Consider the following 72089-nt stretch of genomic DNA (forward strand, 5'->3'; position numbering starts at 1 on the left):
GCACACCCCCACGCCCAGCTAATTTTTGTATTTATTTTTGGTAGAGACAGGGTTCCACCATGTTGGTCAGGCTTGTTTTGAACTCCTGGCCTCATGTGGTCTGTCTGCCTCAGCCTCCCAAAGTTCTGGTATTATAGGCCACTGCACCCTGCCCATGTTATCCTTAATGAGCACCTTCTCCAAGTAGCTTCAGAAGATACACTTTTGGGAGAAGGAAACAGTCTATCCCATATTTGTTTAGACCTGATTTGAAGATGTTTGGCAGCAAAATTATGGCCTTTTCTCTCACCTAATTATCAGTAGTGTAGAAAGGGTATTTTGTGTGAATGAACAGGAGTCTTCAGTGAGTTCATAAACTCCATCAGTCTCCCTACTTTCAGCTTTTTTTCATCTAGTATTTTTTTAAAACTTTGTAAAGTGATAAACAATTTTAGCTCCAAACTCTCTTTCCAAATAGATTATTATCCCTAAGCCTGACTTGAAATAATACTGGAACCAAAAGTGGGTATGAAATTAGGCTTTGCCTGTAAAAGTTTTATATTCATACTTTTTAAGATTTGTCCAAGATGCTTCCATTCCAGAGACTAAAGATGTATCCATCATTTGTCCGATTTTGTTATTTGTTTTTAGAGGCAATCTTGCATAGTAGTTAACATCTGAGGTCAGACAAGGTATAGGTTTTGGGTCTCAGGTTGTTGACTTATTAGAAGTATAACCATGGAAAATAAACTGTTAAGTCTTAGTTGCTTCATTTACCAGATCTCTAGAAACTGTTAGGTATTTAGGGATAAAACACCAAAGTTGGTGTGCAGTTGGGGGAAGCAAGTATGTATATAGGCCTGGTGCGGTGACTCACGCTCTGTAATCCCAGCACTTTGGGAAGCCAAGGTGGGAGGATCACCTGACGTCAGGAGTTCGAGACCAGCCTGGCCAACATGGCGAAACCCTGTCTCTACTAAAAGTACAAAAATTAGCTAGGTGTGGTGGCAGGCACCTGTAATCCCAGCTACTTGGGAGGCTGAGGCAGGAGAATTGCTTCTACCTGGGAGGCAGAGGTTGCACTGAGCCAAGATGGTGCCACTGTACTCCAGCCTGGGCGACAAGAGCAAGACTTTGTCTTAAAAATAAATAAATAAATAAATTTTAAAAGTGTATGTATATAAAGCATTTAAAGTACTTAGCAAATATCTTGTAAATAACTATTTTTAATTATTTTACTACTATTATGAAGGAAACGATTAGTTAATATGATCCAGTCCATAATATGCTTATAGGAATCAGTTTTTTAGAGTTCCTTCATCTGATGAACAACGGATTATCAGATGGAGTTTGGAGTTTAGAGTGTTCATATTAAAAAGCATAAGCAGAATGGCAAAGAGGAATATGGGGAAATGGAGGCAGACTTGACATTGTCCTACTTTCTCCCAAGATAGACACCCATAGGGTATTTATTTATGGGACACATTCCGGCCATTGCAAAATGCATTGAACTTTGTTATTAAAAAGCACTGTGGCATTATCATCCTATGAATGATGTTTATGTTGGGTAAGAATCATTAAAAGTTCAGATTCCAAAACTCTGGACATCCTTAGGCCCTCAAATTATTTAGTCAAGCAAAGAGAATTCTCATGCTAATGAGGGCAAAAAATTGGATTCCCCAGTTTACAGAGTATAGCAAACTGAACAAAATTGTCAGCAGAACATTTAAATTACTTTTTTGATAAGCTTGGCTATTTACAAATCATCAGACAATTACATCTTCCAAAAACTATTTAGCATCAATTCACTCTGCCTTTTCAACAGTGCACTTGACTAATTCCAAATAAATTGAAAAAAATTACCTTGCAGGTTGCAAGAAACTGACCAAAAACAATTGCTAGGGTTTTAAATTGTGTATTGTTAAGCAAAAGAGTTTTCCTTTGCTTCATCATCCGTGTTCCAGACATTAACCCATTCGGACAGAGAGAAAGATAAACAATGAACCTAACACCTAAGATGAAGCTCCATCTTAAGAATCCCTATGAAGCAATTTTCATGAACTTTGAAATGTTACATCTAATGACATGGGGGGGGAGATCATTCTTTAACATGGCCTAGTCCTGCAATTTATTATTATTGGCCATAGTCTTCTTACTAAAAGGGAAATTAGAACTCATAGATTGAGGCCAATATTTAAGGGATCCAAATCTATGCCCTAAGAATCAATTATAGCATTCTCCAGCAAAGCAGTGAAACCATAAAAGTTGATTCCTCTCCCTACACACTCTCAGAGATGCTCAGGACTCCACTCATTACCACACCTATTGAGCTGTCTTACAAAACCAGCCCTGCGGAAAATATCTGCAAGGGAGAATTTTCCTCCTGAAATAGCAGCGCTTGGACAACAATTCCTCAGTCCATCTAAGAAAGTACAGAGGGCAGAGAGCAGTACTGACTCTAGTGGATGGAGCTTGATAAACGCTATTTCAACATCCACAGATCTTAGGTGTATATGCAAGCATGAGGGATGGAATATTTTCTATTCAGATATGGGGTACTTCTTCTATTAAAATTATGTCTTAGTCAACCCCACAATGGCTGACTAATCTGGTTTTTAATCAGAGAAGGTTTATTATTATTATTATTATTATGTTAACTTCAATATTCCTTAAGAAGAAAATTAAGACTGTTCACTTAAAAATAAATAAAATGTAATTTAAACTCAAGTGTCGGTAGTAAATAAGTTCATGCTTTATCTTTTTGTCTGGACCCTCTCCTGGCATTCTCTAGTTACCTTGAACATGATGGCCGTGTCTATCTGAAGACTGAAGTGATTGCACCAAGAAGTCATAAGAGGCAGATTTCCTTCAGTCAGTGCACTGCCTTCCATGTAACCTTGTCTTTGAACATTTATGCCTTTTTTGAGCTGTACTAAACTGGTATGGTGTGGTAAATGATATGGTAAACCATTAAGATGATGAATTCTTCTGGATCAAAGAGGTGGAAATGTCAAAAGCCTGTTACCAAAATACCAGGGGTTCTGTCTAGGTTCTGCTGTTTAACGCACAGAAAGCCAATCTCTGAGACAATTAGTATTTCCAGGGAAGAAGGCTTTCATTGGATACTGCAGTAGAAGAGAACGAGAGATAGTCTCAAATCTGTCTCCCTGACCGACTGAAATTGGGGTGTTTATATAGCGAGGAAGGCAGGAAAACAGGAATTAAGGAGAAGTATGGAAGCAGTCATGATAGATGAGGAATCTAGTGTCTGGTTGTTTGCTTGCAGTGATCTCAAGAGTTTCAGTTCCTTGCCTGTGGATTGGTTTCCTGGGGAAAACACTCAGGAGACAAATGTAAGTTTCAAGTTTTAAGATCAGGGAGCGTCAATTTCTGTGTTTGTTCAAAAAACCTTAAATACTAGTTATATGGGACAATGGGTGGGTTTCATCTTGATGGATATAATGTATATTAAAGATATTTTAAAATACAATCAAAGGAGAAAAATTCACGAGGTACTGAGGGTGGAGATAAAGCTGCAAGTAAAAGGTAGATATAAAGGTCATCGTCTTCTGTGGGTTTTATTCTGCTCCCAAAAAATAGACGCTTCTGAGGGGTAGACAGTTTTTAGCTAAACAATACATAACACTTTCACCCTGTAAATCAAGGTTTCGTGAGGACTTTAGGAAAGGTGAATAGATTACTATTGCTCCAGTTCGTTTCTTTTATCAGGGGGATGGCATTATAGGACAGTGATTAAGTAAAAACGTATTAACAGTCCAGTGGTCAAATATCCTCCACTGAGGACAGTTTTGGACAAAAGTAATTAATTTGATTTACAACAGCTATTGGTCCTGGAATACACTTGGGACTTTTGTCTCTCTGTAGTTGTTAAAAATTTTCTTAAAAGATAAAGAAAACACAGACACACGTGTTAACCCTTTGTTATTTATAGTACAGTTGTCATTCTTATCTTGGTAGTTATTTTATCCACTATATGGTTCTAGGTTTAATTTCCTTCAAAAGTCATAATAGTCTTTAGCTGAAGTGCTTACAACTGATCATTAATTTAGCTTCAGGGCATGAATACTAAAGAAAAAAGATACCAATTAAATTTCAATTGGCTATTTTTTAAAGCAGCAAACAGCAGAATCCCCATTTCAATTTAATTAACTTGGGAGAGGAAGTTAAAGGAACAAAAAAGGTAGACTTCAATATTTCATACTTATACATACTGTTTTGAAGAAATTTTTCTAGAAATTTTTTCTATATAAACAGGAATTAAACATAAAAAACTATAAGGAAACAGAGAGTGCTGACTACACAGGACAATTACCATTGCCATTATTATAAATTTGTATTATATTTTGCCACAAACCCAAGCAATAGTCTCTGTGATTGTGAGGAATACTCGATTTTTTTCTTGTTTAGCTTCAAGCCACCTGGAATGACAGAGGTCTATGCATCCCATACAACTTGAAAATTTTTCAAATTATTCCAGGGAAAAATGAAAAATGACATTTTTCAGTGCATGAAAGAGAGGTTATTCCTCATAGAGGAAAGACTATTCCTCTCTTGATGGAACGGTGAAGTCCAAGAAAGGGGAAGAAAAGTAATACAGAAAAATACTTTCCTTTAAACCATACAACTCATTTTCTCCCTTTCTTTTCGCATTTGTTTTCCTGCCAGGCTACAGCCAGCTTTATGTTTAGGTAAAAAATTCAGACCAACCAAATAATATAATATGAAGGTTGCAGATCTCTTCTTTTACCTAAAACAGTACTGTAAATGTAACCGTTACTGCCGTATTTTCAGAACTCTCTAAATGCAGAAATCTAGAGGTGTAAAATAGTAATAACTTAAGGTGAATTTATCTTATCAGATTCCTAAGGGTATAGTAAAGATCTGAGGGAATAGTTTTGTTGTTCATAGGTTTAATGGGATATTTACCTGTAAGGTGCATTACTTTTTTGAGAGTACTGGAAAGAGGCACAAAGTGAAGGTACTTGAATTTAGAGGTGAAGAAATCAGCAATAGTACAGTTGAAAGATTTTATCTCTCCCTCTCTTTGCTTATCTGTCAATCAATAATTTTATACCTATTTCTATGAAGAAAGAAGAAAAGGAAATTTTGGAATGCTGTCTGTATGCATTAAGCACATATAGAATTGTGGATAAATTGATATATTTAGAGATTAATAATAATCAAAATGTGAATCCACTGTCAATACTTTTATATACCTTCTTTCACATTTGACAGAATTACAATTTGAAGACAGAACTCAAAGACTTTAAGTTTTGTTATGAGAAGTTCTGTTTTCATTGTCATAGCCTAAGATGGTCTTGCTTCCTTGAAGACCATTCAGATAGGTAGTACTAGAAGATGGGCTCCTGTCCCATTTTCGTCGTGAGGCTGTGACTGGGGTAATTGCCTAAGCTCCCAAAGCCTTACTGACCCTATTCATATTATTCTTCAAGTATGTATTGAGCCTTGTTTTGTGCTAGGTTCTACTGTAGGTACTGGGAATACATCCGTGGACAAAACATACCAACTGCTAGTCAGGGAAGAGTGTTAACAAATGAATTAACACATAAACATATTCCAACATGGGAAATTTATGGAGAAAAGAAAAGTTAGGTGAGAGGATTGGCTGTCAGGGTGGGGTCTGCAGTTTCATTTAGGCAAATTACCAAAGGCCTTCCTGATAAGATTAAAGTAGAGAACTGAAGGACTCGAAGCACTGGAATGTGGGTGAGTCCTGGAAACTCCAAAGCCCATCACGGGGACACTGAGGAGAAAAATGTATCCAGAGTGCAGTGAGTGAAGGGAAGAGTGGTAGGAGATGAGGACTGAGAGGTGGGGGCTCAGGCAGGACATGGAAGAGGAAGGTCGAATCCTACCCAATGGGCCTTGCAGCCGTGTAAGAACTCTGCTATTACTGAGCAAAAGAAGAGAAACTCTTGGGAGGAGAGTGAACGTGATCTTTATCTAATACAACGTGAATGATAACAATACCTACATCCCTGGATTATTATAAAGATAAAATGAGATAATGCTTGAAAAGTCAGCACATAAAAATTGCCAATCGGCTTCATCAGTGCCAGCTACATCTAAAAACACAAACTGTAAGATCTGTTCCATAGGCTTCTCCACTTTCTTAGTGTTCTTTTCAGGTTGGGCTTTACCTCCCAACTAATCTATAAACTCCCTGAACACAAGCTCTGTCTTACATCTTTCTTTGTGTTAAAGAACCTAAATTTGCCCCAGTAGCTGATTCAAGATTTATGTGAATTGCTTGATTAGCATAAACAAAAGCAACAAACTGTATTAGGCATCAGCTCCTAATGCAAGCAAGGCTTATCACTGGTGAGAAGGAGTATGAAAACAAGGCTGGGAACAATCTCTTTGTCAAGAATTAGAGCAGTCCATTCCCTGCCAATTACTCATTCAGACCCTTATTCCTGAAAGTCTTTTCTTACTACTTTCTCTCATATATCCTGGGAAAGAATTGGATATAATTGTAAACAATATGATTTAAGATTGTTTAATAAGACTGTGAGTATAAAGAAATAAACCTAAAGTAAATATTTATATTTTTACAAACTTAGTAAAAATATTTTCTTTTTTTTTTTTTTTTTGGCCTCCATTTCAAAACTGTAGTCTTTAATTTGAATTTTCTCTTTCTGAATCAGGCCAAAATATTTGTTGAGTACTTATAGCAGGTTCAGAAGGGCTGAGAGCATGCAGCTGGCCTCTGTCTTTCCACATGTCAACATGAAAGAACAATGAATTTGGTTCTAGGCTCAGCTTCGCTACTTTGGGCAGCAGAACCTAAGCTGCACTTTAGTGCCTGGTTTGTTTAACTATAAAAGCAGGTATCAAGCATATGCTGTGTAATGAATCACAGGGATGTGGAGGTAACCAAGCATGGAAAAATATATAAAGCCACTTCTTAAATTGTCTCAATTAGTCTGTCACCATCCCCCCTGAATATATGATCATTTATAATTAGGGGGGAAAAAAAGTGAAGTCAGTAAATTCTGACTTCTGTCAACTGAAGAATGGTGAGGTTGAGACATTTGGAAAGGAGAGCTTTATTTCTCATAAACGCTTACAGCCTGCAAGGTGGCCATTCTGACAGGCTGGGAAGCATAGCCTCCAGTCAGAAATCCGAAACAGAAACTAAAGTGAGAGGTAAAGGGAACAGGAATTTATGCTAAGTGGGTGGCCGATTATACATATTCAATAAACTATAGGAGGAGTCATGAATATTTATAAAAGGAGAAATGTGCTTCATACCCTCCTGGGGCCCATGCACAAAAAATGGCTGTGTAACCTGGAACCCAGGGTGGAGTTTTCAGCCCTCTGATGTCAAAAGGTGAAGCACAGGACATGAAAACCCTCACAGCACATCTTCCATAGACTGGCCAGAACCACCCTGTGGCAGATGGTCTCTTACCAGGAGGAATGTTGGTCAGTTAGTGTCAAAACTGCAAAAAGGGAAGGGCAGCCTCAGGAGGCTGGGTAATACCAGCAGTGGAGCTGGTGTTTCCAAAGGGTTGGTTTCTGTTTAGCCCTTAGGGAAAAAAGCCTAAAGGCAGTTAGGGAGGGAGGAGGTATAATAGGGTGCATCTGGCCTGGGGCGGTGGCTCACTCCGTAATCCCAGCAGTTTGGGAGTCCAAGGTTGGAGGATCACTTCAGCCCAGGAGTTCAAAATCAGCCTGGGCAAAATGGTGAGACTTTGTCTGTACTAACAATAAAAAATTGGCTGGGTATGATGGTGCATGCCTACAGTTCCAGCTACTCAGGAAGCTGAGGTGGGAGGATAGCTTGAGCCCAGGAAATGGAGGCTACAGTGATCCATGAATGCACCGCTCCATTCTAGGGGACAGAGCAAGATCCTGAATAAAAAGAAAAAAAGTCGGGGAGAAGGGAGGCATGTCTGACCTCTTATCCCTTCATAGCCGGAAACTTGGTTTTCAAGTTTCTCTGGGGTCTCCCTGGCCAAGAGAGGGTCTGTTCAGTGGGTTTGGGGGCTTAGAATTTTATTTTTCTTTCTTAATAGTACATTTTAAAAATGATTAATATGAATTGTAATGGCGAGGGTAAGCTAAGTGAAACAGGCAAGTTTTAAGATGAACTAAAGAGTCACAATTTTTTACTTTGCTCTGCAGTTTAACATCAGGCTTTTGGTGAAGTCACGGGTCTTCCTCCTCAGCTTCATTTAACTTGCTCACTTTGTCTTCTTTTTTGGTTTTTAAATCTTTTAAAAATTCCAGATGCATATTACATCCCATGTGTTTTATTAATTTAGCTAAGATGATCCTATTTGCTCTTTTACTTATTTCTCATATTTTTTTCCCTTGGATATTATTGAATATTCCTAATTTTTCCCCTCCTGAATCTGAGGAGGAAATTCAAGGTTGCACCATCTATCACATTTCCCCTTAGAAATTCCTCCAGGAGTCCTGGTTTATGCGAGCACCATCTACCTCTGGCAGCCATTTTGCACTTCATGCTTCCCTTATTAGTGTGCTAGAAATGTAGCTGATTGCCTCTGTGGCCCCTTAATTAAAGACAATTAAAAGTTGCTGGGTTACCATGGGGATGACTGATTACCCAGCGGAGTTCACATTTGAGAAGATGAACCCTCAATAGTCCTCTTGCATGAGAAACAAGGACTTAGCCCTCAGGCCCCTTTATTTCATTCCCACAATACTAAGAAGTTACCTAAGCTTTTATTAAGGCTGAAACTCCAGGTCCCTTTTCATACTGCAAAACAATTTATTAAGTGTCTCTTTATTCCCCTCTCCCAGGCCTCTTCTTAAATTTGTTATGACAGAATGCTAGATAGAAAGGTACTTAAAAAGCTAGTTAAACAAGCTAAGCAAACCAGCTCAGCTAACTAGAATCATCACAGTTTGTTTCATATCCCAGATCTGGAGAGGGAAACTTCCCCAGTCCTCTTGCTTGAGCCCAGTTTTTATTAACTAGTATGCAGATTAATGTAAACTGTCCCTGACTCATGGCCTCAGTCCTGAGTTGCCAAAGGCAGGGACAAACTACTGGTTTGCTATTTCTGCCTCAGTCTTGTTAATTTTGTTAGGATGACTCCCTGAGTTTTGATAATTGGCCACTGTAAAGAGAAGATGAAGAAAGCAGAGGTAAAAAGTTAAGGCTTCCATTTAGTCTGGTCCTTTAGAATGCCGATAACTGACTCGATTCCGTCTCCTAGTTCTTACATTACATGTTATTTTTATTTATTTTGCTTTACTGAGCACGACAGTCTGATGCCTGATCCTATTTTCTTCAAGTTTGCCGTAGAGGAGAATCTTCCTTGAAATGTCACTGTTATCTCATGAATCAGTAATATGTTTACACGGTGCCACAATTCCTGCTGGGGATCAATTGCTCAGCTCTCCCAATGCTATCTGACAGGCTAGGTCTTCTACTGACTCCAGCTGGACCTGTTCACTGAGTGGCTGCCCCACTCCTCTATCTGGTTCTTATCTACTCCTAGCACATGAAACCTCCTGAAGGGGAATCATCCTATACCTTGTAAAATCCCAAAAGATTTTGCCTTAATTAAGTTACTGAGAAGATGTTAAACTGCTTTTGCCTTAAAAGACAGTTTTAAGGCAAAACTGTGGACTCATCTCCTGTCTGTGTAAGGAACTCACACTTCCTCATTTATATGGCTGAGCATCCAAGACTTTGGTCCTTGCTGTTTTCAATGGATTCTATCCTCAGGAGTTCTAGGTAGTTTCTCATGATGATTATGGATGTCTAGATCATTAATCTAGACTAAGGCGCCTCCTCTGTTCTAATATTTGTCCTCAGCTCCTGCAGCAGCACTGATCCCCTGTGGAAGACAGACAAATACATCTTTCTGGTGTAGAAGATTATCAGTATGATCCGTACACTTAAGGAAAGATCTCATATTATTGAAACAAATATTTTATTTGATAAATTGAACTACAGAATAAAGCACTTTTAACAAACCGTACTTTCTGCAGTGGTTCTTTCTTTCTCTCGTTTCCTTTCTTCTTTCCTTCCTTCCTAGCTGTCTCCCTCATTCTCTTCCTTTTTTCCCTCTTTCCTTTCACTTCCTTTTTTTTCTTGATTAGAATTCTAGAATTTCTACTTAAGTGCAGAGATTCCTACCATCTGAAATGCCTGGTTTCAAAGGGAGAGAAGAGTAACCCACATATTTTTTTTCAATCCAAGGGAAATAATAGAAAGACTTGTGCCTTACATTTCTTCCCATTCTTCCTACGACTATATGTTATTCACAAAAGCACATGGCACTTGAATTCTAACAAAATTGTGATTAGTATTAAAGTGAGCTTCTCAAATGCACTCTGCACGTAACACTCCAACAATTCATGATGGATTTGCTGCCTTAAAAATAAAATAATCTTGATAATTTTTAAAACCAATAAGCAGAAACTAATTTCAAGAGCCTGCTTTGTGTGTTAGATTCGGAGCATAGCACTTAGTGTTTTCCTCAGATAATGGCAGCATAATAGGTGTGAAAGGCTGACAATTTGGACTTTGTGGGTGGTCAGGAAGGGGTCACTCATGGGGCCACCTGTCCTTTGTTCATGAGCAGCACAGCCATGTTTCAAGTAGTCCTGGGGTAAGGTTCCCTGGCACTGTGCTCTCAGCAGGATGCTAGCCTGACCTGTAGAGACCACCTCCGAGAGTGTGTGTAGTTCACTTTCCGGGACCGGCTCTGTCCTTGATCTCCGTGCTGTGACTGACATCAAGGTGACCAATTAGTGAGCACCATGATGGTGTTTTCTGTGATGTTGTAAGGGCACAGAGGTCACAGGCGATTCAAGCCCAACTAAATCCCAGGAGGCTGCACAAACCATGCCTCTGAAGTCTGACTTCAACACAGCATCCCGCAAATGAAGGTATGGCTCCTTTTTTGAACTTGACCGGGAACCTGCTCACTGAGCAGGTGCCTGAAATGCAGCTGCTACAGCAATTTTCAATAGCAAAGACATTTACTGATTGCCAAAACCCAGCTTTACCCTGAGACAAGGTAACCTGGGTCATTCTCAAGGGGAGATGAAGGCTGAATGACTAGGAAGAAAAAAATAGCTTTCAGGGTTTTTAGGGTTTAGGGGCTAAACTGTACAGTAAGGGAGTGACCACCTATCAAACTTTTCTTTCAACCTCCTTCTCCGCTACATAATTTGTCAATATTTATTTTATAACAGGGTAACAGTCACGGAATCTTATTTTGTTTCTCATTAGAATTTGCAAAGAGCTTTGCCATTCTAACAACGTTCTGAGTTAAGGGGATTAATTGTCTTCAAATATCTGATGAAACAAACTGAGATTTCTAGAAGCTCCTAGCCTGTTCTTTTCCACTCATTTGTATTCTTTGCCCTGTTTCGTTGGCAACTGCATAGGGCCAGTTCAGTCAATCCAGAATGAAGAATTGGCTGTATCCCTGATGGAGAGGCCAAAGGTCTCTGCACCTGCAGGATGGGCTGCTCTGGGATAGTAGAAGGTAGGAACAAGAGGCAGCTATGATTATTGAGTCTGGCATAAGAAAGATCAGAGATCATCAGCTGGGCACAATTCAAAATACAGGCCAATGGTGAATTTTTTACCTGTAGACAGAAGAGTTCTGTCGTCTGATTTATTCTACTGAGATGTATCTTTGGTAGAATTGTCAGATTTAGCAACTAAAAATATAGGCCATCAGTTACATTTGGGTTTCATATAAAAAGCAAATAATTTTCATATAAGTATGTTGCAAATACTACATGAAACACATGTATACCACACATACACACATATGTACATATATCTACACACATATGCATATATATATATATATATATATATATGTGCTTCATTTATCTGAAATTGAAATTTAGTTTGGTGTTCTGTAAGTTACCTGACAGCCCTAGGTTCTGGGATCAGAAACTGACACAGTCATAGAGACCAAAGAGCTGGAAGGGTTCTGACACCAACTGGTAAAAGTGGCCAAAATTCAGTCAATGGTGGGGAGTAGGGGGAGCCAAAGGTCTGGATAAAGGGAGACACTGATATTTCCAATGCTGCTTTATGCCACGCACAGTGCTGAATTTTTCTCTTTGTTTGTTTTATTCTCAGTAGAAAATGTACAGAGAAATGCAATCAAACTATTCAATATAACATGGGTGTCACTTGACTTAGTAGCACGGTTTATAGCATCCTTCTACTTTCTGTTTGTATCACCTCTTCCTCTGGTGTTGAGATCCTGCATAGTTGTTTTTTTTTTTTTTTTTTTTTTGGCTTCCACACTCACTCAGACATGTTTTGGGCATTTCTCTCCCTAGCACCACACACAAAAAAAGAAATTTGAAATCTGTTCCATGCCCTCTATCTTCTCAGTTTCTTATAAAGTGGTTAAGGCTAATTCCGTAGACTAAGTCATGCTGTCTTAATGGATGGTGATAGTTTAAATTACCAACACACATGAATAGGGCCTTTAGGGACTTTATCTTGACTTAGTGGCTAAAGTGTGAATCTCTAGCAGTTAGGGAGAGGATATAATAGAGAGCCTCTTCCTGTTTTTAAAGTCATGCCATATTGAATATTGCTTGGAAGTAGAGATGGCTCTATTTTCAGAGAATGGGAACAGTTTTGGACTCTTGGGTTACATTTAGGCTAACTTTCAAATGATAGTCTGTGTTCTCCTGGAGAATTAACACATAGCCACTACCTACCCTGTTACTTAGGGCTGCCCTGTGAGTTTTGATCTCACACATTTCATCAAATTCTGAAAAGCTGCCTTTCTCAATCCTGATGGCAATATTCCAAATCACTTCCTGCCCTCCCCCCACTAAAAAAAAAAAAAAAAAAAAAAAAAAAGAGAGAGAGAGAGAGAAGAAAGAAGAAAGAAAAGGAACACTCACTGAACTCACTGATATATACCCTAAAGCAACACACAAGAATCTGGTTATAGTATAAACACAGCTCCATGATTTTCAGATGAGAAAGGCTATAAAATGTGCAAATGCCAAGTGTCATTATAATCACAGAGTTTGTCTTGCTAAAGAAGCTCATAATTTCTCAGACATTTACAACAGCTATTTCTGCCCCCATGGAGATGAGTTATAATCAAATGCAACCACAGGCCATTGTCTCTGAGCCAAACTCCAAGGCAACCTCCATTAAAAATTACCAGCATTTTTCATTTGTCCTTATTTTGTGTAGGGATTATATCTAGGGAGCAGGATACCAGACCAAAGCACTGCACTATCTAGTGAGGCTGTGCTGCAACCGGATTTTAATCTAAGAACATACTACTACTATGATTGGCATTTGTGTGGACAAAGGAATGCTAACAATTTACAGCTGAAAACCTCTTTCTTTTCCCTCTTGACTATTTATACTTGCTCTTCTCTCTCCCTATTTCTATCTGTCTAGTTTTCCCTTCCTATGTTTTTCTCCCTGTCTTATTCTCGCCTCTTCTCTCCCTTTTCTCTCTTTTTTCTCTCTTATTTCTTTCTGTGTGTTAGTGCTGGGGCTCTTATTGTTAATGCCAGAGGACTTTTCTTGAACTGACAACTGAATTGCCAGTGTGAATTTCCAGTGCTCTGGTTTATTTTCATTCAGAGTTGTTTTGGTAGGATTTCAAACTGTATTTACAAAACAAGAGAAAACGAGCCCATTAATCTCCTTTGCCTTCTCATTCTAACATTCCCACTTGCTCTATTTCTTCAAACTCTTTTTTTCTCTCTCTCTTTTTCAGAAATAGACTTTGAAAATAGACTTTGGTACTAATAAAATTAAGCTGATAAAGTTGTGTCAACTGGAATCCTAAGATGTGTAGGGTCTGATTATCATCCCTACTCCTGTTTTGTGATCACTTGAGTCTCCCATGTAGGTGAGAGCCCTGTAAAGACAAGAGGAGAACTTTGCACAGGATGCCACTTTTATGTGTAGACATTTAACCCAGTTTGTCCTTGCCCACATGTTTCTATAGCTTTGTCTTTTACTCTCCCCCTTGTCATTTGATCATTTTTTTCTTATTCAAATGCTTCATTCCTATACTGCCAATTTACTTCTTGCTACTGGATCATTTCCATCAGTCTCAAGACATGTTATAATCTTAAAAGGAAACAAACAAACAACAGGAACAAGAAGCAATCCTCCATTAACCCACATTTCACTCCAGCTACTGTCTCATTTCTCTTCTCCCTTTGTGGCAAAACATTTCAAAACATTGTCTATATTTATGTGTTTGTGTCTTTTATGCACATACCCTTTCATGCTATTCTGAACCAATAGTCATTCCCATTGGTTCAGTGTCAAGGCTACCACTAAGTTATTAAATCCAATGGCCAATTCTTATGACTCTGTTTATCTGTAGAAACGTACTCAGTGTGGACAACTGCAGACTAACAGTATAAAGAAAATAAACTTTTCATAGAAAAGAAGGCTCGATTCAAAAATAATGAGTCAGTACTGGAAGAATGAGGTGAGTTGATGTCTTAAATCCCTAGTTCTTGTTTGGTGCCCATCGACTGAGAATTGAGACAATGAATGTAGGATTATAAAATTGGAAAAGTCAGAAGCCAAAAGTACCATTTTAATAATGTTGCCATGGGACACTGGGGGTACAATTGTGGAACAGTGGCACTGGAAAAATTTTTGCAATAATGATAATAACATTAAGGATGGCATCTCCATATTGGTGATGCTTGAACATTGTTTTGCAGAAGTACTTGTGGAATCAGAATTAGGGCTATTGTTCATTTGCTTAGAGCGATTTACTGATTATTTTATCTATGTTCTTTAATATAGTGCATATGGCCTATTTCTTAACCCAAATAGATTTAATAGCATGTAAACTCATTTATTGCAAGATTGTGTATTGACACTTGAGAGTGTTGCTGCTTTCTGGGTTGCTGAATTGTCACAGGGAGAGCTCACAGCTGCTTTAGCTTGCTATCCATACTCAGGAGTTCTGTCTGTGTTTTTACCCTTTTTCTTCTCTACTCTGATTTGGTTGTCATTTCATGTTGTCAGAGTATTTATTGCTTCTAATCTATTGTGAACTGAGAAAACAAAAACAAATGTGCTGAAATTGTGTCTAAAATAAGCCAAAGAAGATCTGATTGAAGACCATATGTCTTAGTCTGCTTTGTGTTGCCGTGACAAAATACCACAGATTGGGTAATTTACAAAGAACATAAATTTATTTCACACAGCTCTATAGGCTGGGAAGTCCAAAATCAAGTTGCCAGTGCATTTGGTTGTCTAGTGAGGGTTTGGTCTCTGTTTCCAAGATGGCACCTTGAACATTGTGTCCTCTAAAGGGGAGAAATACAGAAAGCAGGATAAAAAAGACAAACTACCTCTGGCAATCCCTTTTAGAATGGCATCTAGTCCCATTCATAAGGAAAGAGCTCTCATGACTCATCACTTCCCAAAGGTAACACTTTCCAATACTGTTGCATTCGGGATTAACTTTCAACATTATTTTGGAGGGGAAGAAGCATTCAAACCATAGCACCATGAGAATGACAAAATAAAGTTTGAATTTTTTTTTTTTTTTTTTTGAAACAGAGTCTTGCTCTGTAGCCCAAGTTGGAGTGCAGTGTTGCAATCTCAGCTCTCTGTAACCTCCACCTCCCAGGTTCAAGGAATTCTCCTGCCTCAACCTCTGGAGTAGTTGGGACTACAGGCATGCACCACCATGCCCAGCTAATTTTTATGTTTTTAGTAGAGACGGGATTTCACCATGTTGGCCAGGCTGGTCTTGAACTCCTGACCTCAAGTGATCTGCCCACCTTGGCCTCCCAAAGTGCTGGGATTACAGGCCTGAGCCACTGCGCCTGGCTGAAATTTTTGATTTTTAAGACCTTTAACTTCTCTAATCTGCCTAGCTAAGCACATATTCTCTTACTTATTTATATCATATGCAGTTTCATGCCTAGATGTTTATGTCCCACTCAGTATCATAAAACTGACTAGAGATTAAGTATTTAGAAGAGAATTCCATTCCAACTATCAATTTCACCTGAGTTCTACCACCCAGGTTAATCTCCCATCCTCTCAGGTACTATTACTTTAAATGTCTAAAATGTATTGGCACATAGTACAGCCCTCCTTATATCTTTATCTTTCTCTAAATTTACACAGTCTCTGGAAGTAATTTATGGGCACCTTGAGGTCAGAAACCAGTTTCATCTCATTTCATTTTATTTTACTTTGTTTTAGGTATTTACATCTACCTTGTTCTAAAAAAAGATTTAAAGTGACTAAAAAATTACTCACAATTCTGAAAAATAAATGCATAAAGAATGAAAAATTAGGAGGACAGAAAGTCATGGTAGAAAATAAGATGAATTCAAGGGTGAGACTGATACATACAAGTGTTTGCTGTGAGGTTCTCTGCAATGCTCTAGATAGGTTATTATGCGTCATCTTTCTAACAGCAGACTCAAATATGAATTCTTCGTCAGGCACTTGGTTTACAATAGATATAACACAGATAAACAAATAAACAATAACGTCCAGTTGCTCAGGGAGAGCTTACTTATTTCTTATTTTCAGAAATAATTGGCCGGGCGCGGTGGCTCAAGCCTGTAATCCCAGCACTTTGGGAGGCCGAGACGGGCGGATCACGAGGTCAGGAGATCGAGACCATCCTGGCGAACACGGTGAAACCCCGTCTCTACTAAAAAAATATACAAAAAACTAGCCGGGCGAGGTGGCGGGCGCCTGTAGTCCCAGCTACACAGGAGGCTGAGGCAGGAGAATGGCGTAAACCCGGGAGGCGGAGCTTGCAGTGAGCTGTGATCCCGCCACTGCGCTCCAGCCCCGGCGACAGAGCGAGACTCCGTCTCAAAAAAAAAAAAAAAAAAAAAAAAAAAGAAATAATGTCTCTAGGGGTCTTTATAAACCTGATGCTGTGTCAGGTAGTGAATAAAATTATTTTGTTTGTTTTTGTTTTTGTTTTTTGAAACGAAGCCTTGGTCTGTTTCGCAGGTTGGAGTGCAGTGATCTGATCTCGGCTTACTGCAACCTCTGCCTTCCGGGTTCAAGTGATTCTCCTGCTTCAGTCTCCCAAGTAGCTGGGATTACAGGCGTGCTCCACCACACCTGGCTAATTTTTGTATTTTTAGTAGAGACTGGCAAAGTTTTTAACAGCACCTCCACATTAAGTATCAGCCAAAGAGTTTCATCTAGCTGTTTTGTATAATGGCCTTAAGTTCAGGCTAAGGCACACGATCAAGAATTAGATTTTTCTACATTGTTATGCTCACATTGATTCAGGCCATTGATATAGACAATATTCAAAGGAAAAACAAGCTGCAGGATGCCTCTGGAATAAGCCAGCGCACAAATTGAACGCACACATATACATACTCTGTGAATGTTCGTTTCAGATTAGCTTGTGCTTTTATTTGGCTCTGGGAGTAAATGGGACATTTCTAATGAGTGCTCATCATTTTGGCAGCCAGACTACTCACAGATGATATGAGCCGCTAACCACCAGGGACAATGTTTGCCCAGATGTGACTCTATCTTACGCTACAAAGCATTGTAAATGTCAAACCCCTGGTTGGTATGCAATTCTCCGTTTACCATACACAAAGCCTGCTGGAGAACAAAAGGTGCCAGATATGGATGGTGTAAATCATTATAATGGGACCAACAGATCAACAATATCCCCCCTTAGAAATAGGATGGCCTGAGGTCACGCTTCTTAGATCACTAGCCCCTTTTCAAAATGTCCTTTTTTGTTTGTCCTGTTTTTCAAGAGGCACCACGGGCTTTTTGTAATTAAAGTTGTATTGATTTTGTATTTTTAAAAAAGAATTATAAAAAGACTAGCATGAACCAGAACAAAGGCAGATAATGGATGGTAAACATGAGAAAAGATAACAGTCCAGCAATGCGCTGGTAATAATTCCCATATACCTGCTTTCCAAAGTTGATTCAGATGCTACTTTGTTTTAAAAGCTATCCTGTGTACCAGCAATTTTCAGCAGCGATCCTAGGCCGTTACTTAGGTTGATTATAGCAATTTTGCTACATCATGATATAGCAAATTGCTTTATTTTTGCTATGTCATGCTATATTATGATTGCGGTCTTTTTATTTTCCAAATCTTTAATTCATTTTAAAAGAAAGGTTTATTCCACGATGGCAATACAGTGGTTGAAGCTGGTGGCATGAAGATAAAAGAACTCTTTAGAACTTCAGGATTCTTCATTGTTCTGGCATTGCTGCCCCCCTGCAGAGGGTCAGGCTGACATATCTTCTGGAGGCATATGGAGGTAATGGTTAACTCTGCAACGGTGAAGACCAGGGTAAATTGGGTGCACTAAAGAGAAAACCCTGAGCACTTCTGCAGCTTTGCATCTGGAGTCTGGTAGGACCCTTCAGTCCCTTCTGGGACATTAATTATAATGTGTAACGCTAATTTCAAATCCGTGGATAGACAGAAGTCATCAGAAAAGGTATGCTAGAAATCTCCCCAACTCCAATCCCCTGAAGACGTCTCCTGAGTTACATCTGTGTTCTCACCAGGATATGTCAATGGTCTGATCTTCTCAGTCTGTGGCCGCACTGTATGTCATCTGCCATGTCCTTCCTGTCTCTCTTATTCTACTTCACTGACTCACGTCTTCTGTCTGAAGAACATTTGAAGGGGCCTTAGCCTTGCTGTCACTCCCATGACCAACCAAGACAGTGCCACATCTGGGGTGGTAGGATCTCCTGCCATTTCGAAAGCCACTCAACTATATAGTTTTCCATCTAGGCTGTTTTCCAAAGAATGAGGATATCACCCCTCTCTACCACACTTCATCAACATTTCTCATCTTGACCTCTATAGGACTGCTGTTTCCTCATTTGAAATCAGTAACTTTACTAACTACACTTGGGCATCAGGTCATGTAACTCAACTAAGGGCAGAGATCAGGCTGCTGTCTCTGCTTTCTCTTCTTTTCTGCCCTTTTACTGCCCCCCCACCTTACTCCCCAGGGACTCATGCACAAATACCCTCTCCATTTCAGTCAAAACCTAAAGTCTTTTGCAAATCAATTCAGATAAATGAACTGGTGTGATTTGAATCTCAGTTTGTGTAGAAGATTGAAACTAAAGAGAAAATGGGATGTTAGATTAGCAATGGTTTCCATATAGCTATCTGGTGCTTACCAGCTAGCATGCATAATGCGGAGTTGACTAAAACAATCTGATGAATTGCTGGAATAGCTAAATGAAAAGGATTGATGTGACACTTGTGTAAATTATAGGGGGAAACTTTAGCACTCTGAGTCAGGAAACCTGTGATCTAGTTACAGCTCTACTACCCACTAGTTGTGAGACCCTAAAAAATTTTAAATTTTCTGGGCATAACCTTCCTTTTTCTATTAAATGTAATAAAATATACTCTCTCGAAGTCACTTCTTGCTCTCTGCTTCTAGAAGAATGAACTCCTATGCGGATTCTTTAGTAGAAAACAAGGATATATTTATTTTCTAGGTATAGCTTTGAAACCTTCCTAGATCCTTAGGAGAAAGTCCATAGGCAATCGCTAAATCAATATTTAAGGAATATCTGCTTCAAGCAAGGCCTTATGCAAAACACCATGTAAAAACCAAAGGCTCTTAGGACGTGGTCTTTTCTGTAAAGTTATTTTAAGAGATAAAAGAGCCATGAATGTAAATGAAGTCAACCTCTGACTTCTGTGGCCAAGGGAATGGAGTATAGTTCTCTGTACTTGCATGGGATGATGTGACAGGAGAGGTTATGGGACTGGGAATGGGCCATGCTAGGACTCTGGTAGAAGGAGGAAAGTGCGCAGCCGTGTTGATAGGAAAGAATCAGTAGAACAAATTGGGGGTGTCTCTGCTGGAGGTGGTTTTCCAGGAGGAGAAAGCCCGGCTGGCTGGCGGCAGTTCTGGGATTCTGAGGGAAGACATTTGGAGTTCATCCCATTCACTCTAAGGAGCAATCAGAGGTTTCTGTTTTTACCAGGAGAGTGAACAACTGTATTCTGGAGATAAAGGTTTCCCTGTGAAGAGTGAATGTTGATTTCATATTAACCTTTAAATTCTGAGGTGATGCTGAGAAAATCTGACTTAGAAAAATAAAGGAATGACATCACCAGAATCTTTTAAAAACATCTATGAAGGTAGTTTGAAAAAGCTCATGGGGAGCGTCTTCTCGGGGAGAAAGAGATGAAGAAACAAACATGAATATAAACTCTACATTTGGTTTGTGCCTTGAAGCCATTGGCATTAATTAAGATTCTATGGCTTCCAAACAATTATGACATAATTAAAGTAAGATTCTTTCTACAGTAAAACGATAAGAAATGACTTTTAGAAACCATGGGAAGCATTAAAACGGCACATCAGTATCAAAATGAGCAATATTTACTCGTATTAGCACTATTAAAATGCCTTTTGAAGACAAACTTGGGGAATTATTACTCAGAAAAACTCACATTTGGAGATATAGAGCAGTGATAATTAATTCCCACACTCTATATATCTCTCTTTTTTGTGTTTGACAGAACAGAGTCTTTAAGAGATTCTATTTTAATGGCATTGAATTAGCAAGAAATTCAAACAGAGAAAGGGCACTTAGCAGGAGGTTGGTATTCAAGGAGACACAGCCTTCATTATTATTATTGTTATTTTTATTATTATTCTTACTCTTTTGGAGGTGCTAAAGCTCCACTTGTGGGATTGGAACATGCACAAATAAGTTCAGTCTCTGGCTCATAAACTTTCTCTAATGGGTGTAGCACACCCTTAATTAAAATGGACAATGCACAGCTAAGCTGGATGATTATGCAGGTCTAATAGATGGAGCACTGGGGACTTGGGTCATTGGTTTGGATCAAACGGTGAGCCTGTGTCCAGCTGGTCAAAAGCATCTTGCAAAACAAAGGCCTTCCAGTGAATTTTGAGGCCCTAAATCCTGAACAGGCGAAAACATTACTCCAATTAAAGACAGCCTTAGTAGAGGTCAAAGATGGCTTATTTTCTTTCTAGTATATGTGAGTTTAAACACATGCACAGGAGGTGTGTATGTGGAGGTGAAGAATAATTAAAGTGAGAAACAGACAAAAGACTGTGAGGAGTCGATCATTTCCACTCAGTGGGACCATCAGATTAAATCATGGTGGCCCTTCGGAGAGATGTACTTAAGGAGGCATGGGAACTTAGGTGCCACTTACAGCCCCCAATCACATTCCAGCATTTATTTTAAAGACTATAATGAGACTGCTTCTGAAAGAGAAAGCAAATTTTCTCCAAAAGTGTTAATTATTCTAAAATAGATGTGGAATATATAAAATAAGAGCGGGATGAATGAGAAGGGAACAGACGCTATATACTTTGAATGGAATCTGGTTATGTTCTTTTTTTTTTTTTTTTTTTTGAGATGGAGTCCCACTCGTCACCCAGGCTGGAGTGCAGTGGTGGGATCTCGGCTCACTGCAACCTACGCCTCCCAGGTTCAAGTGATTCTCCTGCCTCAGCCTCTCGAGTAGCTGGGATTACAGGCATGTATCACCATGCCTGGTTAATTTTTGTATTTTTAGTAGAAGAAGGGTTTTGCCATCTTGGCCAGGCTGCTCTCAAACACCTGATCTCAGGTGATCCACCCGCCTCAGCCTCCCACAGTGCTGTGATTACAGTCATGAGCCACCACGCCCAGCCTGGTTATGATTCTTTAAAAATATGCATGGAAGGGACTAGAAGACATCACACCTGCTACTCTCAGTGACCAGTTATGAGGCCTGTCTATGTGCTGGAATTTCCCTGATTTTTCAGTTTTGTAAGAGCTGAATGAACTGGTCTTAACAATTGTGTATACAATTTTAATGCTATACAACATGAAAATGAAAGCACATTTTCTATAGTTCTGAAGGCAAGTTTTAAAGTAAAGTAAGAAATTCGCAAAGTCATCTAAGACTGCCAATGTTATAACTATGGTAGATTTTTAGTTAATTGTTTTCTGTGTTTTAATGTTGCTGATGTCAAAAAGGTCACCAGGTTGTAGAGAAAATAGTCTTAGATTTCAAAAGTGAAGAATCCAAACTAAGGAGGTGTTATATGAGATCCTAAGCTCTCAGAAGGGATAGCTGGGAAGGCAGCAGCACTCAGCAGGCAGGGTGGAAGGTGGAATGCTTCCCTGGGAAGTTGGGTGGTGGGTTTGGTTACTAGTGAGGATCCAAAAACACAATTCACATTTGGTATCTGACTTTTCATGGTTGGAATGACATTTGTGTGCACGGTTTTCTGCTTAGACTTTAAGTTCCTAGGAGGCAGAAGGCAGGTCTGATGAACTTTTTGTATATAGGGCTTAGATCTGCCCTTTTAATACTTGTAGGATCTCTGGGCTCTTTTGAGTTCAGATTTCAGAATGACTGGCCCTATAGAGACAGAACCATTTTGGAAATAGAAGGAGTACTGACAGTGATGAAATGAAGAAAGCCTATTTCTTGATCTGTAACTATTCACAGCTTACTTAAGGAAAAAAGTTGTCTACATGAAAGAAATAGAGAACAATGATGATCAGGCTAAAAGCCTTTACCTGTTCAGTGCAGTGTCTTTTTCACCTGTTCTCACTGATAATTCTTCTCCCCCACCACCTTATCTTACCTATTTTCTTATTTGCTTTAGCGTTCCCCTCTCCGTCTCTTGGAATGCCTTCTTTCCTACTCTCTGCTGGTCCATTTTATCCCACTTGGAATTTTTACCTTCTTCATGCTCCTATAGTACTTAGAAACCATACCCCAAAGTTAATTCTTTAGTCATACACTCATCTGACTTACCCTATAATTCTTTTGTGCCTGTTAGCTTTGTCTTCCTGGGGATGTTAAAGCCTCATGGATGGCAGAGTTTCTCTTATACTTTCCTGTGGCATTGCACAATGTTGGGCACATAATTTTTATGACAGATAGATTGCCACTGAATAAATACTTTTACAGAATACTTACAAATATAGAATATTAATTAGGTTATGCTAGGTTAACCTATGCTAGGCTATGCTGAGATAAGAAACAACACACAGCCTGGGGCAGTGGCTCACACCTGTAATCGCAGCACTTTGGGAGGCTGAGGCAGGTGGATCACCTGAGGTCAGGAGTTTGAGACCAGCCTGGGCAACATGGTGGAATCCCATCTCTACTAGAAATATAAAAATTAGCCAGGTGTGGTGGCGCACGCCTGTAGTCCCAGCTACTCAGGAGGCTGAGATGGGAGAACTGCTTGAACCCAGGAGATAGAGGTTGCAGTGAGCCAAGATCATGCCATAGCACTCTAGCCTGGGCGAGAGAATGAGACTCTGTCTCAAAAAAAAAAAGGAACAACATACAAATTTCAATGGCTTAAACTAGCAAAGGCTTATTTTTCACTCACCCAAGGTTTCCTGCAAATCCTGCTGTCTGTAGGACAGTTATCCTCCACATAGTAGCTCAGTTTTACATTGCATTCATGGCATAGAGGCAGAGAAGGGTATCATGCAGGAGAATGTTATACACGTGATAAAATATTTCCACCATCTCTGCTTACAGTTCATTGGTTAAGGAGAATCACAGGGTGATGCCAAGCCCAAAGATTTAGGAAGGGACCAACCCTTTGATGGCGCAGAAAGAGAAGAGCCAGGAATATTGATAAGCAGCTCTAGTATTTTCACATATAAAAACTGGTAGCAGACCTCAAACAGTGAAAAAACAAGCACTTAGGATTCTATAAAGAGCACTAAATGCCAGAAAAACTGATGAAAATAAGCCGGAGAAAGAATTCAGAGGCAAAAATATGTGTCACGTGATTTTGGTAAGTGAAGTTGAGGAATGATGTTTTTAGTATGATGTTTCATTTATATTTTAGAAAACAAAATCAAACTGATTATTACATTGAGGGTGAATCAAAAAGAGAGGAAGGCTATATCGAGAATATGCATAAAAACTAATAAACATATTAACAAATGAAATAAGTGTGACATTTGATGACAGCAAGACAGGTTGCAAATTAAATTCATGAAATAAAAAAGAAAGCCTTATGTGAAAAAGCAAAGTAAAAAAAAAAAGTGGCTAATTAGATGGTAACATAGACTTGGAATGAGCAGCATCTGACAAGGAAAGATAAGCAAACACCTTGAATTATTGAGTGTATACAAATCAGCATGTCTCCACTCATTCCTGTCAAGGTTACCAGGAGCCAGACAAAGAGATGAATGACACACACCTTCATTATTTAGGCCAATTCTCTGCTCTGGCTGGAGGTGATTGGGTTGCCCAGATAAACCATTTAATGTTTATCCCCAAGCAGTGGGCCAGATAGCAATTTATCTCATTTGGTCTCTAAAGGAACTTAAAATAGAGAGAGAAAGACCATGAAACTGCCAGCTCTGTTATCCAAGCATCTGAACTCTGCATCAGATTGATCTCTGACCATTTGCTTGATTGAACTGTTGCTTACTACATTAGCATATTCTAAATGTTAAAAACATTTTTATATATGTAGATGTGGCCAGAAAGAATACCTAAGTCTGGGGGGAGTGCCTCTTGGAAAAAAGTGAACCATTCTATTAGGTTGTTTTGACACAATATACCATCTCTGGGATAGCTTAAATATAGACTGTTAAAAACAGAAGTCTGTATCCCCAGGAAACAAACCTGACAAAGCAATTAGTCAAAACACAGAATATTTCTACAGCCAAGTCAGTCATGGATGACATTGCTTATGGGTTACCAAACAGTGAAATAAAAACTAATACAATTTTAGAATATGTCAAACATACAGATTTCTAGCACCATTTAAGCTAATCACACCAATTGTTGCCTATATTCTCCCCTCCCCGCTTTCACCATATGTTGACTTTTACTTTGTAGAAAGTGTCTTTGTCTAGTAGTTTTTGAATGTCTCGCTAAAACTATCCGCTTTGGGATTTTTATCTCCCTTTGCCTCCAACCATAATATTTTATGGCTTTGGGTGTTAATTAATTATAGTTCTCTTTGCATATGAGGGCGTTTGGAGATAGTTCTGCTGTTTTAATTTATGGCTTTTTCCCAATTAAATGGAAAATCCTGGTTGGTAAGAGACATAATTTTCTTTGTGTTTGTATCCTACCCCTGACACAATTCATGACACAGTGCCTTCTACATCATAGGCACTCCATGAATGCTTGTTGGGGTGCATTGAAAAGTCAAGCCCATTGTGAGTAAAACCACATCCTGATAACTTCATGCCATGCATATACTACCTTTGAGCTATCTTCTTTCCATAAGGCTGATTATTTATTTCCAATGACACAGGTAGCACCTCTTTTGGGCTCATTCCCAAAAGAGACCCACAGAGATATGAAGAAAGAAATCTTTGGCTCTCCTTTGTAGGTTGGCCATGTAGGGTTTCCACATAAAAAAGTTATAAACCACTAGAGACAAAATTTTAAAAGCAGCAAAATATGTGGTTCATATCATATCAGAAACATTATGGAAGTTACTTCAGGAAGAGGTTCATGCAAACTGGACAGGAAACTAGAATTCTTGCTAGTGAAGCCCCCAGTTAGAAACTCATCTCAGCCACATGTTCACAGTCCAATGTCAATGTCCAGCCATTCTCAAATATGTCAAAAATAACATTGGCAGTAGTATTTAACTATAAAGGAAAAAGAGACCTAGTTTTCTTTGAAGGTTATATTATTAGCAGTCATATTGAGAGAAGAAAATACCAAACAAAATAAAAATAAAAATAAAAAAATGACACATGAAATTGTGGAAGAAGCCTTCTGCATCACTTATTACTTATTAGTTATTCAGATTCTAAGTGATGTGTAAACACACACGTATGACCTCAAGAAATCTCTCTTTACGGTCAAGAAGACTAATGAAGGAAAGTTTTTAGAAACAGTTTTATCACAGTCAAACCCACAAATCCTGTGTTAGTTCTATCTCCCTCCTCCATAATACCTGCTAGTTAACTGTGAATGGTGTAAGCTCTGGCCAAGTATCCTCATTTCAGATCTCTGAAAATAAACATTTTGCCCCTTTTCTGTGACAGATTTTTTAACACTGCGCTTTGAGGAAATGTTTATAGAATAAATTTTACACTGATTAGATTAATAAGCATTGTCTCTCATGCCCAAATTTTCTAAATAAACAAAGCTCATTTACATATCAATTTATCCTTAGAATTAAAAAAAAAAAATGCTTGTGCTTACATTAGTATATACAGTCTGTCTTCCGTACGTGTAAGTTCTGCATTCACAGATTAAATCAACCTTGCCTCAAAAATATTCGCCAAAAAAAAAAAAATGGATGGTAGTGTCTGTACCGACTACATACTGGCTTTTTTCTTTTTCATTATTCCCTAAACAATACAGTAGAACAAGTATTTACACAGCATTTACATTCTATTAGGTATGAGAAGTCATCTAGAGATGATTTAATGTGTATGGGAGGATGCGCATAGGTTATATACAAATACTATGCCATTTTATATAAGAGACATGAGCATTCGCAGATTTTGATATCTGCAGGGGCTCCTGAAACCAAACTTCCCAGATATCAAGGAACAACTGCGTTGATAACTAGGTTGGCATTCAAAAGAATAGATATTCTTGGAACTTTTTAAGATAATTATCAAACACAAGCATAATTATATTTTAGGTGAAACTGTGTGTCTCTCCATGTCTCACACTTTTCTGATTCTGTATATCCTTCAATGGCACTGCTTTTGACACTCTATTACGCATATCCTATTCTCCCTCCTCGATAGTGGGTTCTTTAAGGATAGGGGCTGTGGATTCCTCATCGTCTTTGTGCAACACCCTGTCTTCAGCAGTATTAGGTAAATCCTTGCTGAATGAGCTGATCCAAGTTGGTCCGTGGTCTTGACTGTTAAAAATCCTTGATCAAAGTTGGTTTTCCTTCAAACATAAAAAAAAAGAATGAACAAAGCTGAAAACATTGCTTTGAGTTGAAGAATGCCTAGAGCAGAGAAGACAAATTAAAAAATGAAATTATCACCACACTCCAGCTGTTTCTTCTTCACCTGTTATGAACCTTGGCTTAGAGAAGAAAAGTTAAATGTAATTTTTCATAAGGGATCAAACACACCCTTTTCTCCTATTAGCTGTATTCTTGGGTAGAATAGTGAGGCTATTTTTTCACTGAATTGCACTTTGGCTTTGCATTCTTTTTCTTCTGGACAGGTTTACTAACGTGCTTTCAGGTGACTGATACAATAACCTACTAGTCTATGGCAGTGGGTCCTAGCCCCACTCAGTTCCTGAGGCCCATTTGCTCCATGGTCTTTACTTCAACAGGACCAGCTGCCATTGGCCTCATTTGGTGAGCCGGTTGCTCAGTCATAACATCTGTGGAATCCTATGGAGGAACCCCTAGTATGTGTCTGACGTGAGGTGAAAATGCTTCTGTATCACATGATGGACCTTGTATTGAGGAAGTACAGTGTGTCAGTCCATGGGCCCTCTTACTTTTTCAGTTAAGCTCCAAAGCTTCAGGGATAAAGGTAATAAAAGACCACAATGGCTGCAGAGGAGTGAGTAGCCCTCCCTTTTTATTTTAGTCAGCACTTCTGGTTTATTGCACCTTGCCTTCCTAAAATTGTGAGCTTTTCTGTAGCCTTTTAAAGATATGCCATCCTGCCAGCTGGCTGCATGGTCGGTTCTCATCCTTTATCTACTCTTTAGTGGTTTTATTTTTTTCTTAACCTGGAAACTCCATGGAATAAATCCTGCTTTAAGTTATGTAACTTATTTGTGTATCTTTTTAATGAACCAGATCTGCATGGAAAAATACAAAAATAGCTGGGAGGAAAAAAAAAAAGCAGAAATAAACAAAACAAAACAAAAATCCCCACACCTACTTTTTCTCCAATTAGAGCCAACAGTTTACCAGCATTGGAGCACATTTCTGGCACCAGCCAGCCTGTGTTTGTTTTTAATACCACTGTGCCTTGTCATATAATATAACAGCTTTTTATTTTCAATGATATTAACTGTCTGCAGGGAGAAAGGGGCAGAAGACCTCTCCAGGACCTGAGAGTCTTATAAATAAATGAGTTTTTTAACCTCTGCTGTAATACAGATATCTTTTCAATATAATATGAAGACCCTTTGTGACAGGATGTGTCATTTTAAATACAAAAACACTATGCCCATGGAATAAAAATACTTACTTGGCAGATGAAAAATATTTATGCTCCATTTTCACTTCCTGTGGCTGACAGTACAGAATTCTTTGTTGTTTTACCCTGTTATAATCACAGGGGATAAATGAGAAGGAAAGACATGGCCAAGCTATAATCAGGTGGGTGCCAGCAGATTGAGGGTAAATCTCATTGCCAGAAACTCTTGGAAAGCCTCATTTCCTCAGCCCTCAGTCATCTTCATGAAAAAGTATAACATAACTGGACATCTCTGGAAATACTCATGAGTTCCAGGAAGTTCTACATAAACAATGAAAATTATAATAAGCATCAGTAGGCTTATCATTGAGTTCACTTCTTTCCCTCTCAAAATATCCTTCTTGCAGAAATAGAGAAGACTTCTGATTAACGTCATAAACATCAACCAACTGCAGCATTTGCTGGAGTATGGAATTGTCAACACTGGGTAATTTGACCAACACTAATAACTAGACATTTTTGGAGAGATACTATGTAAGGAGCCCTGTGCATGATACTATTGTGGATATAAAAAGGTATACCTGCTCTGAAGAAGCTTATATCAACCACATTTAAATAAAATTTAATATTCCCCAATTTAAATACATATCAAATTTTTGTGGCAATTCAAAATCGAAACAGAATATTATGTGTATCACACAGTACCAAATGGTTAGTACAAATGTGTACTGTGAGATTGGAGATAAGTAAGATGTCTGTGTTCTTTAATCTGTGAAAATTTAATAAGATCAAAAAAGAATGAGAAAAGTTAAATTATAAGAATTGGAGGGAGTCTCTTTTAGCCAACTCTGGCTCAGGAAGCTGCCTGATTCTTAAAATTAAAAAAGTATATGTATTTGACAGATGGTAGATGGATGGATAGATAGATAGGAGATGACCATTTCAGATGGGCCACTGGGCACTTTTAAAGGATGACGGTGTGTTCTAATACGGTGATTAGCTTGAAATGACAATAATGGTAACAGCTAATATTTTTTCACTAAAACTAAGTGTATGTAAATTCAATATCTTTTAAAATTATAGTTATTATTTATGATACTTTTGATAGAGTGAACTAGATTGAGTTAATTAACAGTTATTTAATTACAACTGAGGAAACTGAGGTTCAGGTAATTTAAGGGACTTTCTCAGTAGTGCAGGTGGTAGCAATACTTGTTTTAGAACATAGAACTTCTTTTTTTTTTTTTTTTTGAGACAGATCTCACTCTGTTGCCCAGGCTGGAGTGCCTGGTGTGATTTTGGCTCACTGCAATCTCCACCTCCCAGGTTCAAGCAATTCTCCTGTCTCACCCTCCCCAGTAGCTGGAATTACAGGTGCACGCCATCACGCCTGGCTAATTTTTGTATTTTTAGTAGAGGCAGGGTTTTGGCATGTTGATTAGTCTGGTCTCGAACTCCTAACTTCAGGTGATCTGTCTGCCTCGGCCTCCCAATGTGCTAGGATTACAGGCGGGAGCCACTGCGTGTGGTCAGAACTTCTAATTTCAAAAGATTTGGCATCTAATACAGTGCTGTTTTATATCAAGAAAAAAGTATAATAATAACAAGAGGAGATGAAAGAGGAAGGGGAGAAGGAGAAAAGAAAGGAAGTGGAAAGAGAATAGGGAGGGGAGGAGGAAACAAGAGGAAAAGAAAAAAAGGAAGAGAAGGAGAAGGAAAAGGAGAAAAAGAAGAAACTGCCGCTACCACTGAGGCGTGTGAAATATATAGCACTAAAAACAGTGCTTTGTACTTTGTAGCTCAAAATTATTATCTGCTATTACTATTTGGTTGCAGCTTTTCAAGACACCCGTTGCAGCCAGAGAATGGAATTGGAGTAAAAATGTCTGGGATCCTCTGAGTCTTATATCCACATCCCCAAATAAGAATAGGAATAGTACTTACCTCTAAAACAGGAATAATGTTGGCATCCCTACTCTATTAGGTAGGGCAGACAATGTGAAAGTCATGTTAAGCCCAGGTCTCAGGGGCTGAACACGATTGTTCATTTCTTGCTCCTGTAAGAGTCCAGTGTAGATGTTCGGTGGGAGGCTTTCCTTGCTGACTCATGGCCCGAGATCCTTCTGTCTTTTGGTTCTGCCTTTCTGCCTTCTTTTATAATACCCACACTTTCTCACTCCTGTAGGTAGGTGGGAACAGGGAAACACGCAGATGGATTTATTTCACGTTGTAAACAAAGAGAACTCTAAAGACAAGCATTTAGCAACTTCTTGTGGCTTAGGGACAAACTCAAGCCATTCTCTACAGTCACACTTTGGGGTTCTTAGGACCACAATAAAAAGTTGTAAGGAGAAGAAATAAATTTTGGAAGGCTTTATGCTAGTTTTTCCTCTGGGGCCTGGTACTGTCTGACTAGGCTAGTCCCGGAAGAATAACTATTTTTCAAGCACCTCTAAGAATTTTTATTCTAAGGAAATATTTAATTAAATTAGTAGAGTTGCTACAGCCGCCTTGACCTATGAGCATTCACACTGGTTCATTTCTTTGGCAACAGCTCTGCTGGCCAGACCATCTTTTCACATAGAGCTGATGCTAGGGGCTCCTATCTATCACACGGCCTCTGTAGGTCAGGCAGTGCTCCAAGTACTTTACATGTATCAGACCATTTCCCGACCATATGCTTACAAAAACATTTGAAGGCAGGCACTATTACATTCATTCCTATTTTATAGAAAGTATGCCCCAAAGAGAGGATTAATGTTTCCAGAATTGCAGAGACCTAAGTGGCCAAGCTGAAAATCAAACCTAGACAGCCAACAACTGAAGGCCGTGCTCTTAATCCCCCTACTATTCTCTACATTATTGCAACATCAGCGATTCTCCCAGTTTTGATTTTATGATACATATGGACAAAACCTCTCCTCTCCTTATTGCTTCTGTAAATTATTTCAAAATCCGTATTACTTAGAGGTAAAGAGTTTTTTAGGGCTATTTCTGCTGAATCCCTGCATCATACCCGCCCTCCCCACCCATCTTCCCTTCTCCAAGTCAAACTGCCTGGGTTTTCCAACCATGTTTCAAACAAGGCAATGATCTGCTTTTGCCATACTTCTTGCCCCCGAGTTGTCAATGCCTCTTAAAATGTCGCCCCCAGCAAGGGATATGAACTGACATTTCTCAAAAGAAGACATGCATACAGCCAACAGACACATGAAAAAATGCTTGTCATCACTGGCCATCAGAGAAATGCAAATCAAAACCACAATGAGATACCATCTCACACCAGTTAGAATGGCGATCATTAAAAAGTCAGGAAACAACAGGTGCTGGAGAGGATGTGGAGAAATAGGAACACTTTTACACTGTTGGTGGGATTGTAAACTGGTTCAACCATTGTGGAAAACAGTATGGCGATTCCTCAAGGATCTAGAACTAGATGTACCATATGACCCAGCCGTCCCATTACTGGGTATATACCCAAAGGATTATAAATCATGCTGCTATAAAGACACATGCACACGTATGTTCATTGCGGCACTATTCACAATAGCAAAGACTGTAAATTATTTCAAAATCCATATTACTTAGAAGTAAAGAGTCTTTTAGTGCTATTTCTGCTGAATCCCTGCGTCATACCCACCCCTCCCCACCCATCTTCCCTTCTCCGAGTCAAACTGCCTGGAATACTCTGCAGCCATAAAAAGGATGAGTTTGTGTCCTTTGTAGAGACATGGATGTAGCTGGGAACCATCATTCTCAGCAAACTATTGCAAGAACAGAAAACCAAACACTGCATGTTCTCACTCATAGGTGGGAACTGAACAATGAGATCACTTGGACTCGGGAAGGGGAACATCACACACCGGGGCCTATTATGGGGAGGGGGGAGGGATTGCATTGGGAATTATACCTGATGTAAAGGACAAGTTGATGGGTGCTGACGAGTTGATGGGTGCAGCACACCAACATGGCACAAGTATACATAGGTAACAAACCTGCACGTTATGCACATGTACCCTAGAACTTAAAGTATAATAATAAAAATAAAAATAAAATAAAATAAAATGTCGCCCCCAAAATTAAAGAAGAAAATAACTCGAAAAATGATCCGACTAGACCATAATGACTTGGGACTTCTGTCTCCATAGATTTGTCCACTAACTCACCCTCTTCAGTTTTAGGAATGTATTCCTTCCCAGCAGCTGTGTGACAATGAGTTTATGGTTTCTTTTATAGACTTACAACCTGCTAGAAACATCACACTCTCTCCTTCTTGCCCTATCTCATTCACTCTTTTTCCAAACATTTTGCTGAGGAAGCACATCAGATTTTAAATTTTAGCTTTGGAAATAAGGCTTTCCATGCCAGACAATATTTTGTACTTTATGCTTTTATGAATGCCTAAATGATTCCTTTACCACAATGACCTTTCTCAAGTTTTAGGTTATTAAGGCAACTTTAAGTATCCTTCTTTAAATTACTGTACTCAAATGTAATACTAAATTCAAGCTTATTTTCAGCAGTTAAAAATTGGAAAGAGGTTTTAAACTTACTGAATTTGGCCTTTTAAAAAAGACAACAATCAAACAAGCAGTCAACCAATTTTCTATTTTCCAGGACTCAGATTGCATTGGAGTTTTAACTCAAATGTCTGTAAATGTCATCATGGAGAGAGACTAGAACATCTGGTTCTGTGGCATCCTGACTTACTCTGCTGTCTCCCAGGTGGGAGGGGAAAGGAGGGTTTTGAAATGCATTAACCTTTTGTAATTGTTCATCTATTACATAAACCCTGGAAGATGGAGCTGATTAAAGCTTTGTGGAATCCTATACAATCACTTTGTACCCTTCATCGTTTGATTTTATTGGGTTTCTAGCCTGAGGAAACTAAATCTCTCTCTCTCTCCCTCTCTCTCTCTCTCTCTCTCTCTCTCTATATATATATACACACACACACACACACTCATATATATATATATATATATATATATATATATATATATATATATATATATATGAAACAAAACCCCAGGAAATCCAGGGAAGTGACAGAATGATGTGTGCTGTTAGTCCTTTCTCTGATTTCTTATATCATGCCTTATTTTATTCTCCTTTTTGGCATCATCACACACCAGGTTGTATCAGTCAGATCTCTGCAGAGGGACAGAACCAATAGATACAGCCATAGCTATGGCAACATAGCTATCATATCATATATCATATCAAATATATCTATAGCTATTATCATATGTATGGCTCTAGCTATAAGCTATTATATCATATATATCACATATCACATATGTCATATATCTATAGCTATAGCTATGAAAATCTTCTGGAGGTCCAGATAGAAAGAAAATAATTCTTCTAGCTATAGGCTATATGTCCTAGCTATAGGCTATATGAGAAGTCTATGACAAGCCACCTGCAAGTTGGAGCCCCTGGAATGCTGGTACCATAGAGTTATGGTACCAGCATTCTGAAGGCCTCAGAACCAGAGAAGCCAATGGTATAATTCTCAGTCTGTGGTGAAAGGCTGGAGAACTCTGAAGGCTGCTGGTAAAAGTCCTGAAATCCCAAGTCTGGAGAGCCTGGAGTTCTGATGTCCAAGGGCAGGAGAAGGAGAGTCTCCCAGCTCCAGGAGACGGGAAATTCTTTCTTTCTTTCTTTCTTTTGTATCTGGGCCCCCACCCGAATGTCACCCACATTGAGGACGGATCTTCCCCATTCAGTCTACTGACTCGCATGCCATTCCCCTCTGGAAACACTTTAAAACATACACCCAGAAGTGTGCTTTACTAGGTCTCTAGGTGTTCCTTAATCCACACCTGAAACCTGAAATTAACCATCTCACAGGTATACTCTCTTTCTATTTCATTAATGCAACTCTCTTTTGAATTATGTCTTTCTTATAAGGCTGGGAGTGGTATCTCATATAAAGTCATTATTAGACAAATGTCTGATTGCTATTTAGTTGTCAATGCCTTCTAAAAATGTTGCACTCAAACTTCTCAAAAATAAACAAACAAAAAATGCTTTAGAAGTATTTAATTCAACTAGAATTTCCCTGAGCTCATTGTTTGCTGAGTCTCCCTTATCTCAAAGAAAAAGTAGACTACTTTTAGAAACTCCTTGACACTTAACTTTTTGCTTATATTATAAATTCGGAGCTTTCTAGAAGCATTGCTCTTTATCTTCTTTCCCTCCCTTTCATGCAGTTACTAGAATGTTAGATTTTCAAGTCAAGAAAGGTGCCTTATATGTTCTCGTAGCTCCACTGTGTATCAGGCAGACCCAGGTACATACCAGGCACTAAATGTGAGCTTTTGATTCCAGTATTATGGAATGTTTACCTCCACAAATTAGTATCTTTAGAAATTCTGTCAGCCATGTTTTGTTGTTGTTGTTGTTGTTTTGTCTAGCTAGTCTTTAGTCTCACAAATTCCTGGAGTCACATAGTGTTGAATTTTTAAAATTCTACTATTTCCATAGACCAAAACTGTGCTTGGTATAACTAACATCAGTGATACCCTGACTACTATGGCCCAAGTACCACAACGTCATGCACAGTGTCAGTCGTTCTACAGACATTGTCTATAGTGACTGGCAGCCGGCTCCTGTCATTCCACTTTCTCATCCACCAAAACAAAGAGTGCATACAACAAGCCACAGTGTTTGCACATCATTTCTAGAGTTTCCATAACACAAGCTCCCGTTTTCATTTGCAGTAATGAGAAAAGCTCACAACAACAGCTCTTGCCACTTCCCTCCTTATTGTTCTTGTTTGGAAATGGGCTATAAAACTTTACCACCTCATCATTATAGATCAATTTAAAAAAATAAAATAAGATAAAATAAAATCTAATTTACATTTTGTTCCAACTGGTTTTCTTGACTGACAGTTGTCCACAGCTCAGTGGCTGCTCTGTTCAGTGTACTTTAATTTTGAGCTTTCAAGTATTTCGGAAGCCCATTCAGAAGTAAATTCTCAGAGAAAATTGAGCTCTGTCATGGATGGATTAGTACTATAATAGTTGGTCACATATCTTGCATGAAACCTTTCAGAAGCAAGGCAAATGAGAAGGAAATGAAATTCATTTCATACTTCTTCAAGCACGCTAAGAGACTTTCTCTCCAAGTAATCTGTGAAGTAGCGCTGGTTTATTGGAGGTTCGCATAACTACCATTACATTATACCTTGTCACAATCTCATGTATTGGGTGACTGCTTTTTCTGAACGGATGGTACCTGCAAAGTGCTCTCTGAAGGCACTGAACAGAGAGTGTCGTTTCTTTCATCAAAATGTATAGGTCTAGGGAATAGCATAAATAAAAGTACTTGAGCTAAATTGGACCATTACAGGTCAGAGGTGAATGAAATCTGAAAAGCAGATATGTGGGGGAGTCATCACATTGGCTTTTTGATATATTGATAAACCAAAGACCAGAAAGGGAGGGTGACTGGAGGAAGGAGTGAGAAATACAGAGAGAGAAATTGACAGAGAGAGAAATAGAATTGTTGCTAGACATGCCTCTTGGAAAACAAGGAAAGCTTTATTACTTTTAGCAATATTGTAACATAGTATTTTGTTACTTTTTCGAGGGCAATAATGCCAGCATTTCATTGGAAAGTATGTGTGTTGGGGGGTGCATATCATTTTACCATGTGATAAGCACTTTTCATATGTAGCAAAGACACATTATGTAAAATTAAGAGGAGGAGAGAATGCAAGTTTGCATGTGAATTTTATTTTGATTAATCGCTTTTTTTTTTTTTTTTGCTTTTCAGCAATGTTATTTATGAACAACAAAATTACAGAAAAAGTGAGAAAAAGGTCAACTACCAATTATTTTCTGATGAACAACAAAAAGACAAAAAATGGTGGGATTGATTTTTTTTGCCCTGACAGAATTGATTGATTCTTTAGGTTCTGTGCAACTTGCAGACTCATTGAGGGTGAATAGAATGTGCTGAAAAGCCTGACTTGGTAGCTCCAAGGTACACACCTCAATGTAGAGAAAGCAAGAATTCGAGATGAAGATTTTAATACCTGTCTCAGTTTTGCCTTACAGATGAGCCACAATGAGTCTCAAGCAATCTGAGTTGAAGTAAGTTGGTATTAAGCAGGAGTGGTTTGGCCATGAGTATAAAAATCTGGTCGTGTCTTACCAGTGGATGAGGAGGCAACAGCCTGTGCTACCTGGTTTGGGAGAGGGTGAGCAATACCTCTGTCTGAAAGGTGACATGTATTCCCTCAATGGAAATCACTGAGTTCATACTCTACCATTAAAGGCTTTATCGTTTGTCTTCCTCAAGGCTGTCAGAGAACTAGTAACTTGTCTGGAAAGGAGTATGCAGGTATAGAAAGAAGAGAGTTTGAAAAAGGGAGTGGGTGGATATTAAAAACCAATCTTATCAGTCACATTTTGATGTAGGCCTGCCTTGCAGGAACCAGTTACAAAAATTTTTTTTAAAAATTAAAAAAAAAAAAAAAACACCAGAATTTACCCATTTTTATCCACTAGCTTTTACTTAATTTAAAATTGTTTGGAGAGGTAACGGTATTTTGTGTCAACCAGAAAGAATGCAGTCTCGGATTATCCACATTTGCACCTCCCTTGCAGTGGACTTTCCCTTTACTTTCTGGATTTAACTTTCCGTTGCTTTCGGACACAGAGGCATTTTTGTGAGATGCCTCCCACTGCCTACCATTGTGTCTTCCTCTAATATGGGCTACCATACCATATCTCTGCTTATGTAGCTAGTCTTCCAGGTTAAACAGACAGAATTACATCAGGTAATATTGTAACACAAGTCAATTCATCAATCAATTAATCAATCAATCCTGGGACATTTAGGAACAGTTTCTAGAGGCAAGCCATTTCGGGTGCTTGCTAAATGCTATTATTATCTCACATATTCTGATTTTGTAGTGCCTTCTTCTGTGTTAGAGCTTTAGACCATGCATTTTTAACAAGTCCTTGGTGATTCTGGCCCCAATAATTTGTAGACTTCCTCTAGAATGACAATTAATGATGATTAATGGTAGGACTCACGAATCTAGAATTTTAATTTATAAACTCTATAATCCTTAGTCTATTCATAGACAAAATGAAATAAACTATTCCTGCCATGTCATTTCACAAGGTTATGTGATTCACTAATGCTCACAAAAAACTTTGAAATATACAGTCACTAAATATGTGTTGAGTGAGTGTTAAATAAATTAATACCAATACAAGCTGTTATTAGTGAAACACCTATTATTGCTAATATGCAAAAATCAAATTGTATGTTGACTATTCCACATAATGTTAAGACATTTAGGGTATAACAATGTGTGTTGTATGTCTGTGTGTTGAGAAATCATCAACATGAGGAATGTTGGCCTCAATTCCATTTGCTGTTTATTCACCCAAGTGACCAAAGCACTTGGACAGTGGGGATATTTGGCTCATCATAAATCATTTAACATGGAAGCTAATTCTTTCATAGCTGAGCGATGTTTTAGAGAAACAAACAAAGAAACAAAAGTTATTAGTGAAAATACTAGTAATTTTTCTCTGAGCTTAATGTGTTTGACGCCTTATATTTGGAAATCCCAGTGGAAAACACAACAGGTGGACCTTTCCAGTTCCTTTTAGACTTTAGCAGGATGATTGTTTTCAGTTGTGAGATATCAGTTGGCCAAGATATCTAATAGTTAAGTCTGCAGGGTAATAGTAGGCATTTACGTGACTTTTGCTACTCTCCAGGTAGAAAGTTTGCTGTCACATGCATCTTTACTATCAGGAAATTATCCCTAGCCATGCAAAGTCCCTTCTTGCTGAAATGTTGTAAGTCTATTCACAGAACAAACTTCCACTAAGCAATATTTTATTCATTTTGGGGAATATAAGCACAAGATAGTTTTTAAAAACACATTAGAATGTACTAGTATCCACCAAAAAAAGTTATCTTTTTGCAAAGACTTGTGAATTTTTGCAAGTATTTTTTCCCAGCTAGGAAATGTCACTGCAGCTGAATTTTAAATCAGGTGTTCATATTTCTTTGGGGAGTTTCAGATCAGCAAAAAAATGGAATATTTACAATTTGGTGCATAATTCATTTTCTGTGTGTAACTTGATTTTTTTTCTCTTTTTTTAAAAGGCTGAATTATGCTGAATTTTGGACAAAAATGGAGATCATAAATTATTAAGAATCATTCCAGAGGCTGGAATAAGTGGCTTCTTATTAGCATCATTATCATTGTTGCTAATAAAAGAACTTAGCAGGAAAGGAAACAAAAAATAGGATGTAAGATTGCTGACAAAGGTGGCTTAATGTTTTAGTGCTTGCATGTTTATCAGAACCCATGTGGGACAGGATTTTCTTGAATCACCAGTCTGATCTGTCTTTTCCAGCTGCAAAACCCAGGGCACATTTCAGGGCTGTCAGCCTGCTTTCCCTCTCCCAGAAAGGCCTGTGTTCAGAGGGCTGGCAGGGCGATAACATCTTTTAGCAGATAGGTGTGAAATCAAGGCAGGTTTTCATAACAACTCCTATTCAATCTGGCTTGGAATCCACTGGAGTGGCACTGGACTCTCAAAATTCCTCAAGTTCTTCCCTTAGGCTTGCTGACATATGAGCAAAACAAGAGTAAATATCTTAGCAGGTAGTTTTATCTTAATATTCTCATTATTTTTCCTTTGGACCCAGGATCCTAGCTCCAAAACCTCTCCAGCACCAGTGTAGTTCCTCATATGGAATCCAATCATTAGTCATTCGTGACTTTTTGTGAAAGTGTTATCCTTTCAAAAAAAGGTTAACCGGCTTTCTAGGGAGCATCCACTGAACTGCTCCCAATCATCAGTGTTCTTCTATTTGCTGGCTGTGGTCTAGAGCTCATGAAGTCTGGTTTCAGTTCCTCTCACTGCTGTTTGTGCCACAAGGAAGGTCTCCTGGTGAATGAAACAGAGGGTGGCTAGGCTGCATTTCCCTGGGGGACAACTCTCTACTCCCTCCATATAAAGTGCTGTAGGTGCAGCAGTCTTCATGAAAGATTAAGGACATTGCCACAAAATGAAATTAGACTATGAGGAAGATAATTTTGAATGTCTACCGACAGAAAAATATGCCCAAGTGGAAATGGGCAAAAAGGCTTACTGTATTGTCTTTCACTGGAGTGTTGGACATTGTCTAACAGATCCTTCAGTGATCTGAACCTGTCAGGATGTGTACCTTTGATTGTCTTTCTGTTGAAGGTGCTACATTACAATTTTGTAGGGGAAGAAGTGAAGTTGTAGAACACTGATATTAATACAAATTATTCTTCATAAGAATACAAATAATTTTTGTCAAGTAAAGATATAATTGATTTCTATCCTGTAGAAAAGATGAGTCTAAACATCACATTGTATTGTCCTATAGACTATTAATATGTTTTACATCTGTCAGCAAGTTCATTCATTATTGCTGATTATATATTTATATATGTCTGTTTTTCTAATATTTATTTCAACTGACCTTAATATCTTGCTAGCTTCTCATTAATTAATGGCATGAATAAAATATTTGAAACATGTTCATTTTGTATTTGCCTGAGAAAAATATTTTAACTGTTTCAAAATTATAATTTAGCATAATGATTAAGACTTTTCTTAATATCTAAGAGAAAAGCTAGAATAAGCTAAAATCACCTTGTAAGTTTTACTCATGATGTTCCCTGGTTTCCAATATAGCCCTCCTCCTTTCTCCCCAATTTCTGCCTCTTTGGCTTTAGGAAGTCTCTCTTTTAAAGTACAGATTCTCTTTTTACCTTGTGGGAAATCCATCCAAGTACTTTGGCAGTTATTATATGTAGCTGAACAGTCTAAGTTGAATATTAACATTTTAAGTAGAATCCTTTTAAAGATTTTTCATTGATTTAACTTTCAACTTCTTACACAGTCTACTAAGTACCCCTGGAATGCATGCTTGTGCACACACAAACACGTACATTCTCACCTGCACACACATACACATCATTTTTCTAAAGAAAAACATTAACTATCATAGACAGTAATTCTGCAATCTAACTTTTCCTAAGTCATAAAAAGGAAAAAAATATTCCTAATTGAACAATAAGTTGGAAAGCTAAAATGGAATATACATAATCTATTATTAAGAAAAATGGCATAAACTTCTTTCATTTAAACATTTTGCCTTTTTGGACCCACCGGGAGTAAGAAATTGGCTAATTATTGGCTCATATGCATTTTAAGGACTCCTTTCTTAGCTGCACAAAGAACAAATTTGTGTAATGATAGCTACTAAGACCAAATTTTAAATCAAGGCACCATTTTCTCTTTATTCTCTGAATGTAGGAAGTTAGATAGTTTCATTCTCTCAGTGTTATAACAAAAGATAAAAAGAGAAACATTTTAAATACCAGGGCATAACAAACAAATTGAGAATATATATTCATGTCTTTTTCTTTTATTTAATAAGGAGAGTAGAGAAGAACTGAAGACATATCACAGTAGTTTGTCTCTGTGAGTGTTGTAGATAATGGTCTAATCCAATGTTACTCAAAGCGTGGTGTTGAACCATAGAAACATCTGGGAGCTTATTATTTATTTATTTATTTATTTTGAGACAGAGTCTTGCACTGTTGCCTGGGCTGGAGTGCAATGGCTTAATCTCGGCTCACTGTAACCTCCGCCTCCTCGATTCAAGCGATTCTCCTGCCTCAGCCTCCCAAGTAGCTGGGATTACAGGTGCCCAACACCACGCCCAGTTGATTTTTTGTATTTTTCATAGACATGGGGTTTCACTATGTTGGCCAGGCTGGTCTAGAACTCCTGACCTCGTGATCCACCCACCTCAGATTCCCAAAGTGCTGGGATTACAGACGTGAGCCACGGTGCTCGGCCTGGGAGCTTATTAAAAGCGCAAATTCTTAGGCTCCACCTTGGACAGACTGTATCAGAATCTCTGGGGATGAGGTCCAGGAATCTGTTTCCTAACAAGCCCTCCAGGTGATTCTGATGCACTCTCAAGTCTGAGAACTGGGAACCACTGAACTGTGACATAAGTTTTCCTAATAGTGAGGAGCAAAGATAAGGATTAAAAAAAAAAAAACTAGTGCACTTGGGGGGTAAGTCAGGGCAGTGGCCTAATGTGGGTAGGTCTCAGACTTTCTATCCATCCTTCTACTCATAATTTTACTTAGTATGTTTAGTGGTTGTCTATGCTATACACTTATTCTCTACATAGAATGTGCTTTGAAACGAACCCCTATTCTAAAGAGAGAGAGAGAGAGAGAAAAGTTTTCAACCTTCTAATTTTGCACTTGGATTTAATTTAATTATTATAGGATTTGCTTTATTTTCAAATTATTTCTTGAATCAATTATATAGTTTACATATGGAGAGAAGGGGGATGCTATGGTGGAAAGCAGAAAGAACTGGCCAAGAAATGGCAGACATGCCTTCTTGCTTAGTTTCTAGCATATCCTTATAGTCACTTTCTTTCTGTGTGCTTTTGTTTTCCATTTATAGAATAATGGTAAAAATGTTTGAAGAGCAAATAGGAAACAGTGATTGAGAAAACATACTAAAAAATAAAATGCAAATTAGAGAAAGAGGTATAAAAGAAATAAGATTAACTAGCAAAATAAAAATTAAAAATAAGATACATTAAGAGATAAGGTAAAACAAAAATAAAAAGAAAAATATTTAAATTGGATTATCATGGTAAAATAAAGTAGTAAAATTGTTAACTTTATTAATTCAGAAAAACCACACATTTAATATTGAAAAGTTAATGTTATTTTTTATTGGTAGTTGCAATATTAAAAACCAAGGAGTAAGAGCTATAGGTAGAGAGGCATTATAGCTTATAGTTAAGAAGATAATTTGGTTTAGGTAGGGTGTTCGCATTCTAGATTTGTGATTTATACTGTGATAATAGGGGAATTTCAAGGTCTGTAAGACTTAGCTACATAACTGATATGATAGCAATAATTGTGGAACATTTTCTAGAGGCACTTTTTTACTTTAATGAGATAACATGGCGAAACACAGCACGATATGCAGCTCTTAGTAAATACCAAATTAATGTCAACTTTCATTTTTAAAATAAACAGAGGGCTTTTCTTCATCTTAGTCCCTCTCCTTATCTTTACCCTTCTCTTCCCTTCAGTCGTAAAGTCATTAGGTATGGTGAGTAAGGTAAGCTTTCACACAGCGGCTGGGAAGAGTCTTGGATGATTCAGAGGGAGTGTCAAAACTCAAGTAGGTTGAGTAGTGCATTCTTCAAGAAAGGAAATTCAATGTGGGAAGTCAGACTTCAGCAAAGACAGAAGGCCATCATATGTGGTGGTGGCCTGGTATGTATGTCAGAGCATAAGCCAGATAGGGGGTCCAACTATACAAGAGCGTATACCAGACTGGGTGTCAGAACCCAAGGGTGGTGATGAGAGAATTCACAGTGTCAGAGTCCAAGCAAGATTCAAGGTGCAGCTTTTGAAGTCTGAACAGAGTGAGCAGTGGAGGTAATTCCACACAGGGTGCTAAAGCCCAGATGGGATGATGTCAGCTTCTGCAAATGGGTGGTGAGCATGGCAATGGTTTCATATATACATGCACATACACATATATGTGTGTGTGTATATGATAATAAAAAACTGGTTTCTCAGAGTCACAGAAGTATATTTATTTATATGAAGAAGAGTTTAGGATATACTGGTTAGCAAAAAAAGTGTACAAAGCACTTTCTATAATATGATGAAATATTAAAAATAGATAAAATATGCAATGAATCCTTTCTGGGAGCATATACTAAAATATCAATAGTATTTTAGTGTGGTGAGTTAGTGATCTTATTATTACCTTTCTTCTTCATTGTTATTTTCTTATTTTCTACAATATTCATGTTTAACTTTTGTAATATTCAAGTTTGTTCAGTCATTTACTGAGTATACATCATGCTTTAGAAAAGCTCTGGCTGTACACATATGAATATTATCTTCCCTATTTTTGAGGAGTCCAGTAGACACACATTGTACATTCTAAAATAAGAGATGCCTGTATAAATATTTTTAACAAAGTAAGCTTAGAGTAATGTTAGTTGTCATCACATTCTTATAGCTAAGGCATTGTCAAATATAAGATATTTTCATTGACAATTAGATGTATCTGTATATAAGTGCTCAGATGGACCCTGACCGAGAAAATATATTTAAATGAATGTTAGACTTCATACTACACAAAAGAGAGATAATGACAATGCAAACAAATGTTACATTCCTGTTGACTTACAAAGAATAAATGCAATAATAACTCATTAGTAGCTATTTTTGATACTTCTAGTCTTCAATAGCTTTTCTGTAAGTATGTGATAAGTTTGAAAGTTGAATCCACTGTTGTAGAAACAGATAGCTTGGCATGCGTAGGCCAGAGCAAGTAGAATCACCTTTGGTTATGTCTATAGGACATAAAATAAAGTGGAAATTTGGAAGTTATTAAGATCTAGTTTGATCTATGTAGATAACCAACCCAGATAATAAGTCCTTTGGGTGAGTTATTTGTACTGCATTATCTGGTTTGGCTATATATATGTAAACATAGATCAAATTAATAGGATAATTGTCAAACTTGTTCTTCACCTTGTGGTGTGTGGACTTGCTCTCAGGACGTAATAGGTACTCTGGGAGAATCTAGCTCAAAACTGAGTAAACAGGAACAATAACTAATGGAGATGTTGCTGAGTCTAGGAGAAAACGCAATGTGTTATGACTGAGTCTAGTAATCGGGTTTTTGGAACCAGACATTCTGAATTGTTAAGGCTAGCTGGTATTTAATGACATTAAAAAAAAAGTGGCCTAACAGTTCTACAAATACAAATGTGGAAATGACAGCTTTAATTCTGATTTATGACGGAAGAGATAATATAAAAAACTAATATTTTTAAATGTACAAGTAAAAAAGAAATGGACACTATACAGAGGGCAGTTAAAACACAACTTTAAATAGCCTTAGTTAAAATTTTATTTTTTATTAGATAATTGCCCTTCAGAAGGCTGACTGACAAAAATGAGTTTATAAAAAAAGTAATACATGAATATAACAATTATATTCTCAGAAAATGACATTTATCAGCATTTGGATCTCGTTATGTATTCTCAGCAAAACACAAAAATGAGAGAGACTATAAATTATAAGGTAAAAGCAAGATTTTCCATTATAGAAAATTTAGAATATTCAGAGTGAGTGTTTCCAAGGCAACTGCCTATGTATTACTCTGCAAATAAACATGAGGAAAAGTTTTGCAAGTATCATTATTTGAGAGATGTTATTTGAAAGATATGATAATACAAATATCTACATATGCTCACCTCCATTTCCATACAGTAATCCAAGTTCACATAAAACCGCTGCCGTGGGTACAGTCCTCATGGGAGGTGGAAGTAATGGGAGAGAAACAGCCACTGAGCTGACAGTAAATCAACCAGTCAAGTTAAACATACTTCCTCTACACCTACTACTGACTGGCATGCTTTTCTAATAGCTGTGGGAAGATGCAAAGAATAAGAAGAAATACCTCTTGGATTCAAGGGACTAATGGCTAGGTAGGAAACTGGATCTAAGCAACGGGAACATTAGCTCATACCAGAGGGAATGTTTGGCAAATGCTGAGGGAGCCCTTTGGGGTAGCGAATGGTGCTCCGTGTATGCTCCCCGGAGCAGCAGCAGAAAGATCATCTAGGAACTCGTTAAAGTGAAAATTCTCAGGGCCCACCCCAGATTCCAAATATTAAACTCTGGAGGTGACGCCAAATGCTGTGCATCTTAATAGGCTCTTCAGGTATAGACAATAAATCACAAGAATGGTTCAAATAAAAGGGAATCACTAAGTATGTATAGTTATGAGAGAGAATGATAAACGTGAGCTGAGGCTTGAAAGATAGAAGGATATCAGGATCTGGGAGCCTGAAACAAAGAGAATGTATTCCAGGCACAGAGGTTGATGTGAGAAACAATGGAACTCCATGCATGTCCCTGTTGAAGTCATCTGTTAAATTGTATGCATCTCTTCACATGCTTTTGTCCTCCAATAGACCGTAAAATCACTACAGACAAAGAACAAATTTTAACTTTTTTTTTTCAGTGTTTCACACGTTCTCAAAAAACAGGAGAAGTAGAAAATGGGTCAGCAAGAGGAGAGGGGAGAAGGAAGGAAAACATGTACATAAGCTCTGTGTTACGGGGAAGAGCACATTGGATTTAGAGCCAAAATAGACTATATTTAAAAGATATTTATAAATCTTTCTTACCATATGACCTACAGCATTTTCAGTTTGTTTATGTTTTGGTTTTCTCACCTACAAAATGACAGAGACAATTTCCACCTCAAAGATGTTGGTGCAGAATAGACTATATTACATAATTTAATGGTGTCTGGCATTGTGTCTAGTCTGTGATGTGGCACAATAAATATTTATTAATACCAAAATAGTGATTTTTCCTTGAACGGTTGAGGGCATGGTGATCTAAAAAATCGACTTGGTGTCCTCTAAATATTCTTTCTTTATTTTTTCTCTATTCCTTTAGTTTTTACACTCATTCCTTTTATAGTCTTTCATATGCTTGTTATTTATACTTTCATCTCTGGATTACTATTGAACCAATTTCCCTCCCCATTTTCTATTTAAATTGCTAACATTTACAGAGCCCTTACTAAGTGCTAACAAAAGGGCTAAATATTTTGCAAGAATGATCTTATTTTAAAATTACAATAGAGGGATCATTATTATTTCTATTTTGTGGACCAGAATCCAGACTTTTATAATGATTCAAAAAAGATTTCCAGCATCACACAGTTATTACATGCTGGATGAGATTTGCACCCAGGCAGTCTGAGCTTCGAGACAAGTGCAGAACCTTCACATTAAGCTGCTTCAACTCCACAATATTCCTCTATGCTCAAGTCTCTAGTAAGAAAATGAAGTTCACAAAAATAGCATCAAATTATTTTAAATGTCTGTAGTTGTGTCTCATTTAATTTTCGAAATATCATCTGTTTGGCTTATGTTGCTTTGCACCTGCAGGGCTCACGTAGGAACCTGTGAACTCCTTTGAATAATGCCTTTACAATGTACTTACATGTCTTCATGCCATCCTTCTGTAGAAAATGAGAGGCATTACAAGAATGTGGTTACATTCTTAAACCAGGTAGTAGTTTCTGCGCCACCTTTCCCTAATAAAAGTTTTGTTTGTTTGTTTGTTTAAGTGAGAGAACTATCAAAATATAATCACATTTATAGTACTCTGTTTAACCAGAGAGAGGGATTAATAACATATTTTAAGTAAGATATCCATCCACAATGAATGCATTTTGAAAATGAAACATTTTGTACTTAAATGATAAGTTTTGGTGTTCTGGAAAATTCAGTTATTTGTAACTCTTCCTTCCCGAACAATGCTCAATAAATGACAACTTGTCCACATCCCTTTTTTGTGGGGCTATTGCCTCAATTATCTGTACAATCACCTCATTTTGTAACTTTACTTTGCCCTGTGTAGGGCATTGTCCTGGTTGGTAATTGTGTGGCCTATTGTTTGCAGCACATGGATAATTATTATGCTGTGAACATCAATTTGTCGTATTGTGGCGAATGGCCCGATTTCCCGAGGGACATGATGATAGCTGTGATTCTCCTCAGTAGGGGGTGGGATGTTGCTCAGGGCTAGAGCTCTGCCCAGTAATTCCCTCTTTACAAGTAAGACTATACATAGTACATCTAGAAGTCCTTCATTATAGCATTTGTTTTCTGCTTGTTAACATCATTTCACGCTGGATGGGCACTAGTGTAATTTTCCATTTTGTTTCATCAAATTGAAGGAAGAAAGGAGACTGTCTTGCAAGTCTTTTATTTTATAGACAGTTGGTCATTTCATTAACACTTTTCATATTCTTGTTTGTCATGATGACTGACGATAGTAAAAAGATTTTCTCCCCATTAACTTATGAGAGAACAGCACATTTATTTATTTATTTATTTATTTTTGGGCTGGGAAGTATTGATCGACCAAAAAGGACATTTATTAAAATGTAACCAGCATCTTGGCACTTGCAAGTGGTGCACACTTTAACCGATTAAATAGTCATGAAGAAAGAAATCAATACATCTTGGATTCCTCTACTCTGGTCTCTGCCAGCAAAGTGGCCTCACAAATTAAGAAAGAAATAAACAAATGTGTTTACACTGAACGTTTAAAGCACTTTGCACTTTAATCAGGAAATAAAAGGACATTACTACTATTGGTTGGGTAGGTGGTTTGGATGTGGTTACCTTTGTACAAATCTGATGAGAAATAAGAAATCTACGACTAAACTTCCTGACCACGATTGGAATGAAGTATGTCTATGGGAATAATGCAAATAGGAATAATGCAAAATAGGTTCTCCTATGATATACAAGAGGAAGGTCATTTGAAGTCTTACAGGACCAGAAGCTTATTGAGTTATTGTTTGTTTTGTTTGTTCGTTTGTTTGTTTTGGTAATTCTAGTTTACATGGCCAAAGTGTTCCAAATCTTTGATCTCTAGGGTCAGATAATTTGATGACGCAGGAGTGATGCAACATGCAAGGATACAAAACAAATATATATTACTAATGTCAGTGGCTTCTGAAATCAGTCACGGATAATTTCACACCAAATTCTAGAGTCTTAGCACACAATTCTTTAAGTATCAGTTCACATTTTCAGATGTGTGATTCAGAGATGAGGTGATCGTCAACTAACAGAGCAGCTCATTTTAATTTCTGACGTGAATTTTTTGAAATGCTGTGATTATTTGGAGTGATTTGTTATAGGTCTGTTAAGATCACACTAATTCTCTGCATTGATTCTTGTCAAATTTCATCTTCTTGGTTTTAGTTTACCATTTTAGTCTATGGTGGTGGTCAATATGCCTGCCAGGTTTGTGTCATTTGGACATTTGAAGAGTACCATTGAAATGGGAAAAGTTCTCTTGTCCCCCTCCAGGGTGTGCAACAGGAGGAGTGGCTCGCTTCTTCAGTGTCCGCTTCTCAAACTGCTAGGGGAGAATACAGACGGGCAGGCTGTGGTTCTCTAACCCCATGGCAGTGTCTAGGGGGTAAAGATTACAGCTTCTGAAGCCTCAGTGGGCTGTGTTACAGGGCGCTCTTTTAGTTTTGTACATTGGCAGGCAGTTTGTATTAACCAGCTCAATTAAACCCTCTGTCTTATCTCAAGGACAGAGGGCTTTCTGTATCCTGGTTCTTGCCTTGGAGTATGGAAAAGTTAGATCACACGTGGCCTTGGAAAACGAGTGCGAGATTTTATTGAGTGGAAGTAGTTCTCAGCAGATGGGGGAGCCAGAAGGGCGATGGAGAGGAAACGTGGTTTTCCCCTGGAGTGGGGCTATTCAGTGGCCAGACTCTCCTCCGACCACCCCAGCCAGACTCCAGGTCGTTCCCCCGGTCCATGTCTTGCCAGAGTCTGTCAGTGCCTGTCCTTGTGCTCTTCTTCTGGTGTGCTCCTCTCGACGTCCAGCCACTTGCGTGTTCTTTCGCTAATGTGCTCCTTTCAACGTCCAGCTGCTTGTGTGTGTGCCCACTAGGATCTCGGGATTTTCATAGGCACAGAATGGGGGCGTGGTAGGCCAGGGTGGTCTTGGGAAATGCAACATTTGGGCAGTAAAACAGAAGTGCCTGTTCTTACCTAGGTCCGCGGGCATAGGCCCGAGGGTGGAGCCCTAGCTGGGGACCCGACCTTCTCTACCCAGCACTTCCCTGCCCCCCTCCCATATCACCACCATTCATCAAGAGAATAGGGGAACGCCAGGAACAGGGCTTAACAAGTCTCCAGTACAGGGGCTAACTCATTATTCACTTTAGCTCAAAGTTATATGACATTATTACATACTTTTATCATGCTTGATATAGAGCTTATTTTCTCCAAGATGAGAACAGTCTTCCACTTAAAAAATAAAACTAGAACCTTTAATATATAATCCAAATGTATACACACAAGTATAGAGCACACAATCCAGCATTATGTACTCAACTTATTTATTAGAAGCTTTTTAATCTCAGAAAGGGATTATAAAGGTATTTTGTTGGAGTTGGAGGGTATTAGAAAGACACAGATTGAAAATATTACATTCTCAGGGAAACTGGGTACTAGTGAAGCCTTCACTGTACACAGTCCACATCTTCTGCGTGCTTATAAGACTGCCTGCACCTATTCCTCTGGGAGGAAATGGCCTGTATCAGGCAGGATTAGACTGTATTTATATTAGCACAGATGAAGTGGACATAATGACTTTTGGTTAATCATATTTACTTAGCCTTGTAAAAAATGGCCACCTTAACTGTGACTTTAAAGTGTTTACATAACATAATTTGTGAAGGTTGCATTTCTTGATTTTAACTCTGGTGTTATCGCTTAGTTGTTACTCTTCATCTACCCTCCCCCTGCCTTCCATTATGTCTACAAAGGGAATGTCAAGCCTGAAAGTATGAATAGAGTACTGATATGGTTTGGGTGTTTTGGCCCCTCCAAATCCCATGTTGAAATGTGACCTCCAACGTTAAAGGTGAGCCTCGTGGGTGGTGGTTGGATTGTAGGGGAGGATCTCTCATGAATGGCTTGGTTTGAACCTCGTGGTAATGAGTGAGTTATCCGTCTATGAGTTTGTGTAACATCCGGTTGTTTAAAAGGGCTTGGAACTTCCTCCTCTCTCTCTCTTGCTCTCACTTTGCCATTTGATATACTGTGATATACTGGCTCCTCCTCCACCTTCTGCCATGATTATAAGCTTCCTGAGGCCCTCACTAGAAGCAAATGCTGGCACCATGCTTCCTACACAGCCTGCAGAGGCATGAGCCAAAATAAATCTATTTTCTTTGTAAATTACTCAGCCACAGATATTCCTTTATAGTGACACAAATGGACTGACACAAGTACTGTCTTCATGTCACCACATTCTACATGCATCTTCTACTTTCCACAATGTGTTCCCGGACAGTGCTGCCATACAGGATAATCTACTCCCTGACTCCTATAACAACCTCCACTGCACATTTCCCCATGTAATTATATTCCCATTGGATTAATTATCTCTTGTTTTTTGTGTTTTAAAATCTTGTTCTCCAGCTAGATCATAAAATTTGGGGGATAAAAACATAATAAATGTTGGTTATATTATATTTCTTGATACACTTAGCACATTTCTGGGAATACACAGGTTGAGTATTCCTTATCCAAAATGCTTGGGACAAGAAATGTTTCCAATTTTGGATTTTTTTTTCAGATTTTCCATATGCGCATTATACTTACAGGTTGAGCATCCTGAATCTGAAAATCTGAAATCCAAAATGCTCCAACATTTTGGCCTTTTGAGGACCAACCTAATGTTCAAAGGAAATACGCTCATTAGAACATTTTGGATTTTGGATTTTCAGATTTGGGATTCTAAACATGTAGTATATGCTGAAGAAAATATTTGTTCATTTGAATTCAATTTTATATCATCATGTTTAGGTGTAGATTCTTCATTCAAATTCTTATCCAAGTAAAGCCTTTAATTTTAATAAATTAGGAAATGGCAACTTCATGCCTAGGTTATCCTCTAACCTTGGAATTATATACTGCTTATATACTTTATTCTATCTGTTATAATTCTCCTGGTAAATAATGATATTGTTGGAACTGGCTTCCATCTCACAATACTAAATAATAATATATACTGATTGTGCCAGTTCTGAAACAGATGTATCAGCTTTATCCTAAAAAAAAAAAAAAAATGAAAATGATTCCTCTACTTAAAATAGCAACATTTGCAATATGTGGTCTAGGATGAGAGATGTATATCTTACCAGTGAAGAAACAAACTGTAAGGTAATTACCAAGAAATAAAGAAAGCATAAAGTAGTTACAAGTGCATCATATGGTCTTGCATTAAATTCAAAATCATCTTACATGAAAGAGACTTGTTAATTTAGATCAATTGAAAGAAATTGTGTTTTGACTAGGACAGATGATAAATATAAGGATATCATTAAATGGCCAAAACAGTATATGAAAATAAATTCCAACTGTTACTGATTTCTAAAGGACAGTTGACCTAACAAAAGAGGAAACAGAATTTCCATATACTTTGGACAAACTTTTTAAGTCAACCAGGTAACGATGAATAAAGTAGGGGACCAAAGAGAAAAAAATGTACCAAGTCCTGAAATCAGTAAAGATCTCATAACCCAATGAGATATAAAGAAGCAAAACAAAGCAAGAAATAAAGTCATTAAACTCAAAGAACAAGCTGAGACACAAGGACTGTGGAGATAAAGGGGAAATATGAACAGAGTGAGGATCTTATCTCACTTAAACAGAAGAACAATAGAAGCAGGCTGCGTTTCCTTTTCTACTAGATAGAGTTAGGGATGAAGTGCACAGATAATAAAGGAGCCAATGACTATTGAAGGTTTTCTATTGTTAGGTTCTCCATGAAAGCTTTTTCTGGCCAAAGTTAGTCATGGGTGTGGGTGTGTTGTAGGGGGTGGGTGGTTGTGTAAGAATGTGTGTGTGCTTGGATGTATGCATATGGAATTATTCTCTAATATTTAGTGGGATTTAGTGTTACATTTTAAAAGAAATTCATGTAAACCAAATGCAGTTTACAGTGTCGCTTACAAAAAGTATACAAGACTTAGAACAGCAGACTAGGTTTAGCTGGCCTTAGGCTTTAATTTTCATTCTGGGTTTATCCCTCTATGCTGTCTTCCCTTCCATGCATAACTATTTTCTGTCCACATGTATTTGTTTCCCTTTCCACATATAACTTTATTTCTATCATAAGGAAGCTCATTTTGGGGGATTATATTTTCCGTGTTCCTTGTCAGTGAGGTTAGCTGTCATCACTTGTCCACTTTTTCTCAAGGTGAAGAATTATAAACTCATCCTAAGATATGCAAGTCTTTTGGGTTTATTTAATGGAGTCCATATTACAAAGGTTTTTCAGAGAAAAAGAAACAATACAAGATAGATAGATAGATGGATGGAAGGATAGATAGAGAGAGGTATGGGCATATATATCTATATGGTCATATCTATCCATCTCTCTGTCTATAATAAGATGTATGTCTCTGTGTGTGTGTGTATGTGCAATCCATATATGTAGTTAGACAGCTATAGATATAGATACAAGAAGATTTGTTATGGCAATTAGCTCACAGAATTACGGAAGTTGTAAAGTCTCACAATATGCTATCTGCAAGCTGGAGAAGGAAGGCTGGTGGTGTAATTCAATCTTAGTTTGAAGGCCTGAGACCCAGTAGCATCAATATCCAAAATCTGAGGGCAGGGAAAGATGGGTGTCCCAACTTAAGAAGAAAGAGAGAAAACTTAACCTTCCTTTACCTTCCTTTTTGTTCTATTTGGATTTGATGCTGCTGGCTCACATTGGTGAGGTAGATCTTTACTCAGCCCATTGATGCAAATGTGAATCTCTTCCAGAAACAACCTCACAGACACAGCCAGAAATAATGTTTTAACAGCTGTCTGGGCATCCTTTGGTCCACTCAAGGTGACACATAAAATTAACCATCACAAATTTCAAAAGTGGAGTGACCATGAATCTTTTACAAAAAGTTTCATGTCAATGAATTTCGTAGTACTTTAGAATTTCAAGAATGATGTTGCTATTTATTCAATGGAAGAAAAGACTATTGAAGAGACACAAGCTTATTTCAAGTACATCAGGTGACTAGGTTGAGAACAGTTGTAGAACAGGATTCAGATAAGTGCTTATCTAATTCTTCTCTTTGTGTAGCTACAGGGCCTCATGTCTGAGACTAGGACACCAACTCAGTTGCGGATTCAGTTTTACCTGTGTATCTGTAGTCAGATCGTGTCCCACAAAGCTCAATGGAGTCATGACTAAGTGGCAACTAAATGATTATTTCCAAAGATTTCCTGTAGATACGTGTAAGTGTGGCTACTTACACAACATAAACTCCAATCAATTAATATTTTTTATTCTTGTCTTACGTTATTTGTTCTGCAATGGTTGCTAAAGGAGTAACAAAGAAATGTGGGAAATTGTTTGTACACAAAGCAAGCTGCATTCTCCCAAAGGGAAAAGGTCATATCTAAATTAAGTGTAGATGCTTGTTCAACAGAGGCTTAAGAAAGAAGAAAATCTTGTTTAAAAGGGCTTCATGGTCTTCCAGAAACATCTTAGTCATAAACTTTCCATGAGCCTTGCTTTTTATTTTTAATTTAATGTAAGTTTCTCCTTTTCTTCTTTCTGATAACTCAATATTTTCAATGTGTAGGATGTGTAGTGCTAACACAATACAACATGACTTCCAATGCAAGATTCAGATTCATTCCAGTGATGTGTGCATAAGGCATTAAATGTCATTGAATCACATAATGAGAGAGTTATTCTCTTTTCAATTCTGCTCCAATCCTGCTGGATATGGGAAGATGAAAGTCTCCTTTGCAAGTTGGGGTGTTTTATTCCATTTTCTGTTGCTATAACTGAATACCACAGACTGGGTAATTTATAAAGAAAAGAAGTTGACTCAAGGTTCTGGTGGCTGAGAAGTCCAAGAACATGGAAGTGGCATCTGGTGAGGACATTCTTAACGCATTGTGGAGGGCATTACATGGAGCGAGGGCAAGCATCTGCAGGTCAGCTCAGGCCTCTCTTTCTCTTCTTAGAAAGCCACCAGTCCTGTCATAGAGACCCCACCCGGATGACCTTATCTGATCCTAATTACACCTAAAGGCCCCACTTCCAATCAACATATGAAATTGGATATTAAGTTTCCAGCACATGCAATTGAGGGGACACACTGAAACCATAGTGAGTGTTCCTTTTTAAGAAAATTGGAGTAGATATTAGACTCCAATCTTTAAGCAGGCAATAGGTAAGGGCTACAATTTTAGAATATTATTTTATTTTGTTGGTTTTTTTTTTCTTTCTCTAATATCTTAAATTTAGGGAAAATTTACACACAAAACAATCTATTTATTTGATTAATTTCAAGGATATGAATTTTTCTGATTAAATTGTTTTATTTAAGTCAAGCATAAAATTTATATTAATGGAAAATAAATAGTGTGGGTGGCAGGTGAAGTTATGAAAACCTCACACCAACCCACGTCCTTGCAATTTATGTCATCTCTCTTGTAGAGGCTTTCTCGGAAAACATGCAGCCTGACTGGCCTCCTTACCCCTAATATTTTCTTTAGTCTTTTAATATATCCCCATATATAGTGCTCAGTAAATGAGCTGGATCCTTGATTGACACATATTTATTGTCTGGGGTAGATATTTACTTAAGTAGTGAAAGTGAGAAGGATTTGAATCATAAAGAGCAGAGAGGGGGCATTCCAGAATAGTAAAATGGGAACGTCCAAGGTAGAGATACCAGCGTCTCTACATTTTGAGTTAAGGGAGTAGTTCTACACCAATCACTGATGTTCTGGCACTCAATGTTCTTAAAAGAACAACAGGAAAAAAAATTGAATAGATAACTAACAGTTCTCAATGAACTGCTTGATGCATGTTGTTTCACTTTGAACCTGCCCTTAACCTTGCCAAACATTTTTGCGTAGTCATGGTTCACAGATGCTACCATTGGCTGCAGGGCTTCTCATCACCACCACTTAGATATTAATATCATTTTAGCCCATCTGCTAAAGCTAAAGCAGCCTTTCGTGCACTTCTTTTTTGGTATGCTTCCAGATTCACAGAAACACCATGGCTTGATATTAAATCTAAGTTATAATAGGTTTTGAAGTTTTATTCATCAATTTTCCTGAAAATACACATAGGACACCCTGGTTATTTTCCATGCTCAGACCTAATGCTCAGAGTGGCAAGTAAAGATAATGTAATGAGGTTCCTTTGGTAATAGTTAGCATTATTTCCCAGTACCATGATCTGCCCAATTTTCAACAGAATGTGAAAATCTTAACAAAACAAGTGATAAAAGGAGAAAAACCATAACACCAATAAAAGCCTCATGCTTGGAGGATATGTTTAATAGTTCTAACATGTATAACATTAAAATTTTATCAACAAATCAGGGAAAGGACATTTTGTACACAGAAATCAATTTACCTAGCTACTATCTGCAAGACTTGCTTGTAATTTATTTTGTCTCAAAGAATACATTGCTTTTAAACCTAATTCTACAGCATTTTAGAGCGTATGAAGAGGGAAGGGATATGAATATTTTTGCTCAAAGCGTAAGGAAAAGATTTAGAAGACTTCCAAGTATTACAGACAAAAAATAAATATTTTGGTGAAGTAAAGTGAAGTTTTGTGGCACCAATTTTCTGAGTGATTGTGTCTTTGTTTAAAATTGTTTTTACATTGTAAGCTGCTTTAATGCTTTGTCTGAAGAGCCAATCTATTATGAAAGAAAAGCATATAGGCCACAGGGTAAGTCAGGTTGAGGAAAGCCAAATGTAGTGGCTAAGATTATGAACCATTATTTCTACATGAGTACAATTGGAGTGGGCCCTACCATTTTCTATCTAGTGAGACACAACAGCAATAAAAAACAATAAAAAGGAAAAAATCCCCACAACGTTGTAAGTCATGTAAACCTGAGTTTGAGTATCAATAGCAATACTTATTAATTATGTGACTTCGAATATGTTACCTCTAAATAGGCATTATTATATTATCCATTAAATATGGAAACTTGATTGCAGATAAGCCATGTGATTTTTTTTCAAGGCTTAAATGATGTAACAGTTGAAAGCTCCTAGCATAATGTCCAGACCTTACTGGGCCACAATAATTGCTAGTTGATTTCTGACTTTACCTTTATTATGAGAGTGCTTTAGACCAGATAAAATCCAGGAGTCCCATGGCTGATGAGATCTCAGTCATTGTTGTTTTCCTTCAACAGTGAGCTAGCTTCTGCCTCTCTTACCATTAGAGCAGTGTTACTGAAAGAACAGTAACCCCCATCAAGAGGGTGAGGGACCTAAATGTAATATCTGAATGTAGCACTTCCATGTGATGTGGCCCAAGCAGCCATTCTGGTGCCTCCTATGCTTTGTCATAACTTGCTCTATACTCCAAACATAGTCCCTCAGAGTGGTACAGGCGTGTAGTGATTTTGCAGAGCATAATAGCTATGATAGAAAGCAAGTCACTGGCTTGCATAAAGCGTCACAATAGGGAGGTAGAAGATCAATAATAATCTCACAGTTGGCTAAAGGCTTTTTATTTATGTGATGTCGCTATAGCCCTGCTATAGGAGTGAAGTGAAGGAGTCCCAGTTCTCAAGCAACTTAGGATTCTGAAAGAGAAACCAGGTACAAAGAGCTAGAAACCTTTGGGAAATACACTTAGGAAGGCAAACCAATGGAGCGGTCTGTCCAGAAAATCTCTGGTGGAAGGGAATGTAGGCATTGGATTTGATAAACAGGGATAGATTGGGAGGTTCTGGTATTGAGTTGACACTGAAGCACCCCCCCTTAACTTGAGCAAAGGTGCACAAGGTGTTCAGAACAGAGGTGCCCAAGAGAGAAGTTAATCAACTATACTTATGAGAAACAAGCTTGAATGTTAAAAAGAAAAAAAAATGATTAAAAATAAATTAATGTAAAAATAATTTAAATTATCTTAGAGTGAGTTAAAATATGCTTCAAAGCAATTATTTCAATTTTGAAATAAAATTAAATTAATACTAGACCTTTAGGCCTATTCTTTCTTGACATCACACATATACACTCACACACACACAACTTATGTATGCATGGATGTATATATACCTACACACACGAATATGTGAATGTATATACATATATATACATATATACACACGTACATATAAACATATATGTGCACACATACACATATATGGGATTCCTGGCACTACATTTGATTTTGCATGCCAGAATCTTATATTTATATATTACATTTGTCGAAGTGATTTCACTCTTCTCTTTGTGAGTATTCCTCACTAAAGAAGCTGCATGAATGTTGTGGTAAATTTGTGGCCAATGAAACAAGAATTCTTGGGTGTGACTTCTAACATTGCTATAGACTATGTGACACTGGGCAAATTACTCAACATTTTGTATTTAAGGTTTCTATGAAATGGCAATAATAAAAGTACCAATGTTTTATGTTTATTACATTAATTGAGCTTATATATATATATACACACACACACACATACACACATATATATATATAGTACTCAAAATAGGATCACTTAAGTAAACCTTAGTTCCATAAACACTGACTGTTACAGTCAATGTTATAACATTGCTATAACTACCAAAGCTATAACTTTCTGTGGTAGGTAGGTGTGATATGATTATCCTGGTTTTAGTAATAAAAAGCCTGGTTGGGAGCTGGTTATTATGAACTCGATCACTTGGCAATATATGACTCTACAGTTAGTAATAAAAAAGGGAGAAACTTGTAAGAAAGCATTTGAAATACAAAAAGAAAGAAAATGAGGCATCTCTATTGATGTTGAAAATACAGTATTTGTAGAAAAATGAAGAAGGTAACCCAGTGGATTTGAAAACTCAGCCACGTTACTGTACATATTGGAATTGTTAGCCTTCACATGTCTAGAGGTGGGTGAAGCAGCTGGGACCGTGAGCACAGCTGCATGTTGGCAGACTGGCCAAGGGCAGCCCCAGGCTGCACACAACCCTGCAGAACTCCTCTCGGTCCAGTTCTCCAAATCTCATTGCTGCCTCGAAGGCAGAAGGAATTCTCAGGATGATGGACGTTGGCTGATTATAGTTTCGGTTTGATATATTTACATCCTGCACACCCCTGGTGGTTACTGTTGTTTGTATAAAACCACACTGATGAAGAAGGATCCTGACATTGGTTGGCAGGTACAGGACAGCCTAGAGGGAAAAACATGGCGGAGAGCCAGCTCAGAGCCCCTCAGCTGCTGCCTGCTCTGTGCCTGCTCCTGCACTCAGGAATGAGAATTTGGAATCATGACTGGGAAGGCTAAAAAATGTGTTTCTATCTCTATTTTCCTCTCCGGTATGGCTGGAGACCAGAAAACACCAGGAGTATACACTTTCAGACAGACAACACCATTTGCTAATATCCAGAAATGGCTGAATTCAGAGTCACAACCTGTTTCTATTTCTGTTTTCTCTCTGCTTAATTTTATAAAGGATAAGACATTTTCTGGGTATTTCTATTGATTGCTTTGCCATTTTATATATTAACATTTCCAAAAGAAAATGTTATTTTGAAAGTGTCCATAACAAATTTGTATGGTAAGTACTAGGTGAGACAAAAATAAGTAGGCTGTGTTTTGAAGCACTTCTATTGTTTTGTAAAAAATATAGTTGGTCTTTTATACAGTTTTTTAGTACAGAGCTTCAAAAACCTTTGACATTTCCTAAGTAATAGTAGTGTCTTGTTATGCTAATGAGGTGACTTGTGGGAACCCCTCACTAGCATCCCTATGGGAGGCCCTTTGTCAGAAAAACCAACCACATGATGAGAATGTTTTAACTTTTGGCCTTATCTCCAGACCTCCAATGTGGGAAGATGCAGGAGGAGCAAGGGATTCAGCTCAACCACCAATGGCCAATGATTCAATCAACCATGCCTGCAGCATGAAGCCTCAATAGAAACTCTTGAACAATGAGGTTTGAGAAGCTTCTGCATCTGTGACCATATCAATATCCTGGGAGGCTGGCACACTCAGGGAGGGAATGGAAGTGCTGTGCACCCCTCCTGCATATATTTCCCTATACATCTTTTCCTTTTGGCTTTTTGTGAGTTGTATTCTTTTTTGTTGTTATTGTTGTTTTTGAGATGGAGTCTTGCTCTGTTGCCACGCTGGAGTGCAATGGCGCGATCTCGGCTCACTGCAACCTCCGCTTCCCTGGTTCAAGCTATTCTCCTGTCTCAGCCTCCTGAGTAGCTGGGACTACAGGTGTGCACCACTATGCCAAGCTAATTTTTGTATTTTTAGTAGAGACAGGGTTTCACCATGTTGACCAGATGGTCTTGATCTCTTGCGCCTGTCTCGGCCTCCCAAAGTGCTGAGATTACAGGCGTGAGCCACTGCGCCCGGCCAAGTTGTATTCTTTATAACAAAATTGTAATGTTAAATATAGCAGTTTCCCAAGTTCTGTGAATCATTCTAGTGAATTATTGAACTTTAGGGTGAAATGTTGTGAGAACCCTAAATTTGCAGTCTTTTGGAAAAAAAAGTGAAGTTAACTTGGAGATACCAAAAACCTGCAACTGAAGTCTGAAGTGGGAGCAGTTTTGTGGGACTGAGTCTTTAATCTGTAGGGTCTCCACTAACCCTGGATACTTCATAACAGAATTGAAGGACTTTGTCTTTAACTTGTAGGGTCTGTACTAACTTCAGCTTAAACTAAATTGTAGGACTTCCCTTTGGTGGCAGAAAGTTGTTGTGGAAAAGATGCAATTTTTTAGATATTTTGATATGTCAAAAGAACATTGAAAATAAGAAAAAGACATTTAATTTTTAACAATTATTGATTTATTCTGAAAATCTTTGCTTGGGTATAACGTCACAGGGACTTATACTATCTGGTACACACTTTAGGAAATCATTTGATAAAAACTGCTTCCATATACTTAATATTCTGTGTCTACCTTATGTTAGGCACTTGTGAATAAAGCAAGAGGAATAAAATGTTTAAATGCAGGTGGACTTTTTATTGTTTTATTTACCATCACAGCATTCCCAGACCTCTTCTTGCTTCTATTTCTAGTTTTCTCTTGAAGTCTTATTTCTTTAGAATTCTTTAGAAACCCAACTCTAAAATCCCTGAGTTGACAAAAATTATAATGAATCCATTGGTTTTGAAGTAGGTGTAAGAGGGCTTGAGGGCTACTTATTTATTATTTTTCTTAAGTGATCTTGAAACAAGTCAGGGCCTAGATCAAGTTTTGCCAACACAAATCATCAGAGATCAGTCACTGAACATACAAGAATGAGGCAGTTTGTGAAGTGAACATGTTTATTTCAAGGAGAGAACTCTTCTCCAGCACCAATCGTTACTAGCCAGAAATCCAGGCCAAATGTGGGCACCTCTTCTAATTTTTTAAGAGAGGCAGAAATTCTATGTAAAATCCCACTTTTCTTCTAAATTTAGTTGAAAAAGATTATGTGTGTGGACAATAAAATTTAAATAAAAAAGGATGTCTGTCATTTGAATTTGGGCCACCATCTGTGGTTTGCAAAGATTTTCTCTTGGAATACAATACTGTTCATAATGTGGCCTCTGACTTTTCTTCAGCCATATTGCTAAAAGTCCAACCTATTTATACTCTTTTTTCTTTGAGACTGAGTCTCACTGTGTCACCCAGGCTGGAGTGCAGTGGGCAATCTCCACTCACTGCAATCTCCACTTCCTGGGTTCAAGCAATTCTCCTGCCTCAGCCTCCCAAGTAGCTAAGATTACAGGAGCGTGCCACCACTAATTTTTTGTATTTTTAGTAGAGATGGTGTTTCACTGTGTTAGCCAAGACAGTCTCGATCTCCTGACCTTGTGATCCGCTTGCCTCGGCCTCCCAAGGTTCTGGAATTACAGGTGTGAGCCACCGCGACCGGCCCCGACCTCTTATACTCTTGATCTTACTGAATTACCTACACTTCTACCTATATTTTTTTTCTTTATTTTTCTTGGATGCTTCTTGGGCTCTCATAACATCTAATGACCTGCTACATTTGTAAATAATTTTCTCAAACACCATTTCCTTTGTGAAACTTTTGCTAACTCATTCTTCTGCCTCCATGATAAGCTTTGCCACTTCCTCTTTGTAGAGCAATCATATATTAAAATGCTTCTATCATAGTCTCATAGCTTATATTGAATGCGTAGTTTTAAACATCGATCTTTCTGTAATGGACTATGTGAAAATACCAACAATGCCTGGTACATAATTGAAATGTAATAATTTTGAATGAATGGATGAATCAAAGAAGAGGGATATAATGACCAGTTAAATAGTCAATCCATCATTGCCTTGATTTAAGCTTGACCTCCTTAGCATGCCACATGAAATTCTTTTTGTATGATGATCAACAAGAAGATAATTTTTTTGGAGTCTCTATCCTTGACCGGTTATATAAATTTGTGTAAGATAATGAATGCTTTATATTTATTATTATTATCAATTTTCTTATCTGTGAAATAGTGATAATAGATGCCTTCTAGTATTGTTTTAAAAGTTTAAATAATAGAAGTAGTACTTCTACCACAGAGGGGTGATTTTCTACCTGCTACTTTATTTATCATCCACCCAAGCCTATGCTATTTGCTACTGCAAGTCCTCAGTACAACATTTACTCAGCTATATTGAATATTGAATTTCCTTGTTGTTACCACACAACGTGTTTATACACACGGATTTATACATGCTGGTTCTTCCATCTGGAATATGCTCCACCCCTTTTCCAGCTGGTGAAGTCCTATTTGTCCTTCAAGGCTTACTTCAAATTCTGTCTCTCTTTCATTTCCCAGGGAGAGTTAGCTCTTCTGTACCTTTGGGTTAGCACTAGGACACAGCTTGGTACATAATAGGTGGATAATAAACATCAGTTTATCATATTACTTTCTTTCAAATTCTGAGTTATCCAAAGGTAAAGAGAATGCTTCATTTCTCCTGGAACTCTGTTGCCTTACACAGTGTCTGGGAAGGCGTCATGTATAAATATACATCTGATGAATGGATGAGCGAAACCAAATTGGACTTTGGGAACTGAAAGGTAAGATTATGGTTACTCTTGGCTGGCAGCACGTTTTTTGTTCCTGGGGAATTCTCTAGAGAATTAAATGCTCCACAGCTTTGTACTTACCAGTAGATATAATCCCTTGTTTACTAGCAAAAGTATTTGTAGTTTCACTCAAACGTATTATATTTGTGATTACAAATCAAGAAATTGTGGGCCTTACTTTCCTTATTATACCGGACTTAGATCAGTATAATCTGTAAGGTAGGTATCCAAAGTTAAGCACACTTTCCATTTCTGATAATGCCCATTAAAAAAGGAAGTAGGTCTAAAAACAATGTGTTTCAATCCTGAATGTGTATTTCCTAAATGACTGAGAAGATTATCTTTTTATTTGAACATAAACACACACAAACACACATACATACGTGATTCTTGAAATATGCAATTATATCCCAATTGTGCTATGTAACATGAACTGACAAAAAAAAAAAAAAAAAGAAATGTCAAAGTCACTTCCCACAGTTAACAACTTAAACATAGAATTTTATTTTCTTTTTTTCTTTTTTTTCACTCTTGTCACCCAGGCTGGAGTGCAGTGGTACAATCTAGGCTCACTGTAACCTCCACCTCCAGGGTCAAGCAATTCTCCTGCCTCAGCCTCCTGAGCAGCTGATATAACAGGTGCCTGCCACCATGCTTGGCTAATTTTTGTATTTTTAGTAGAGACTGTGTTTCACCATGTTGGCCAGGCTGATCTTGAACCCCTGACATCCAGGGATCTGCCCACCTTGGCTTCCCTAAGTGCTGGGATTACAGGCATGAGTCACCGCGCCTGGCCAATTTAAACATAGAATTTTCTACAACTTTATCATACAGTCTTATTTATGTTGCTCGAAGTTTCCAGTTTTTTTAAGTTTCAGGGTCATGTGCCTTCAGTGTCAGCATAGCAATCCTTTGACCCACGTGTATGTCAGTATTTTGATCCATACTAGGTTCCCCTGCACACCACTTCCCAAGTATTTCTGGGGATCTCTCTGGGATGATTACGCATCCAAAAAATCTGACCTGCTTGTCATATGGATCCAGACATCTAGGTGTTTTGCTTATATCACTGCTGTACTCCTTGAAGGACTTCCGTAATCACCTTTTGCCTGGTTTCTTCTTTCTGTTTATCTGTGTTACTTCTTCTCAGTCTGGAACATCTCAAGACAGAGTTAAGAACAAGTCACAAAGGACAAGAAGATTTCACAGATCTGAGGTTAACAGAAGGGAATTAGAAGGCATGTAATCAAACCTACTATTGACTACTAAAATGACTTTTGCTAGAGGTATAGGTCATCCTCCTTCTAAAAGTGACTCTTACCAGCCACTCCTCCATTTTGCCTAGTAGTTGTCATGCCTGGTAGGAAGGTAAACTTTTCCCTGACACTGGTGCCTCTAACTATGCCCCCTTACCCAGAGTTTGCACTCTCCTCTCCCACTTCTCTGAGGACCAATGGGAATAGGAAAATATACTTTCCTTATTTTTTTCCTCAATTAAAGTCTGCCTTTCAGGGAAAAGCAAATCTTTTACATTAAAAAATTAATTGCATCTTTTCTAAAAATTCTACAATTCAGAAGATAAGTTTTATCTTCCTTGGATAAATAAATGACTCATTTAAGTTGCTTACCACTCATTTCTCTAAAACAATGGTCTAGCTCAGTTTCACAGATAACTCCACACCTTTGTTTAGAACAACTAAAAAGTTGCTTCAGTTTTAAGAAGCAGTTTTAGCCCCACCATCACTGCCCACATCTCTGCCCTTCCAAACCGAAAGCCTTCCAAAACACTGTGATTCATATTAAGTTACATAATCCTATTAAACTCCTGTAATTCGTATTTAATAGGGAGAGACAATCAATTACACATTTGAATCAATGAAGACAGACACAGAAGAGTCATTCTAATGTTTACTGCTACAAGAAAATAAGAATTCTATTTTATTAGAAATACAAAATGAGAAAGTTAAATATTCTTTCTTATAAAATTATTCTGAAAAGTACAGTGCAATGATTTTACATACTCTTCCAATGATTTCTAATAAGACTATAATTTTTGTGGATATTTCCAGAAGAATTCAAAATGTGCTACCGTCCATGTAGTTTTACTTGAAAAACTCCCTTGGAAATTAACAATAGGCACTGACTGGAGCTGAATTTGCAAATGTTTTAGGAAGAAACTTTATTGTAGACTATCCTTGATGCATCAAAATATTTAAAGCAAATGGCAAAGGTAGTGAGCAGTTCACTCTCATGCACATGAATATCACAGGGAGAGGGCTGAATGTTCAGGTGAGTTTTACTAAAGGCAGTAACTGTAAGTCAAATGTTGCTCCATAGTTTCTAATTACGGTTTGTAATTTCTGGAGGTTCAAACTCTGATAACTTCCTATTTCTAGGCACTGAGCTAAATGGCTTTGGAAATGGTATTATAGTGAGATTGAAAACTGGGAGCTATTAATACATATTTGCATGTTATTTATGAAAAAACTAATAGAAATATGATGAGAAATTACAAATAACAATAATAAAATATGGCATTATTACTATATCATAAAGTTTTATCATGTTGTTGATTTGTATGTGTTATCTTTGAAAATGAATATTAAACATTATGTGATTTAAAATCAGTTGCACAGCTGTCACTTGTGTATTAAAATATGAGACTGACAGCAGAATTCAAGAAACACCTGTTTCTGTTCACATCATTTCTGCAGGATAATTATTTAATTTTTATAGTTAAAATTCCAATTCTGAAACACTAGATGACACAAAAAATTTGTGGAGAAAAATACAAACACAAGATTCCTCTTTTTAAATAAAGATTCTGTTCGTTATAAAAATAATCCATGTTTCCTTCAAGAAAATTAGAAAAATTTAGAAATACAGAAAGAAGAAAATTCAGAAATAAATGAAGTTCAAAATTTGAGGCATTTCATAACCATAATAGTTCTGCTTTATTGTTTGCATTTGCATGTCTACAGCATATTTTGTTTGACAATGAACAAGTTATATACAGGGTTTTGGATAAGGGGCAATACAATGGTTCTTAATCTAGTTTTACTTTTAAAGATCATAAAGTATCTCTGGTAGTTTAACCTTTATTTTTAAAACCTTCAAATTATTTCAAAATTCCTTAGATTTTTGTGGAGGGGAAAAATTATTTTTCTGTATAATTTTTCTGATAAAAGAACCACATTTATGATTCTAGAAATGTATCAAAAAGAAGATGTATTTGAAGTTCTAAGCTTTGCCCTGAGGCTATAGAAACAAACCACCCTATAAAGTATAATTCAGGTGAATTTTGGAGATGAACGTCACAAAATATACAAGTAGACTTAACACATTTTATACCTAGACATACCTGATCTTGGCTTCTTAATTTTTTTTCGGACAACACCATGATAATTGAGTACAATTTACAAACCCTTTCCATTATCTTTGCCTTTAATTACCTCAGAATATTTCTGCATTATCTTATAATTTGAAATGCAAAAAGACTTGTCATGAATTGATGCAGTATAACCTTATTTATGTTATCTTCAAGTATTTTGCATTGGAGAGGACAAGTCTGGCATAAAACAATCTGATTCTTTTTTCTTGATTCTATGTGGTTATTTGTAAAAATGTTTTATATTTTTGTAACTAAAACCATTTTTCAGTATCTATAAAGGTGTGATTTCTTGTTGTTGATTTCTTGGTACTGAGTTTAAAACTCTTTTATCTGAATCTGTATACTCATCCCTTTCCCTCTCATTCAAGAGCAATCCCTTCATTTTTATTTTTAAGGTTTTTTTAATTTATTACTTTTATAGTTTCTAAAATCTTTCTTTTTTAAATACTTCTATTGCAAATATCTCTCATCTGTCCATCTATATCCATTTATTTACTTGTTATATATTTTGAATGAGATTTTCAAATTCATGTTATTTATAAATTATATTATTTTCCTCTGTGAATATATGCCTTTTTGCATGAACAGTTTATTTTTATTACATCCTTAAATTAGTTTTTTCTATTTAAAAAATTTAATGTATTCAATTTTTTCATCTCATTTTTTAAAAATTTTTTATGTTCTGCCTATATTTTGCAGGGAACAAATAATCTTACAAACTTTTGACATTTTCAGTTTTCTAAATTTTGTAACGGCTCTTGCAATAGGTAAGTTTTAAGAAGTCTTCTTCAGTTTTCAACTGTGTGTTTGAACCACTCTAAACCTTTTAAACAGAAATCATTCATCATCACTCATGAGTCTATGGTTGCCTGTGGGTATTATCTGATATAGAAAGGGATTGACTGGAGTATATTGGGCATTTATTGTATTTGTGACTAATTGGCTGGCTCAGACTTACTTTTCTCGTGGTGATGACAGATATGCAAGAGGGAAAGCTAAAGCACACAAGTCCTCTTAGGCCCAGACTCAGAAGTGATACACCATCTCTTTAAACTCATTCTATTGGCCAAATAATCAGGTGGGGAATTACACTTTTGTCCAGAGCAAAGTCAAAGGGTGGAAAAATACATTCTGCCTTTACGGAACACATTCTAAAGTTGCATGGCAAAGGGCATGTATATAAGGTGAGGTGAAAAATTTGAGTAAATAATGAAGACTACCAAGAGTCTTATCTTCATTTAAAAATTCGTATGCAGTTTTCTTTTCCTTATAGTAAAGCACACCTATGAGTATTACTCCTTTTTTTAAAAAAATTTATCTTGGATCAAAATATAAGATAACCAGATTAAATGGTTATCAATAGATATGTTGTGTTAATTGGCCTTAGCTAGAGTCACTGTCTAACAGGCATTCATGTAATGTGGCTTAGTGGAACTGAATTGCAATTGTTGCCATTCTTCCTTACCTGGGTCTCTGTCTCTCAAGATAGATGAGGTTCCTGTGATATTCTAGAGCCCAGAATATTCTGCTTCTAGGACTTTTGCTGTTGTCATCCTGCTTAAACTATGTTTAAGAACAGCATCTTCCAGAATGTAATGTACCTCCACCATCTCTCTGTGCTTCCTACCCATCACATTATCCTTTGCTCTTTTGTTGTCTATGACTTACACATTTAAAGCAGGTGTAAGAAAAGATATATTGTTAGAAAAATTGAAAGAATAAGAAAACTACCCAAGGTTCTATCTTAAGATAAATAGGAGTTGCAAAGAAAGTGGCAGATATGCAGAAATTTTGCATTTTGAATTCAAAATGAACTTAAATGGAATAGGATGAAAGGTTTTTTTATATATGTTAAACAGTCTCTCTAGCTGCTCAGCATGGGCTCAATACTATCCAATACTTCATAGGATTTATCTTCAGATACTAATATTTGACTGAATTTTTCAATCCTAGCTTTAGCCATAATTGTGAATTATCATCTTTTCTGGTGCCCTCATAGGAATTATATATGTAATTTGAGAGTGCCTATATAAGGGGCTATTTTCCAAACACAATTTTAAAACAGTAGTCAAAATCCATAAAGGGATTAAGTTCTGACTGGCTAAAATGAGCTTAATTATTTGACTAACATATTCAGAGTCACTTGAGTGGTATGCTTCTTAAAGGTATGGAAAAGGCTCTCCCTGTCCCTCATATCTCCTAGGACAGTTCACAGTAATGTCCATGAAAAATCATATTAAGACCTACCAGTACAAAACTATCATTTAAAGCATGAACAAATTTACTGTAGAGATCATCTTTGAATAATGGGTGAGGTGGGGGGCAAAGAGTGAATATTGTCTCAGGGCAATGAGCAGTCAAATAATTTTCATAGCAACTGGTAAGGTTGGGGTATATTCAGTCAATAATCATGTTAAATTGTTAAAATATCTCTACATATAGAAAAAGAGTAAGGTTATGAGATTTCTTATGGTGTCTACCATGTGGCTAGAATATAGGTATTTTAATGGCCTGGACTACCACTGGATGTGTTCTAGGTCAGGATAACACAACAAATGTTTGCTGACTCCATGAAATCAAAATTATGTTGTACTGTTGTACATCTTCTCAGAGTTCTTCCATTCCAGTGCTGTTCTAGCTAACAGGATATAACATATCAACCTCATCTTAATATCAAAAGGTCAAAGTATGGTTTCAGCCTTTACCATACCTATCAACTTTGATCACAGAACCTGAAATTTCTGTTATTAGTCATTGAAAAATGGTCACCACGATGAAATCAAGGACAAGTGTTGGAAGGGTAGGTTTGGAATGATGATAAAAGTGGACCAAGCAGGAAAAGGAAAACAGGGAATTGATATAATTCAAGGGTGGTTTAACATAAGGAAATACATTAGTACAATATCCTGCATTAATACAAAAAAGGGAAAAATACATGATCATATTAATTCACATAGAAAGGGCATTTGACAAAATCCAACACCCTTTCATGACAAAAACACTCAAAAAACTAGAAAGTGAAGGAAATATTCAACATGATAAAGGACATTTATAGAAACCCACAACTAACTTCGCAGGATATTTATAGAAACCCACAACTAACATCATACCGAATGCAAACTGAAAGCTTTTTACCTAAGATTAGAAAGACAAAGATGACCACATTTGCCTCTGCTATTTAGAATTTTACTGGAAGTTCTACGCAGAGAAAGTAGAGAAAGTAGACAACAAAAATAATAAAAGGCAAAGGCAACTGAGTTGGAATCAAAGAAGTAAAACTACCTCTATTTACAGATGACACAATCTTACATGTAAAAAGTCCCAAATAATTCATAAGAGAGTTACTAGAGCTAATAAACAAATTTAGAAAATTTTTAAGTTGCAAGATCGACACACAAAATCAGTTGTGTTTCCATACACAATGAACAATCTGAGAAGAATATTGAGAAAACAATTGCATTTATGATAACATTCAAAAAGGTAAAATACATGGGAATAAATTTAATCTAGGGGTAAAAGATGTGTACACTGAAAACTACAAAATGTTACTTTAAAAAGACAGCGTAGATAAATAGAAGTTCATTTTATGTTCATGGGTTGAAAGACTTAATATTATTAAGATCTCAATACTACCCAAAGCAATCTACAGATTTCTACAATTCCTAGAAATATTCCAATAGCCTATTTTTTTTTTGGCAGAAGTGGTGAAGGTGATTCTAAAAATCCTATGAAATTGCAAGGGGAACTAATTAGCCAAAACATTCTTTAAAAAGGAGAATATTGTTGGAAGACTTACATTTCTCCATTTCAAAATTTACTATAATGCTGCATTAATCAAAACAATATGTCACTGCTATAAATATAGCCATAGAAATCAATGGAACAGAATTGGGAGTCCAGAAACAAAATCATACACATATAAGCCGGGCACGGTGGCTTATGTCTGTAATCTCAGCACTTTGGGAGGCTGAGGTGGGCGGATAACCTGAAGTCAGCAGTTTGAGACCAGCCTGGCCAACATGGCAAAACCCCATCTCTATTAAAAATATGAAAATTAGTTGTACGTGGTGGTGCACACCTGTAATCCCAGCTACTCAGGCAGCTGAGGCATGAGAATCACTTGAATCCAGGAGAAGAAGGTTGCAGTGAGCCGAGATTGTGCCACTGCACTTCAGCCTGGGTGACAGAGCGAGACTCTGTCTCAAAACAAAAAAACAAAAACAAAAAACATACACATATAGTCAATTGACTTTTGACAAAGATGCAAAGTAGATTTATTAAATGTAAAAGGAAAGAATAGTCTTTTCAACACATTTTGCTTACATGTGTTTGCTTTTCAACACATGTAAAAGAATAAACTTGGATTTCTACCTCACATCACATGCAAATATTAACAAAATATGGAACAATGACTAAATATAAGAACTAAAATTATAATAATCTTACAAGAAAACATAGGCTATATCTTCATAACCTTAAACTTAGCAATGGAATTTTAAATATGACATATAAAGCATAAACAAAAAAATTAGACTTCATCAAAACAAAAACTACAACTTTTATTTATTAATACACATTATCAAGAAAGTAAGATGACCTACAGAATGGGAGAAAATAGTTGGAACTCATATATCTGTAAAGTGTTTGGTCTTCAGAATATATATTTATAATTCCTACGACTCAACAACAAAAAGACTAACCCAAATGAAGAATAAGCAATTGATTTGAATAGATATTTCTTGAAAGAAAACATAAAAATCACCAGTAAGCACAAGAAAAGATGCTCAAGATCACTAATCACCAGAGAAATGCAAATCAAACCCACCATACTACTTAACACCTACTAGGATGGCTATAATAAGGAAAAAAAGGAAAATAACAAGTGTTGGCAAGGATATGAAGATATTGGAACCCTTTTGTACACTGATGGTAATGTGATAGGGTGCAACTGCTGTATAAAACAGTTTGGCCATTCCTCAAATAGTTAAACACAGAATTCTCAGACACAAAAGAACAAATATTGTGATACCATGTATATGAAATACAGTCACACATAGCTTAATGACACAGATACACTATGAGACATGTGTTGTTAGGTTATTTCACTGTTGTGTGAACACCATAGAGTTTATTTACTCAAATCTAGATGGTTAGCCTGGTACATACCTAGGCTATATAGTACAGCCTATTGCTCCTAGGCCACAAACCTGTGCAGCATACTGTACTGAATACTGTAGGCAGTTGTAACACAATGGTAAGAATTTGTTTATCTAAAATAGAAAAGGAATTAAGGTGAGGTGAGGTAAAAATACAGTATTATAATTCTGTAGAATCACTGTGGTATATATGGTTCATCACTGACCAAAGTGTTGCTATGTAGCACATGACTGTATACAGAATAGGCACATTCATAAATACCGCAAATAGATTAGAGGTTTCTAGGAGATGGGATAAAGGGGAGTGAAGAGTTGTTATTTAATACATACAGAGTTTTTGTTTAAGATGTTTAACACGTTTAAGAAGTTTTGGAAAAAGTGGTAAAGTTTATACAACATTGTGAATGTAATTACACTGAATTGTACACTTAAAGATAGCTAAAAATGTAAAATTTTGTTATGTATATTTCAGCATAATTTCAAAAATTACATAGTAAATTGGATTCTAATAATATGCCACTTTATAGAGCAGTTACTCCTTGATAGCAAGAACCTAACAAAGTGGCTGATTCAAGAAAGGTTTTGAATTTGGTAAGTGTAAATTAGTAACTGTCCAGTTATAGAATAAATGAATGACTGTGTATATGATGATTGTGATATTTCTATATAAAGGAAGTGGGTAGGTGTATATGGATTCCTGGTATATCTACAACTATAAAGACTATATGATACCATGCATTTTGCAATTTGCCTCACATAATATTTTTGGAAATTAAATTATATTGTAATAATTTGGAATGCTATATAATATATATTCCAGAACTGAACGGTAGAGAAACTGATACATGAAAAAAATTGTTTTATAATATTAATCATAAGATCCCATATTAATATATTTGCTAAACTTTTCTCCAATAAAAACAGCTTTCACATATTTCATTTAATCCTACAAATAACTGCATTGGATTAGTTGGTTATAAATTATTACACTCATCAAAAACAAGAGTAAGCTAAAGTCAAGATAAATTCAGCGATTTATCAAAATCTTTTAGTAAATTAATGGCAGAGGTAGGGCAAGAACTCACATAGCTAAAATTAAGATAAGTTGCCAAGAAATTCTAATCCCAGAGTCTATACGTTAATGGAGAAGGTTGAGTATTTATGAATCTCTGTGAGAAGGAAGACTCTGTGAGAGGCTCTGTGAGATGGCCCTGTTCTCAAGTACCCTTTCCCCTAAGGAGTTACCTTATGGCTGGCATGTGCAACCATCAGAAAAGACAGCGATCAAGGGATGGCTATGGCATGTAGCATGTAGAGCTAATAAACAAATTTTATTTGGAGCATATACAGAGCATGCTTCCCTCTGCAGCTAGCACAAGCTACAGTGAAAAACCAGCCATTAACTGGTGTTCCCTGAGCAGTCTAATTCTCCCCTTCAGGATCCGTGGCATATTAGGAAATGGGGAATCAAAAGGAGTGGCGATGCAAATGTAACTTTCACTGGGGAAGTCAAAGAAGGTCTGTATAAAATGGTTTCCAGGTACATGGGTTTGAGGTGAGGCAATATGTTAAATCACTTAAAGCTAAGTATGAAACCTTAAATTCTAGGATGGAGGTTTAGGAACCACACCTTCAGGCAATGCTCTATTCTCTG

This window comes from Macaca fascicularis, chromosome 18 (genome assembly GCF_037993035.2).
Source record: "Macaca fascicularis isolate 582-1 chromosome 18, T2T-MFA8v1.1".
Taxonomy (NCBI): Eukaryota; Metazoa; Chordata; class Mammalia; order Primates; family Cercopithecidae; genus Macaca; species Macaca fascicularis.